The sequence below is a fragment of the Schistocerca serialis genome, chromosome 3 (genome assembly GCF_023864345.2).
Source record: "Schistocerca serialis cubense isolate TAMUIC-IGC-003099 chromosome 3, iqSchSeri2.2, whole genome shotgun sequence".
In the NCBI taxonomy this organism is placed as follows: domain Eukaryota; kingdom Metazoa; phylum Arthropoda; class Insecta; order Orthoptera; family Acrididae; genus Schistocerca; species Schistocerca serialis.
In genome coordinates this window covers 178019921-178092009 of record NC_064640.1, presented here as the reverse complement: position 1 = coordinate 178092009, position 72089 = coordinate 178019921, and positions in this window count along the sequence as shown.

The window sequence follows — 72089 nt, the reverse complement described above, 5'->3', positions numbered from 1 at the left end:
AGGCTGACGCTCCCACCCGTCGTTCGGAAGCTCGGGCAATCGGCGCATCGATTTTAACCGACAATCCGCCAGAAGCGTTAGGAGCGACCTTGTAACGAATCCCGAAACATCTTCGCGCTATTTAGCATCTCAAATTCGTGTGTCAGTTACATCAGCTCACAGAGATGGACACAAGCTCAAACTAGTACCTTGCAAGATAACATTAGACCATCAGCTGATGAATTCAGATACCGTTGATCGAACGAAGTATCGCAGCTGGTCGTTGCAATATGGCATGATGGAGATGTTAATTGCCGTATGCACTTTTTCTGATGGAGCAGGGCCACTTTTGAACTAGTGTATTTAACTGCAGCGTTTTCAACGTCTGATCAACAAATAATGTGCCCTATTATTTTCGTAGGTGTAGATATGGTCAACTGCAGCGCTGAGTCCTTGTTAACATCTGTCGGTGAATGTCCAGACGCGTGGTATTCCAGTTGGTAATGACTGGCCGTATTTATTTTTCTGTCGCGAACGACCATTACTGAATAGAACACGGTGCCGAAATGAGAATTGCAACACTTCTGCGGAATATCACTAGTGCGGAGCCTAGGCATCTTGCTCGATAGACGGCGTCTCGCAGGTAGCGTAGAAGCACACTATAAAATTGTTACCTGTCTAACAGTGTAGCACAGTGTTCTGTAGCCTACGACATGTATTACTAGGCATTAGTTTTAATATCAGGAGGATTTTGTCATCACGAGAAGCAAAACTGGAATTCTATGGGTCGGACAGTGGAACATCAGATCGCTTAATCGGGTAGAGAGATTAAAAAATTTGAGAAGGGAAATGGATGGTGTTGCAACGGTACCTATGGGTTACCGCTGAGTAGTTGCTCTTCCTAACAGCGATCCATTTGAGCAAACCAGTTGCGTCTTTACCTGAAGTTTCTCGTATTGTAGGTACCTGGCTACGCTCAAAACTGTTTAAAAATAATAGGTCGAGGTAGTCATAGGTTGGACCAACGCACGTCTGCCCTAGTACTAATTCACTATAAATAATAACCTGTAGCTGTAAGCCAACTGTCGAATAGTCTATGCATCGGTTAGAATTTCGATTTAATGAAATACACAAAAATAAAAAATAAAATTAAATGAATAATTCAATGAAAAGGGTCTTATTCCAGAGTCTGTAATTGTTGTAGACATCAGAGAATAGTGCTGAATAATGTTTATTCAAGAAAGGTCGTCTCAAACAAACGAAAGTGGTACTACGATGTTGTTGTTGTGGTCTTCAGTCCTGAGACTGGTTTGATGCAGCTCTCCATGCTACTCTATCCTGTGCAAGCTTCTTCATCTCCCAGTACCTACTGCAACCTACATCCTTCTGAATCTGCTTAGTGTATTCATCTCTCGGTCTCCCTCTACGATTTTTACCCTCCACGCTGCACTCCAATACTAAATTTGTGATCCCTTGATGCCTCAAAATATGTCCTACCAACCGATCCCTTCTTCTAGTCAAGTTGTGCCACAAACTTCTCTACGATATTCAGTTAAAATACATACAGAAAATACCACTATAAAATGCTGTAAAATTACGTTGAGAGCGTTATGAGAATTGTAGCAAATTTCCATGACTAAAGAAGAACTAAGTCCATTTCGAATCACAACACACGAAATATTCTCCAGCCCAAAACATTTCCGAGTTCAACATGTTGATTAACACACGCGATACAAAGAATAGTAAGACGTACTGTGTCTACATAAGGGGAAAATATTAGAATCCTACTCTGGAGCACATTCAGACCTTTCGAAGTATTAAGTCCCTTCAAAACTACTGTAATAACCGTTCACTGCTCAGAATCAATCACCTGTACTACTGAATCACGCACGTCACCATAGGCAGGTCTGCCTTTTTCCAGCCCTCGACATGCAGAGTCCACAATCGCTCCCTTGTGCCCTTCTCCCGAAATGTCGCAGTCTGCAGTTCACTCTCGTAGTGTTCCGCGACTGTCAGCTTTTCCATTGGTTACAGGCCATCCCAAACAAAAATTACGAGCACATCACCCAATTGACAATATGCCTATTCCTTCGATATACGCTTAAAATTTCACAATCACACACTTATTTTCAATTCCTATCTCAGTAAATTTAATTTATTTTTCTATTGGAATAAATACATCACCCGATTTGCAACTGCGTATTCCTTCATACATGCATAAATTTTTCCCAAATATCTCACTGCTATCAATTTAAGTTTCCATCAGCTTTCCCTACGTACTATAGCGTGTGATCCACAGCTTTCTAGGAGCACTTCAGAATGTGGTACTTTGTTGCTCAGGTACCGGTAATTAATCACTAGGGCTTTAAAATGCTCACCTGTAGGCACCATTTCTTTCGATATTCTAATGCCATTTCTACGTCCCCTACAGCTATCGTTATTTGGACGGTTTGGAGTGTCACCTATTCTAAAACAAACCGCATTCATCAGTTAGCTGTATCCCTGTTCCCTCGGTGACAGCCGGAATAGCGTCTTCAGCGTTTTTAACGAGTCCCCAGGCATATACACTGAGTGTCCCCTACCATCCTCTGCTACTATTTCATTAAGGGGTTAAATTATCCGCCATACGTTTGAATATCCAAAAATGACTAGACAGCTACCCTTTCATGTTTACCTCTTCTTGACACAAGATATAGAAGGTTATCCAGCTGGAGAAGTAAGTCTTGCTGGCACAGTTTGGTCTCCATTGCACGCAGCTCTTCTAACTTTTTAGTTAGGGTGATCGATATAACACTTTGAGTTCTCCCTCGTGCCTGTCTCCCCTATACAGGGTGCCCAGGGCTAGCACCACACAGCCATTACGGCGATTTATAGCTGCTTACAAACGTCATCCAATTCATCCCGTGTTCCAGAAGATAATTCACAGTGAGGTTGCATTGTGGCTGCTAAGAATGTTTTGACTTATGGATACGTTCAGCTAAATGACTTATTAATTTCCTTTAACATATGAAGCAATTAGTTGCCAACGCAACAGAGAAACCTGGGATTATAATGATTTTCTGGAGCGTTGTTGAGGTAACAGTAGCCAGCAAATTCAACATATGTGTTAGTATATGACAAATATAATCTCGTGACAGGAGAACTACATGTAACACAGTAGGATATAATATGTGCTACAGTACATAAACAGCAAATACCTATTTATTACGAAACAAGTTATGTCAATTCAAATTAACCATGAACTATGGCAAAGGGTATTGCATAGGTAACAGTATTTAATCCTTGGTTGAAAAACCAGACCTAAAAAATCAGTTTTAAATTATGATGGGAAAAACATAAGATAATAGTCAAACTGCAGTGCTGTTATGTCATAAGCTGAAAAGATATTTTATGTTGTGTTAAAAACGCCTCCAACAAATACAATTACTGTGAACTGTACCTTATAGAGCATGCAGGCGTACTTGTTGGAGCACAGACATACAGCCTTTTAATCTTAAAATAGTATGTAAGACACGCAAAAATGTTACAAAGACCATAGAATGTTAGCTAAATTGTTACCTACATCATAGTATGCTAACAATTCTATGCGAGCTTCAGGGACCACCGTGCTGCAAGCGGTGGGATGTTACGTGCCATAGCGAACTGGGGTTATGGCTTAATCATTTTGCAGGGATTGTATCAAACTCTCAGCCTAAAGCTATGCTATGTGCAAACTTGAGATTGGCTCGAAGACTTTCTTGCCGATAGAACTCAGCACGTCGCTCTTAACGGAATAAAATCGACAGATTTAAAGGTCATATCCGGAGTACCACAGATAAGTGTGATAGTACCGTTGCTGTTTACAATATATATAAATGATATCGTAGAAAGCGTCGGATACTATCCGCAGATGGTGCATTTGTCTATAACTATGTAGCAACGGCAGCAGATAGTAAGGATTTGCAGAATGAATTGCAGGCTCTGGTAGTTGACAATGAACGTAAATAAATCGAACATATCGCGCAAACATAGGAAAAGAAATCCGCTATTGTACAGCTACGCTATAGATGACGAACAGCTGGAGTCAGCGTCTGCCGTAAAATATGCAGGCATAACTACCCAGAGCGACCTTCAATGGAATGACCTCTTAAAACAGATACTGGGAAAAGCAGATCCCAGACTCAGGGTCATCGGAAGAATCTTAAGGAAATGTATCTCATCCATGAAATTAGTGACTTTTAAGGAGCCTGTTAGCCCGATTCTTGAGTATTGTTCATCTATGTGGGATCCCTATCAGGTAGGACTGATAGAGGAGATAGAGAAGATCCAATAAGGAGCGATGCGTTCGACACGGGATCGTTATCTGGCGAGAGAGCGATACGGTGATGTTAAACAAACTCCACTGGCAGACGTTTCAAGAGAGGCGTTGTCCATAACGCAGAGATTTAATATTGAATTTTCTGGAGAGCACTTTCTAAGAGGAGTCGGACAACATATTACTTCCCCCACATACATCTCGCGTATTGACCACGAGGAGAAAAACCGAGAAATTAGAGCCAATACAGAGGCTTACCGACAATTATTCTTCCCACGCACTATTCGCGAGTGGAACAAGGTTTGAGGGATCAGATATTGGTAACGAAAGTACCCTCCGCAACAAATTATTAGGTGGCTTGCGGAGTATGATGTAGATGTAGATATGGATGTTACAACAGAGTCTGTGTACTACGCAGATAGATACGTAATTTTAACCATTGTAGATGGAGTTTGACTGTACTACAATTCTAAACAGTGAACTTTACAAAGCAAGACAATGCAAGAGATCAACAGTGTCAATTAACCGCATTTTTCTGAATTTATTTAGACGTTTTCGATACGATCCATCGTGAACTTACTGTCCTCCCTTGGTCATCTGATTTGTTACATATTCTGTGATATTCAGCGGCTGCAAAAGATACGTCTTATGTACGGGAGCATCTACATTTCGTTTCTGGAAGCCATTATTTTTGACATATCAGTGACAATTTACATTCAAATTGTTCAAATGGCTCTGAGCACTATGCGATTTAACTTCTGAGTTCATCAGTCCCCTAGAACGTAGAACTACTTAAACCTAACTGACATAAGGACATAACACACATCCATGCCCGAGGCAGGATTCGAACCTGCGACCGTAGCGGTCACGCGGTTCCAGACTGGAGCGCCTAGAACCGCTCGGCCACACCGGCTGGCAATTTACATTCGAGGAAACAATATATAGCAGACTTTACGTAGAGATAAACGACTATGAGGAATAATGAAGTAGATCAGATATTTCAGAAGAGACGCACACAAATATATTCGATTTTTCACAGAAGCGCATATTTTTCTCACAGACAAATAATAAAGATCACGATTTAAGTCAAGCAGTGAAATCATGCTTGCTTGAGAGGAAATTGTAAAATCCATCGTTCTCTCACCTGCCATAAGATATCTGCAGATTTAAGTTTGTTTTGGAAAATTCGTTTATTTTATGAATTCACATCGAAATGTATTATCAAAACAACTTAATTAACATAGTTCCATACTCTGCAGCTAAGTGAAGGGTAAAATGTAGCCCTATTACTTCACAGTAATCCTTACGGTTTACCGAACAGCAGCTATCGACACCCACTTGTCATGTACGACAAATGACATTTGAACCCTGTAATCCATCTCAAAGTAAAGTTCAGCAGGTTTATCCAGGGACTTGCAGACACTGACGGAAGCATAAGCAACAAACACGAGAGACAGCGGTTCACCTCGCAGAATACGTATGTCGTGTACGGAACAAGGAGTGCTGTGCCGAGTAAAAGACGAAATTGAAAAAAAAAATTGATGAATTGGAACTGCAGAAGTCTTCAACCACACTCTTGATCACGGAATTTCAACGAAGCCTACAATATGCAGCATTCTACGTCGAACTGACTGCGGGGAGACGATTGGGTTGTGTGAACCAGAATCGTCGTTGATTGTGTGCCACAGTGGACAGCGCTGGGAGCTCCATGTAGCACTCATGTTGATGACGTCACGCTTTTCAATATTTAGTGTCAATAGCCAATTTTCGCACAATTCAGATATCTTTTCTAAATCGATTTGCTATTTGTTTTGATCTACTGGTAGATGATCAACGACAGCATCATCTGCAAACAACCTACGAAGGCGGCTCAGATTGGCTCCTACACAGTTTACATTGATGAGGAACAGCATAGGACCTGTAACACTATCTAGGATGATGGCACAATCACTTCTGTTTTATTCGATGACTTTCCGTCAGTTATTGCGAACTGTGAACTCTCTGACATGAAATCAGGACTCCTGTCACATGTTATTATTACGATTAATCACTTATTGGCCCAATAGAGCCATGCGAGGTACTATCAATGAATGTCACTTCTGATGGTTGGACTTTCTTTGTGTCCAAATATGTTTAATGATTTCAGAATGAAATCTCTTTCTTACATCGACCACGGTGTTCCAGTCCGTTTTTTAATTTCCCTCTGACCAAGTTTTCAATAAAGTATCTTTTGTCTGAATGTTTTTGTATCTGCAGTGCCTGCCTGAGCTATACTGGCTACTTTAACATCCTCCTTAATCACACGGATCCACTTAATTGGCTCGGTTCTGGTCTTACTTCTGTTTTCGTAAAATTCGACTCTTACTTTTGCCATCCCAGTGGGTGCCATTCTTTTGATGTGCCCATAAAGTGTAAGACTTCGTTTTCTCACGTCACCATGTATGTTTGTGTAGTCTTCTATTTCCTTATTACTTCTCAGCCTTTAAGTTTCTCCATCAGTGATTCTGGGGCCTCATCTTTTCCTAATAGTCTTTCATTCTTTATTTTGAATTTATTCAGTATCCATATTTCTACTTAATATTCATGTTTCTGCTCCATAAATACTTGATGACAGTGTTGTAATGTCTAAGCTTACTGAATGTAGAAAGTGACTTTTTACTATAAATATTTTGTGTTAATCCGAATGAAATTACAATTTTTTGACAGTGAACTTCTTTTGAAGCTTTTCCAGACCGTTTTCTTGTATAATTATCCCCACGTATTTAAACTGCGAAACCATTTTAATTTTTCCATATTTCGTGTTTAAAAACCTGATGCTTTTTTGTTGCATATCATGCTTTCCATTTTTTTGAATTATATTTGTAGTCCTATTTTTTCCGCAACTTCTCTAAAAATTTCAATTTCTTTTTGACCGTGGTAATACCCCTAGTTAAAATTGCCAGATCATCTGCAAAGGCGAGGCAATCTACTCTAATATTACTTCTGCCTAACTTGATTGATTGATCTATATTTTGATTGGGCTTTTGCTCTCGCCATTCTGTAATTAACTTTTAAAAAAAACACAGTTAAAGAGTAATAGTTGAGTCCATCTCGTTGTCCAACACCAGTCTTTGTATCAATTGGTTCAGAAATTTCTCCCATGAATATAACTTTAGAGCTACTGTTGGTTAATGTTTCCCTAATCAGTGTTAGAGTTTTATTATCTAGCCCCTGTTCCTTTAAAATCCGGAAAAGAGATTCACGATCTACTGTGTCGTTGGCAAATGTACACACGGTATAGTTAGTAGAAATTCTTTGGTGCCTATGGATTTGTTTGAAATTAAGAATTTGCTCCGGACGCTATCTGTTTGGTCTAAAGCCTGCTTGGTATTCACCAATTTTAGGTTCTAATTGCTCTTGGCCTCGACCAAGTAAACACTGCAAGAGAAATTTGTATGTAACCGGAAGAAAAAAGATTCCTCAGTAATTACTAACGTCGGTTCTATCCCCTTTTTTATGCAATGGATGAATTATGGCAGTTTTTCAAACCTCAGGTATTTTCTCAGTTTGCCAGATATTTCCTGCAAATTGAGTAATCCCTTTTATAGTGTTAGAGCCAGTTGATTTTAGTAGTTCCGCAATTATACTGTCTTCTCCGTTTGCTTTAAATGTTTCAAATGGCTCTGAGCACTATGGGACTTAACTTTAGAGGTCATCAGTCCCCTAGAACTTAGAACTACTTAAACCTAACTAACCTAAGGACATCACACACATAGTGCCCGAGGCAGGATCCGAACCTGCGACCGTAGCGGTCTCGCGGTTCCAGACTGTAGCGCCTAGAACCGCTCGGCCACCTCGGCCGGCCCGGTTGCTTTATCTGTTTTTAAGTCTCTTAATTTGTTTATTCATTTCGATTTCGTCAGGTTCTTTAGAGTTAGGGTTGGTGTTATAAGTTTGCTTAGGTTGGAATTTATTCGCTGGTTTGGAAAGTCTAATACTTTTTCGAAAAAAGTAGCTAGTACCTTACAATTTTCCCGCTTGTTACAGCAAAAAAACTTCCGTTTTCATTTTTGAAAAAAAAACCACTTTTGGGTAGGTAACCGCTTAGTTATGTTTTGAATGTTTTATAAAAATTTCTTTTATTGTTCTTTGGAAGAATTTTTCGATTTCTAAAAGTCAGATATTTTCGTAGTTTCGTTTATTCTGTCAGATTAATTTAGATATTCCTTCTGTTACAGTTAGAAATGTTTTGAACGCATTTTCAGTTCTGTTACTATTCAAATTTTGGATGTTTCCTTCCTAGATTTAACTGCTGTTTCACAGCCCGCGTTCCACCAAGAGCGTTTTTGTTTCTTTCGAAACGGAATAAAAATTTCAGCTGTTTTGATGAATTTTTCTTTTAGGCTTTGCCAATGGTTGGATTGTTTTTTGTCAAGTTCGCTTGTTAGACTGGTGTTTGTTTTGGTTGGCAGGTGAGCCAACATCGGGTTGCTAGAGGAGGCCGAAAGGCACGCGTTTTAGCTCACGCAGGTTGGCGTGAGGTCTAGGACAGGACAAGGAAATTAGAATTTAGAAAAACGGACGTAGCGGGTGGAATACTTAACTTTAATCCGTTAATGAAGAACGTCGGTCTTGCCGGTACATGATCCACAATGTCAATGGTAACTGATAATGGCGCCATGCTAGGTCGTAGCAAATGACGCAACTGAAGGCTATGTTAAACTATCGTCTCGGCAAATGAGAGCGTATTTTGTCAGTGCGCCATCGCTAGCAAAGTCGGTTGTACAACTGGGGCGAGTGCTAGGAAATCTCTCTAGATCTGCTGTGTGGCAGCGCTCGGTCTGCCATCACTGATAGTGGCGACACGTGGGTCCGACGTATACTAACCGACCGCGGCCGATTTAAAAGCTAACACCTAGCAAGTGTAGTGTCTGGCGGTGACACCACAGGGTTATTTTAGCAGCAACAAATTTTCGGATTTTAGGTTGAAGTTTTACTTTTATTCGCATTAAATAATTGTTAGAATCAATAATAGCCCCTTTCCTGATTTGGACATTAAAGTTTTCTTTCTAGTTAGGAGATGAAAACGCTACGTGATCGATTTTAAATTCCCCAATACATGTATTCGGTGACCGCCAAGTTCTTCTTAAGAATTGTTCTTTTTAAAATGTGTTGTCATGATATGAAGGTTAAAATTTTAGCTCGTCTCAACATGTCTTCGGCCATTTTGATTTGTCCGTTCATGCGCAGGTAATCTACCCACCGTTTTCATATATATTTTTCTCTTTACCTACTAGAGCATTAAAAATCAGGCATTAAAATTTTAACATGGTTTGAGGGATTATTCGAGGGATGCTTTCGAATATTCTCAAGCTTCATCATTTTCTTCAGATTTCTTACGGTTACCCTCGTTGACTGTCATATGGGCAATAGTTTATGTTATGCGTTATTAATGCATTTAACAGAAATCGTCATTAGTCTATTGTTCATGGGTTTCACCTCCGTTATTGAATTGAAAATATTTTTGGAGACTGCAAAAGCAGCTCCCATATATTGTGTATTAAGCATTCCGTAACAATTTTACTTTTAAAAAGACAACAACTGCCGAAATCCATGGAGTTAGAGTTCGTCAATCGTGTTGTGATTTTCAAAATGCTCCATGATGATTGTATCTGGAGTCAAACGGGGTTGAGTAGACTCATTCAGCCCGCATCCCGTGGTCGTGCGGTAGCGTTCTCGCTTCCCACGCCCGGGTTCCCGGGTTCGATTCCCGGCGGGGTCAGGGATTTTCTCTGTCTCGTGATGGCTGGGTGTTGTGTGCTGTCCTTAGGTTAGTTAGGTTTAAGTAGTTCTAAGTTCTAGGGGACTGATGACCATAGATGTTAAGTCCCATAGTGCTCAGAGCCATTTGAACCAAGACTCATTCAGTGAACTCAGAGTGTAGCGACTATAAGGTTTAGATTCAGAATATAAATTTTAGACAACCACTGGTGAACGGACGCTGACCACTTTGCCGCTTGCTGCAAGACACATGCAGAGTGTATTTGATTTTGTTTTGCTTTGATCCGAGACTGCTTATTCAGCATTCGCAGCTGTCTGTCGTATCTGATGAACGGTCACTATCCGCCACCTGTGACCCGTCCAATACCCTATGCAGGTTCGGCTTCTTTAACTTTTAGTCACAAAGTTACTAAGACGATATTCCATAAGCACACAATTTCACCAAAAGCCGATTTTGTGAAATAATTTATTCGTTTTCAGTAGGGAACATCGCCAACTTGATGTCCTCCCGAGGACGTCTAATTTACTATGGCTGCTAAGATATTCAGCTGCTGCAGAAGATACATCTGAGGTTAGGGAGCAACTACAGTTCCCTACTGGAAGCCTTATCTTCGACACATCAGTAGCTCTTTACATTCGAGGAAACATTGTGTAACAGACTTCACATAGAGATAAATGACATTGAAGAATAATGAAACTGAATGACTTATTTCAGGACAAAAGCGAGAAATGTAAATACATACGATTTTTCACAAAGACGCATAATTTTCTCGCAGTCGAATGCTTAATTACACTCTTTAAGTGAAGCAGTGGAATCGTGCTTCCTTGAGAGCAAAATGTAAAATGAAATCGTTACTGTTTCCATCATGTGCCACAGGCAATTTAGAAGTTTAAGTTTGTTTTGCAAAATTCGTTTATTTTATCATTTCACATCAAACTGCATTGTCAAAACTGAAATGAGCTACCTTCATTCAATACTCGGCAGCCGTAAACTTTCGATAACTATTTAATGTGGGAAGTTTAATTATGATCGTTATTTTAAATCAGAATGCTGGTTATTTTTCGGTAATTCGTATTAAGTTACAAATTCTTAGCTTACATTTTCGAAAATGAAGCAAACTGGGCTGTCACATAGCACTTAAGTCGCCGAAACAGAGAAATTGTTTATCTGTTTAGATAGCCACATAAATACCACTACGATTCTATAACTGTACCTGCTTTACATGAATGTGTGTGAATATGTGTGTGTCGAATCAAGTAATATGTCCTAGTCCATAGCAGAAGGGATGCTAGTCACGTCTAAGTTAGGCGAAAGTATTTGTGTAGTACTGGATTATTTTCGCGAAACAGTAGCCGGGTTGGTGGTGGAATTCCGTGAGTGTTCATTGACTGTACCCTCTATCCAGTAATATGAAAATGTGTTTCAATAGTACTACTGGCAGTGTTCCAGTATTAATATTTTTATGAGTGTAATGTATGACGATAGCATATTAAATTAGTACTGTTTTAAGATATGCACCACTTCGTTGTGCCGAGACGGTCTATGCTCAGTGATGTTAATGTTCGTGGATCACATCTTATCGCATTATCTCTGATTTAAACGCTTTGAATATGTTTCTGCTTTCACACATAGCGATCACTGCTGTGTATTTGTCGTTTTCAGTTTGTGACGGGAACTAAACCGGATTCGTAATTGCTGTGGGGTGTGAACAAAGTGAACGGTGAAATGAAGTACTATTACTTCGCACGGGAATTTGATGGCATAGTATTCTACTACGGTATAGCCAACGGCAGTGTTATCGACAGTGTATCCCCGAAAGTCCATCTCAGCAAGTTCATACAGCGATTTGCAGCACTGATTAAGTCGTAAGCAATAAACAGAAGTGATAACGGGTAACCTCGCAGAATGCATATGTCGTTTATGGAGCAGTGAGTGTTGTGCCGAGTAGAGGGAGAGACTGAAAAAAAAAAGAAACTTGACGAATAGATGTTGCAGAAGCCCTGTGTACGGATTTTCGACGAAGCTCGCAATATTCAGCATTCTCCAAAGAACTGATTGCGGACCACTTGTTCTGAGACAAGTGGGTGGGGTAAAGCAAAGACTTCGACGATTGTGTGATAAGCTGGGCAGGGCTGAGAGTTCCTAGATTAGCGGTGTAGACAGGACAACAGTGGGGTCTCCGTTAAAGGGTCAGTGGGGCACTAGAAATTGAGACCAGACCAGCTAGCTGAATGTATGGATCATCTAGGTGAATGTATGGAGTTCACAAAATACAAGGGACGGAAATTTAAATAAAAATAGAAATTTTCAACTGTGATTTTGGTGGTAAATGCAAGTATACATCGAAAGCATAAGAGTATGATAAACTGATACAGGATTTTCTTCACAAGAGACTACAAACTGTGATCACCTGAGATACAAATTGATACTGGATGAAATATTATTTCGGTAATACTCAGTGTCAAGTGAAAGCACAATCTTATAACTAGATCTACCTATCAACAACGGGACTCACGCCCAGACGTAACCAAAAACTTTAAAGACGAACTCATCTCGCTTAAATGTATGTTCCATATTCATACCGTCATCATTGGAGACAGTTTTAATCATACGGGTAACGACTGGAGTTATTAAACATTTGTACGTGTTGGTCATGGTAAGACACCTCGCTAAACATTGCTGAATGCCTCTTCTATAAAGTATGTATTTTATATATTTGGAAAGCAGTAAATGGGTCAGAACTCTCTGAAAACGTTGTAACTCATAATGGTACCAGTGACTATATGTCGGTTGCGTAAGGGCAGCCCGTGAAGAGAAGATCTTTCGGGAAAACGTAAACTGCTTAATATGTCAAGAATAATCCCCATATCTGTTAAAACTTTTATTCTGTTGTGTGACAAGTTTGTCAATGCCTTATTGAAAACTGTTTGTGGTTGGCTATGGTACTATAATTGTACAAAGATGGGCTCGTCTTGGTCCGAAGCAACCGATGGCAACGAGGTTTTTCTTCAGTCCTCCAAAAGCGTGGTAATCGCATGTGGAGAGTTCACGTTCGTATGGAGGATATGTAAGGGCTTCCAGAGAAACTTCTGCAGCGTATTCAAAACTGGCTTAGCAATATGTGGACAGGCATTTTGTTGCCAAGTTTATTTAGACTACGCTGCTGGCGTTTCTTGGTAATTCCTAGCACATCCCACACACAGTCCCTAACTCTTCCCTTGCGTTTTTCAAATTTTGGGAGTTCTAGCGAAAGATATTCGTGGTAGTCGGTCTGACCATCTCTGGGTACAAACGTGTTTCCTTAGGCAAATGTATGCACATTTTTATTAAGAGGCAAGTAATAAATGGAAAAAGCAGTTGAAGATGGGAAGTGACAGATTGTAGGCGGGCAGAGTGTCGTATCGGTTTAATGACGAAGAAAGTTAAACTTTCGGAAATGAGGCGGTATACTGTGTAGCAATAGTTTGAATGTGTATCGTGGAGAAGAGAATTGCCGAACGGTGACAATGGAACTAGGTAAAGCGTACAGAGGTGGGTGATTCGATGGACTCCGCGGCCGCTAATTATATTTGGTGAATTATGCAACAGGAGCTGGTTTCGTCAGTCACTAGCTGCATAAATATAATGTTGACTGTATATATGTACCTGATTTATGCGATGATTGTAGGTTAGGCGAAAGTACTGTATTTGCATAGTGATGAATTACTTCCGTGAAACAGTGGTAGGTTTTTGGTATTATTTAATAATTATTCGGTGACAGTGATATCTGTTCAGTGATACTGAAGTGTGCTTCAGTGGTACTACCGCGAATATTCCTGAATTAATAATTTTATCAGCATTATCTCGTCCCTCAGATATATTTCACTATTAACGTTTTACGATATGGAGAAGTTTTGTTGTATCGAGAACGGTGTGTACTCAGTGGTGTTGACGTTAATTGGTTACTCCTTATCGACTTATCTCCACGTTTAGTTGGTTCAAATGGCTCTGAGCACTATGGGACTCAACTGCTGTGGTCATAAGTCCCCTAGAACTTAGAACTACTTAAACCTAACTAACCTAAGGACATCACACACATCCATGCCCGAGGCAGGATTCGAACCTGCGACCGTAGCGGTCGTGCGGTTCCAGACTGTGGCGCCTTTAACCGCTCGGCCACTCCGGCCGGCTCCACGTTTAGTGCTCTGAACATGTTGCTGTTTTCATACATAGCAATTACTGCTGTCTCCTACGTAAGTCTTTCCGTATTTGTCGTATTGAGTCTGTGATGGAATCTACAATCAGAAGTCCTATCCTTCTAGCTTATGGTGCGTGGGAAACGCACGAGCCTCAGCTAAGTTAGCTCCCTTTGCTTCTCAAAGACATCAATGTCCTCAGATAAACAGTTTTCAAATGGAAGGCAAAAACAGATTTTCGCTCAGGAACCACATTTTGCAATATCGGATGTTTTTATGCTTTCTCTGTGTTGTTCTAGCTGTTATGATTGTTCCTTCAGTACAACAATGTCCTCACACAGACAGTTGTTGATGAGAAGCAAAAACACTCTCTCCACCAGCCCAAACATTTCGAAAATTGGTTGTTTATACGGTTCACTCTAGTCACGCTGAATATTACTCTTGTCAACATGCTAGTAGTTTAGAATTGGTAACCAAGAGAATTTTTTTTTTGCCATCCATCTCTCTCACTGAAAAGCTGGTGTTTTAAAGTTTGCTTGTAATTGTTCTACGTATTCCGAATGTTTCAGTTCTTTGGTCTGCTCGTCGGTTGCACTGCCATCATGTATTCTACGGCTTAATGTGTCTCATTACTTTCATATGATTTGTAGGTGGAAGGATCTCAATATTCTCCATCCTCTTGTGCGAACATTTTGGATAATGGTAACGGCTTTTCTCACTAAGGTCAGGAATATCAGTGACTTTCAAGAAATAGTGAAATCTGTCGTCATATTTTCTAACAGCCAATCGTACGGTAGGTAAAAAGACGACTTTCTCTGTTTGGCTGAGGCTGTATTTAAGATAATGCGCCGCATAACGAGAGGAGAATCAGACATCTCCAGAATGGTGAAGACCGAAGAACGTGCCATGAAAAATGAAGACTATGAAAAACTTGAGTGTTCGATGATAACGATGACAGCGACTGCCAATCTAGAACTGTTGCATGGACGACGACGTTAGTGAATGAGTCACCAAGTGAAGCTGAATGTCGGCACTTAACATAGATGGGGGATGATATCAGTTCTTACTGTGCACCACCTATATGGCGAATATCGAAGCAATCTTGCATTATTTTCCCGTTAATTCAGGTGTTATGATACATTTATTAGGATTTTCGCGTTAAAACTTCACCTCAGCCGCAGTAGGGGGGAATTTAATGATTGAAAACATCGCTTGTAACGAAATGAGATTCGTCCAAAGCTAGTTAGTTACTTCGAAATTTATCATTCGAAATCTTTTTCAGCACTTTCCAAGCTAGCTTGGACCAAAGGGTCAACAACGTTTCAACGAACGCTACCAGTCCGCTACTGGTTTACATAAACAGCACGAAGTGGAAAGGTCAGACAGTATTTTATCGAATGTACAGATCTATCTATGGATGGCCACGTCTTGCCAAATCAGAAAGGTTAGTAACAGTGTGTTACTGAATGATAATAGTTTTGAGTCTATTAGGAAAAAGCCGATTAATTGTTATGACTAATACTACTGGATTTGACAGTATTGGGCAGTTACTGGTCACAGAATGTACGTATGATCGTCTGATGCTATCAAGCTTGTAAAGGTTTTCTGGAAATGGGGTCATGTAAACTGTTTCACACTCAACGAGCACGTCACTCGGCTAGCATTTCCTAATTAAGCAAGGAAGTACATCGAGGGTGAATACCAATGACTCCAACGCAATTATTTGTAATTTGTTCGAATGGATTTATAAAGATGAGTGCAGTGGGGATCTGAGAAAAAAATGGGTCAGGTGTGGAGAGACAGAGAGAGTTAGAGTGATAGAGAGAGAGTACTAAGGGCAAACTACTCGTCTCACTATACCTATGAACATAGAAAAGGTGAAAATTCGAACATGTGAAAAAATGTGAAAAATTTAAATGTAGTGAACAAACAGAGCTATACATATACAGACATAACTAACTAACTGATCACTTATAAACAATAAAACAAAAATAATTATTTCAAAAATAGGTGTATTAAAAGTGACATAAATCTGTGTAAAATTAATAAGTGTGGAAGATAATTGACAATCAGCACGTGGTCCTTCCACCTAATCTTCCCATGTCACTGAGGCATTAACTAATGTGAGTTGAACGAAAGCTCATGATATCTCCCACTTACTTATCGGTTATGATTTGATTCAGAAGGTTGCCTCTTTGGAATAATCGAAACCAGGACTTCAGGTTTCTTTCAACTCCAACATTAATACAACCCGCCAGGTTAGCCGAAGGCGCTAATGCGCTGCTCACTGGGCTCTGGTAGGCGGGCCGCCCCAGATCGCATCCTCCCGGCGGATTAACGACGAGGGCCGGTGTGCTGACCAGCCTGAATGTGGTTTTTAGGCGGTTTTCCACATCGTAGTAGGTGAAAATCAGGCTGGTCCCTACGTCTCGGATCAGTTACACATCCCGCAGACATCCGAAAACGTTCGCACTATTTCGCGTCTTACACCAGACACCGACAGCTGGAGTACACCAATTCCACCCCAGGGGGTACGGGGTGGTGGCAGGAAGGGCATCTGGCCACCCTCTGTCACTAACATTGCCAAATCCCGTACCAGGTCGGGTTGACGGAGGAGATAGAGAAGATCCAAAGAAGAGCGGCGCGTTTCGTCACTGGGTTATTTGGTAACCGTGATAGCGTTACGGAGATGTTTAATAAACTCAAGTGGCAGACTCTGCAAGAGAGGCGCTCTGCATCGCGGTGTAGCTTGCTCGGCAGGTTTCGAGAGGGTGCGTTTCTGGATGAGGTATCGAATATATTGCTTCCCCCTACTTATACTTCCCGAGGAGATCACGAATGTAAAATTAGAGAGATTAGAGCGCGCACGGAGGCTTTCAGACAGTCGTTCTTCCCGCGAACCATACGCGACTGGAACAGGAAAGGGAGGTAATGACAGTGGCACATAAAGTGCCCTCCGCCACACACCGTTGGGTGGCTTGCGGAGTATCAATGTAGATGTAGATCCCGCGTTGAAGTGGGACAAAGGCCCAAAGAAAATGATGATAATGATCTCCAACATTAATTCCCTTACTCTTGTTGCCTCTCAACTGAGTATCATTTATTTGCCCATAACGTTGTTCACACTAATTAAAGCAAATCTGAACGCGTTTTATTTTTGATTGTTTTTCCAAATCTCGATGACTGGACCAAAATGTGGTTTTGGTTCCCATTTGAACACTATTTGTCCAGAAATATTGTTGTTCTGAAGCAGGGTTCCTAGCAACTATAACATCTCAGTGCATGCATAGCTATTCCGATTTTTCAAGGAGTAATGGCTCGCAGGGTAATCTGTTTTTGCTTTCAATTTGGAAATCGTTTGTCTGACGACATTGTTGTTCTGGAGCAATGTCCTTATAATTGATTGCTTGCAGTGAGATTCACAGACGTGTGCTTCTGAAGCTACGTAGAGCAGACCCAGAGAAACCCAATGAAAGAAAATAACTTGAAACATTTTTCCAGTTTTGGGGCCTACCTTCCTTGAGGCACTGAAGAGGGTTTTTAAGCCTACATGACTTCCCATCCACGTCACCCTAATCAGCTGCTATAGCATTCACAACAACGTACAACGATTGAAAGCACACGGAAAAAGATGTCGACTTTATACAATACGTGGTACAGATATTCATTTAAAAATAGAAATTAACCGTGGTGAGAATTTTTTTGGTGAATCGAAAGCATAGTCTTACGAGAGATGAAAAATTCGACCACTAATAAAAAAGGTGTGAATTCACACACCACAAAGAATATAAATTTACGAAAAAACGGAATTGACAACTCTGAGAATTTTTGTGATCAATGGAAGTGAATCTCGAAAGCATAAGCGTTTGGGAATTGAATGTTGAGTATTTATCGCAAGAGACAACAAACTTGCATCCACTGACATACAAATTGAAGTTGCATGCCAGGTTATTTGGGCTAGACCTAGAATCAAGTGTGGGCATTATCTTATAACTGGATCTATCTACTGACCACCAGACTGACCTCAAAATGTAACCGAAAATTTTGAAGAAGAGCTCGCCACACCAAAATGTATGTTCTCCCATCATATTGTCATTACTGGAGAAGATTTTAATGGCAGATATCGAAGGGAATAATTACACTTTTGTAAGTGTTAGTGATGGTAAGTCACCTCGCTGAACATGGCTAAATACCATTTCTAATATGTACCTAGTTTACATATTTCGGAAGAACACTCGAGATGGTACAGGCCTGAGTTCAATCATGATTCCTTCGAAAACTCTGTACAAATTTTTATAACGAGGCAAGTTATAGAGGGAAAAGGCATTTAAATCCGGAAAGTCTCAATTTAAAGACGGGTAGAGGGGCGTGTCCTTTTATCACTGAGGAAAGGGCCGATTCAGCGGAAGTGAGGGTTGTATTCTGTTTAGTTATAGTTGGAATGTGTACTGTGGAGGATTACTGTACGGAGAGAATGTATGCAGTTTGAGCGTACAGAGATGGGTAAAAAGAAGACGTTTCCTGGTAATTATCACAGCACCATCGTTACACTGAAATGGCAAGTTTTAAGAGGAAACACAATATTTCGAAATTCTCATCAGAGAAGAAAAGACAAAACAGAAAGCAGACGTAATAGACAATTATGAAGAACTGAAGATTCCGTAGAACATAGTCTTGATAATCTTCTGTGTCAAATATTCCAGAAACCGTCAGTGTGAGGAGGAAGTAGTCGTCGGCACAAATGGAAGAAGTAGGCGCCATAGACAGAATCTGTCTACGAAACAAGAAAACACGATGTTGTAAATATGAGAACAGGAGAGTGACTGAACTACAATTCTTATCAACGAAATTTACAAAGGAAGAGAATGTTCCCAAGAAGGAGAGTGAATTAATAGCAATTTCAGAATTAATTTATTCATTTTCGATACGACCCATAGTCAACTTATCGTCCTCCAGTGGAAATTATAAGATAATAAAGACCCACAATTTTCCGGCACACAAGAATCTGTATCCGACTATTTAAATGAAGCAGTGAAATCATGCTAACATTAGAGTAAAGTGCAAAATGCTTTATTACTGCTTCCATCATCTATCATAAGAAATTTGGAAATTTAACTTTGTCTTGAAAAAATCGTTTATTTTACCATCCACATCATACTGTATTATCTAAAGTTAACTTAGCTAACGGGGTTCCATACCCTGCAGCCCTATACTTTGGATAATCATTTCATGTCGCAAGTATAATTCAAATGGTCATTTTAAATCAAATCGCTCATTAGTTTTTCAATAATTCCTATTAATTTATAAATTCCTAGATCTCCTTATGTAAAATGAAGCAAAAGGTGTTGACACATGGTACTTCATTCGGTAAAAAATGAAATTATTTACCTATGTAAGTACCTACATAAATACTACCACGATACCATATCTGTACCTACTTTATGCGATTATGCGTGTATATGCGTGTGTTTAATCACGTAATACATCATACTCTAGAGCAGAAGGCAGGTTAGCCACGTGTAGCCTAGGGGAAAGTATTTGTGCAAAAATAAAATGTTTTGGTGAAATAGTAGCTCATTTTATAGTGGCATTTCGTGAATGTTTATTGACACTGGCCTTTATTCAGTAATATAAATGATTGTATTTCAGTAGCATATTAAATTTTTTCTGGTTTAAGACATGGACCAATTTAGTTTTGTCGAGAACATCCTATACTCAGTGGTGTTCACGTTCGTTGCTCACATCTTATCGGATAATCTCTGCGTTTATTTCTCTGAACATGTTTCTGCCTTCATACACAGCCGTTAATGCTGCCTCCTACGCAAGTTGTTCAATATTTGTCGTTTTCAGTTTGGGAAGGAAGAAAAACAGTGTTTTTGATTGCTGTGGTTTGTAAAACAAGTGGACGGTAACATGAAGTCCTATTACTTCACATGGGAATTTCGTGTTATAGCATTTTCCTACGGCTCAGCCAACGGTAAGTAATGAAAAGCACTTGTCATCTACGACGAATAACATCTTAACCTCACATTCCGTCTGAAAGTAAAGAGTTGCAGGTTTAGCCAGCGATTTGCAGACACTGACGAAATCATAAACAATAAACACAAGGTATGACTGTTTACCTCGCAGAATGCGCACGTCGCTTATGGAGCAGTGAGTGTTGTGCCAAGTTGAAATCGAAATTGAAAAAAAAGTATTTCATGAATAGGAAATGCAGACGTCTTAATCCATGCCCTTGCTGACGGAATTTCAACGAAGCTGACAATAAGGAGCATTCTCCGCATAACTGATCGCGGAAACCTTCTTTTGCGACGAATTTGTGGCTTGAACCAGAGACTTGTAAGATAATGTGACAAGCTGGACAGGGTTGGGATTTCCTAGATTACCACTGTAGGTTCGAGATCAGTAGGGTCTCCGTAAATGGGTCCGTGGCGCACTACAAACCAAGATCAGATCCATATAGCTGATGGCTTGTGGGATACTCGCAGGGCCGACCGCTGTGGCCGAGCGGTTTTAGGTGCTTCAGTCCGGAATCGCGCTGCTGCTACGGTTGCAGGTTCGAATCCTGCGTCGGGCATGGATGTGTGTGATGTCCTTATGGTTACTTAGGTTTAAGTAGTTCCAAGTCTAGGGGACTGATGACCTCAGATATTAAGTCACATAGTGCTTAGAGCCATTTCAATCATTTTTTATACTCGCAAGCGATTTTTAGCCTAGGCGATTTTGCATTCATTTCACCCTGATCAGCTGCCGAAGCATACTCAACTACGTACAAGGACTGGAAACACTCATCAAAAAAGTGTGGGTTTCACACAATACAAGATACAAAAATTTAGGAAAAAATCGAAATTGACACAGTGAGAATTTTTGTGGTAAATTAAAGTGTATATCGAAAGCATAAGCCTATGGGAAATGGAAGTCGTGAGTTTATCGCAAGAGACAACAAACTCGAATTAGCTGACATACAAACTGAAGCTGTATGCCAGATTATTAGCCAAGACTCAGTATCAAGTGTGGTCATAATCTTTTGACTGGATCAATCTACTAACCGCCAGACTCTCACCCACCTGCAACCGAAAACTTACAAGATAAATTCATCGCGCTACAATTATTCATCTTTTATATTAGCATCCCTGGAGAAGATATTAACCATACATTTATCCATAATAATTACTAAACATTTGTAAGTGTTGGTCATGGTAAGACACCTTCAAAATCATTGATAAACTCCTTCTCTAAAAAGTTCCTTGTTTAAATAGTTCGGTAGCCCACATGTGATGAAAATATATTGGATCTAATGGGAATGAAAGGACTAGAACTGTCTGACGATATTCGTAGTCAATATGAGCAAACCAAAGACGGCGATTCATTGGCAGAACACTTATAAGGTGCAACAGGTCTACTAAAGAGGGTGCTTACACCACGCTTGTCCGCCCTATTCTTTAGTATTGCTGTGCGGTGTGGATCCGCATCAGGTGGGACTGAAAGATTACATCGAGAAAGTACAAAGAAAGGCAGCTCGTTTTGTATTATCGTGGAATGGGGGAGATAGTGTCACAGATGTGATACGTGAATTGGAGTGGCAATCATTAAAACAAAAAGCGTTTTTCGTTGCGACGGGATCATCTAATGAAATTTCAATCACCAGGTTTCTCCTCCGACTGCGAAAACATTCTGTTGGCACCCACCTACATAAAGAGAAATGATCATCACGATAAAATAAGAGAAATCAGGGCTCGCACAGAAAATTTAAGTGCTCGTTTTCCCGCGTGCCGTTCGACAATGGAACGGTAGAGAGACAACTTGAAGGTGATTCATTGAACCTTCTGCCAGGCACTTTATTGTGAATAGCAGAGTAATCACGTAGATGTAGATGTAGATGTAGATGAGGCAGCCCGTGAACTGAAAGCAGTTTGGGAGAATGTAAGTAATCTGTTTATTATTTCAACAGTGAACGTCGTAACTGTTAAAACATGTAGCATGCTGTGAGACAATGCTGTCAATGCCCTTATGGAAAAAGAGAATTTGTGGTTACCTATGGTACCACGGTTGTACCAAGGAGTGCTCGTCTTCGTCCAACGCTAATCGATGGCAACGAATGCCCTCACTCAGTTCTCAAAAAACATTGAAAACACAGGGAGTGAGACAGGGATCGTCTGGAGGATGTGTAAGGGCTTCCAGTGAAACTTCTGCAGCGTATTCGAAACGAGGTCAGCAGCATGTGGACGGGCATTTAACTGCCAACGTTATTTCCACTACTCCGAAGAAGTTTCTTGGTATGCACTTAACACTTCATCAGCACAGACCCGAACCCTTCCGTAGCGATTTTCATATTTTCGGTGCCCTGAAGAATGTTATTCGTGGCCGTTCATTCGCTCCAGACATAGAGATAGCGACCTGGATATAAATGTGATTACTTAGCAAATATGATCAAATTTTTATTACATGGCAGGTAATAAATGAAAAAGGCAGTTGAATCTGTAAAGTGGCAGTTTAAAGCCGGGCAGAAAAACGTGTCGATTTATTAGTGAATAAAGTGTTAATTTTGCGGAAATGAGATAGTATTCTGAGTAATAAGTAGTTCGAACGAACAACGTGGAGAAGAGAATTGCACTACGGTGACAATGGAACCATCCTGAACGTTTGGAGACGGGTGAAACGAAGGAGTTTCCTGCTAATTGTCATAGCAGTATCGTTGGGGTGAAATAGCAAATATCAAGAGGAGCCATGATCATCTCGAAAATATCACAGAGAAGAGAAGACAAAAGGAAAGCAGATGTAATAGATATTAAAGTGTGCTTCAATAGTGCTACAGCGAGTATTCCAGTAATAATAATTTTATCTATGTTATATAGACCGACAACATTTTAAATTATTACTGGTTTAAGATATGCACCACTTTAGTTGTGTCGAGAACGGTCTGTAATCAATGGTACTGATGTTCGTTGCTCGCATCTTATCCCATAATCTCTGAGTTTATTCCTCTGAACATGTTTCTCGCTTCATACACAGCAGTTAATGCTGCCTCCTAAGTAATCAATGCCGTATTTGTCTTTTCAGTTTGTGATTGAATCAAAACATGATTCGTGATTGCTATGGAGTGTGAGCAAGTAAAAAGTGAAATGTAACCTTATTAGTTCCCACGAGAATTTAATAACATAGTATCCCCCTATGGTTTAGCCAACGGCACTTATCGACAAGGAATTGTCATGTACGACAAACCACATTTTGACACCGCATGCCATTTCAAAGTAAAGTTCAGCAAGTTCATCCAGTGACATGAAGGCACTGCCGGAATCATAAGCAGAAAAGACTAGCGACAGTTGTTTACCTCTCAGAATATTTGGTGCATAGGAGTTGCAGAAGTCTTAATCTACGCCCTTGCTCATGGAATTGCAATGAAGCTTAAGAGTGAAGAGCATTCTCCGTAGAACTGATGGCGGAAACCTTGTTCTGCGACAGGTTTGCGGCGTGCAACAGAGACTTCGAAGATTGTGCGACAAACTAGACAGGGCTGGTAGCTCCTAGGTTAACGCTGTTGGTTCGAAAACCATAGGGGCTCCGTAAATGGGTGCGTGGCGCACTACAAACCGAGTTGAGATCCATGATGCTCATGGGTTGTGAGATACTCGCAAGGGATTTTTGGCCTAGGCGACTTTGCATTCATTTCACTCTGATCAGCTGCCGAAAGATTCCGAACAACGTACAAGCACTGGAAGCACAAGTAGAAAGTTATGGAGATCACATAACACAAGTTACAGAAATTTAGGTAAAAACTGAAATTGACAGCGATGATAATTTTTATGGTAGATGAAATTGTATATCGAAAGCGAATAGGAAATGGAAGTAGTATATTTATCGCAAGATACAACAAACTCGAACCAGCTGAGGTACAAAATGGAGCTGAATTGCAGTTTATTAGAGGAAGCTGGATCTAACCATTAACCACCGGTCTCTCGCTCAGATGTAACCGGTAAGACGTACTCATCTCACTAAAATGGGTGTTCCGCATTAATACTGTCATTCTGGTGGAAGATTAGCATCATACGGATATCAATTGAAGTAATTGAACAATTGTCAGTGTGACGGTGAGACACCTCCTTAAACATTGCTAAATTTCTTTTCTAAAAAGTACCTATTTTAGATAGTTTGGAAGCCCACTCGTGATGGATTGATGTGAGATCTAATGGCAGCAAATGGACTAGACCTGTCTGAGGATGTTCATACTCAAAATGGTATCAGTGATTTTGAAGCGGTTGTATAAGAGGCATCCCGTAAGAGAAGACAGTTGGGAACCCGTAAGTAAACTAATCATTATTTGAAGAGTAATCACCCTAACTGTTAAAACATGTATCATGCTCCGAGGCACTACTCTCAATGCAATTACGGAAAAACGTTTGCGTTTGCCTATGGTAGCCTGATTGTGCTTATGCGTGTTCCTCTTCGTCGGATGCAAAACGATGGTCACGAATGTCTTTCTTCAGCTCTCCAAAAACATGGAAATTACATGGGGAGGGATAGTGATCTTATAGAAGATGTGTAATGGTTTATATATATATATATATATATATATATATATATATATATATATATATATATATAGGGCGTCCCAACTATCTTGTCCACCCAATATATCTCTGGAACAGAAATAGCTATTGGAAAACTACTTTCACCGGTATCAATGTAGGGCTGGGGCCCAAGAATGTACATATTTGGAAACATTCTAAAACGAAAGCATATGTGTTTTTTAACACAAACTTTTTTTAAATGGACCTCCTATATTTTTTCTTCAGCAATCCATTGCATGACAAAGCACATACACAATGGCGTTGATTGCATCGCAATATTCCCATTACATCCCGAGATATTGAGACGCGAAGTATATATATATATATATATATATATATATATATATATATATATATATATATATGGTGTTACAAAAAGGTACGGCCAAACTTTCAGGAAACATTCCTCACACATTAAGAAAGAAAATATGTTATGTGGAAATGTGTCCGGAAACGCTTACTTTCCATGTTAGAGCTCATTTTATTACTTCTCTTCATATCACATTAATCATGGAATGGAAACACACAGCAACAGAACGTACCAGCGTGACTTCAAACACTTTGTTACTGGAAATGTTCAAAATGTCCTCCGTTAGCGAGGATACATGCATCCACCCTCCGTCGCATGGAATCCCTGATGCGCTGATGCAGCCCTGGAGAATGGCGTATTGTATCACAGCCATCCACAATACGAGCACGAAGAGTCTCTACATTTGGTACCGGGGTTGCATAGACAAGAGCTTTCAAATGCCCCCATAAATGAAAGTCAAGAGGGTTGAGGTCAGGAGAGCGTGGAGGCCATGGAATTGGTCCGCCTCTACCAATCCATTGGTCACCGTATCTGTTGTTGAGAAGCGTACGAACACTTCGACTGAAATGTGCAGGGGCTCCATCGTGCATGAACCACATGTGTGTCGTACTTGTAAAGGCACATGTTCTAGCAGCACAGGTATAACGTGCTCCATTGAGCGTAGCTGGAAGAAACTAAAATGAGCTCTAAGATGGAAATTAAGCGTTTCCGGACACATGTCCACATAACATCTTTTCTATATTTGTGTGTGAGGAATGTTTCCTGAAAGTTTGGCCGTACCTTTTTGTAACACCCTGTATATATACGGGCATTTCGTAGCCAAGGTTATTTCGACTAAGCTGTAGAAAATTCTTGGCAAGCCCGTACACATCCTCCATACAGCCTCGAACTCTCCTCTCCCGATTCCCACATATCCGGAGACCTGAAGAAACATATCGTGGCCGTAGATTTGCTCCAGGCATAGAGGTAAGGGCATGGGTACAAACGTGGTTCTTGAGGGAAGTCTGTGCTAATTTGTATTGCGAAGCTGATGATAAATTAAAAAGGTAGTTGAAGCTGGAAAGTAGCAGTTTAAAGACGGGAAGAGGGAGGTGTCGATTTATTACTGAAGGAAGCGTTAATTTTGCGGAGACAATGTGTCATTCTGTATAGTACTTAGCTGGAATCTCTAACGTGGATAAGAGAATTGCAGTATGGTGGCAATGGAAGCAGTTTAACGGTACAGAGACTGTTGAAACGAAGAAGTTTATAGAAAATTCTCATAGCAGCGCCGTTACAGTGAAACAGCAGCTTTTAAAAGGAGAGACGATTTTTTCGAAGTTAGCAACAGAGAAGAGAAGACAACAGATAAAGCAAAAGTCGACTTATAGACCTCTCGTGGACATCTGATTTACTATAGCTCCAACGACATTCAGCTACTGCAGTAGATACATCTCTGGTGAGAGAGGAATTCATTGCGCTGCTGTAAGCCATTATCTTTGACACGTCAGTGGATATTTACATTCGAGGAAAACATTATGTAGCAGACGTCATGTAGAAATAAATGAGAATGAAATGTAATGAAAGTGAATAAGTTATTTCAGAACAAAAGCAATAAACTGAATACTTTCGAGTTTTCACAAAGACCCATAATTCATATAAATAGTTTAGGCTCACCGGCCAACTGACCATCTTATTTTGTGCGGATGCACGAACAGTGCCCGAATTCTTACGGGAATCGGCAAAAAGCCGCGAGAAATGAGTATGATGGGGAGGGGCACTATGAATATAGTTTGGGACAATAAGTTTAGAATGTGGGTCTCACGAGAGGCGTGCCAGAGATAAGTCCCTGCAGTCGCATGCTCCTCTGTGTCCTCGGTGGCTCAGATGGATAGAGCGTGTGACATGTAAGCAGGCGCTCCCGGGTTCGAGTCCCGGCCAGGACACACATTTTCAACTGTCCCAGTTGACTTATATCAACGCCTGTATGCAGCTAGGGGTATACATATAATTGTAATGGAATTAACTAACCTGATTCAATCATTTCATGTCGAAAGTTTCACTATGATTGTCATTTTAAACAAGATTGTACATTTTTTTTCAATAATTCGTACAGTTTCTAAGTTCTTAGCTTACCCTATGAAAAATGAAGCAAACTGTATCGACAGACATAAGTTCAGTAGTCGCAACAGAGAAATTATATACCTATATAAATACAGTTGTGTCCGAAATTAAAGCGACAAACCGAATTTCCGCAAGTTTGCGTTTATTTTTCTGTCCAGGTGATATGTTGACGACTCCAATCTAGACATTCTCTTCCGTGAGGACGCGTCAGAGACACGTATACAGCATGTCTCTGACAATAAAGACCACTGTGTCGAAGCTTTCTCTATACCGTTTGCCACGTCCAGTGGATGCTGCGAAGGCAGATGCCAGTTGCTGCGCAGCATTAAGGCGGTTCCGTCGTACCCTTACAGCCAAACAACAGTCCTCCCTTTCTGATGTCACACGTGGTCGGCCGTGCCCTGGTCCTCATGATACGTTTTCGGTCTCTATAAACTGTCGTCACATTCGAGAAACAACAGAATAATTCACGTTAACCCACCGGGCCACATGTTTTTGCGACTATCCTGCGTCCATTCTCCCAATGCTCCTCCACCGTACAGTATAGTAAGCGTCTTATCTGCGCCATACTGGACCGTCTGTGATTCTATACACCGCACTTTTGGATGTGGGACTACCCGGCAAACACTACCCGTTTGATAGGTACCCTGACTTCATTGCTGGCGTGGTTTTCCGTTGAACAAAATGCCATTTTTCGAGGTGAATGCCGTCATAAGGACATCTGTTGACAATTTGTTTGATTATAGCATGCACTAGATAGAGGATGGAGAAATAGCGGTTTGTTGCTTTAATTTTTGATACCAGTGCAATTACATGTATACTACCACGAGTCTAAATTTCTACCTGCGTTATGTGATTATGTGTGTATATGCGTCACCCGACTGAAGTCTTATGTCATAGGCAGAAGCAGAAGGGAGGCTAGACACGTGCAGGTTAGGCGAAAGTATTTGTGTAGTACTGCACTGTTTTGGCGATATGGTCGCAGGTTTGGTGGTTGCATTTCGTGAACGTTCACTGAAGGTGACGTCCATTAAAGTAGGAATAAATAATACTACAGCGAGTATCACAATATTAATTTCATCAGTGTTATGTATTGCAACAGTATCTTAAATTAATACTGTTTTAAGTTATGCACCACTTTTGTTGTGTCGAGAATGGTCTGTACTCAATGGTGTTGACGTTCATTGCTCACATCTTATAAGATAATCTCTGAGTTTACTCCTCTGAATATAATAATGCCTTCGTACATAGCAGTTACTACTGCCTCTTACATAAGCCATTCTGTATTCTTCGTTTAGAGTTTGTGATGGAGTCAGAACAGGATTCGTGATTGGTGTGTAGTGTGAACTAAGTGAACGGTGAAATGAAGTCCAATTACTTCACACGGCAATTTAATCACATAGTATTCTACTACGGTTTCGCTAGCGGCAGTTATCGACAAGAACTTGTCATATACAACGAACGTCATTTTAACCACGCATTCCATCTCACAGTAATGTTCAGCAGATTCATCCAGCGACAGACACTGATGGAATCATAAGCAACATACATTAGAGACAGCGGTTTACCTCGCAGAATGCACACGTCGCTTATGGAGCAATGAGTGCTGTGCCAAGTAAAGGAAGAGACTGAAAAATATGTTTGACGAATATTAGCTGCAGAGGACTTAATCCACGTCCTCGCTCACGGAATTTTAACGAAGCTTAAAATATGCAGCAATATATGAACTGTCTGCGGATACCTAGCTCTGAGACGAGTCGGCAGCGTGAACCAGAGACTTCCAAGATTGTGTGAAAAGCTGGACAGGACTGGGAGGTCCTAGATTAGCGCTGTAGGTTCGAAAACTATAGGGTCCCCGTAAATGTGTCAGTAGCGCACTAGAAACTGAAATCAGATCCCTGTAGATGATGGTGTGTGGGATATTCACGTGGCTTCTTTAGCCTAAGAGACTTTCCATTCACATCACCCTGAACAGTTTTCGAACCATACGCAACAACATACAAGGATTAGAAGCACTCGTAAAAATTGTGGTGTTCACACAATGCAAGGTACAGAAATTGAGTTAAAAATCGAATTTGACTGCGGTGAGAAATTTTGTGTTTCCCGTTGATGCTGTCATCATTGGAGAAGATTTTATTATACAGTTATCGATAGGAGTAATTAAATATTTGTAAGTGTCGGTCATGGTAGGACAACTCGCGAAACATTGCTAAGTGTCTTTCCTAAAATATACCTAGTCTAGATATCTCGGAAGCACTCTCATGATGTAAATTTATTGGATCTAATGACAATAAATGGACTAGGGCTGTCTGAGGATTTTGATGCTTTAAATGTTATCAGCGATCTCAAGGGAGCCCCTGAAAACAAGGAAATTGGGGAAAACGTAAGTAAACTGTTTATTACTTCGTGAGTATTCGCCGTAACTGTTGAAAACTTTATCCTGCTGTGAGACAAGTCTATCAATGCTCTTATGGAAAAGTGTTTGAGGTTGCCTATGGTAACATGATCGTACCAAGGCGTGCTGCTGTTTGTCCGAAAAAATCGATGGCCACGAGTGTCTTTGTTCAGTCCTAAGAACATGGAAATCACATGGGGGGGGGGGGGGGGGAATCTGATTCCTATGAGGATGTCAAATACTTCCAGCGAAACTTCTGCAGCGTACTCAAAACATGCATGGTAATATGACGACGAACATTTTGTTGTCAAGTTTATTTACACGACGTTACAGGAGTTTAAACAACGAAAAAATTCCTGTTTCCTTCGTCAAGTTTCCAGAAATCCAGAGTGTGAAAAAGGACCAATTCTCATCATGAAACGAAAATATACGTTGCACCAACAGAGACTGACTACGAAACTAATAAACACACTATTTTATTTATGTAAACAGTAGGTAGATTTGACTACAGTCCTTATCAGCTAACTTTACAAACGAAGACGATGTATAAGATCAACAATGCGAATTAATAGTATTTTCTGAACTAATATTTGCCTTTACGATACGACCGATCGTCAGCCTATTGTCCTCGCGTGGAAATTTGATTAACAACGGTTGCTGCGACATTCAGCTGCTGCAGAACCTACCTCTCAGGTAAGGGAGCAATTTTATTTTCCTTATGACACCTATATTTTCGTCTCATCAGTGGATATTTACATTCGAGGAAACCATTATGCAATAGACTTCACGCAGAGATAAATGACTATGAAGAAAAATGAAAGAGAATGATTTGGTTCAAATGGCTATGAGCACTATGGGTCATCAGAACCCTAGCACTTAGAACTACTTAAACCTAACTAACCTAAGGACAGCACACACATCCATGCCCGAAGCAGGATTAGAGCCTGCGACTGCAGCGTTCGTGTGGTTCCAGACTGAAGCGCCTAGAACCACTTGGCCACAACGGCCGGCAAAGAGAATGAGTAATTTCAGAAAAAGAGCAAGACATTTTGTTTGAGACGCATAATTTTCTCGCTATCAAATGCTTCGTCCCACTATTTAACTGAAGCAGTGAAATCGTGCTTTCTTGTGAGCTACGTGCAAAATGAATCTTTGCTGTGTCGATCAGCTACCATTAGCAGTGTGCAAATTTAAGTTAGTTTTTTAAATTTCATTAATTTTATCACTTCACATCAAACTATGTTATTAAAACAGAACTTGACTACTCTGCAGCCATAAACTTTGAAAAACATTTCATTCTGACTATAATATAAAATCAGATTGCTTAATATTTTTCAATAATTCATATTAATTTACAAATTCTTATCTCTCATTAGGAAAAATGAAGCAAAATGTGTTCACACACCACACTTCAGTCGTCGAAACAGAGAAATTAGTTGTCTGCCTATATAGCTACATAAATAATATTACGATTCTATGTTTACACGTGTTTTATGTGATTAAGTGTGTATATACGTGTGTCGAATCAAGTCGTATATCACAGCCAAAAGCAGAAGGGAGACTATACACATGTAGGGTACGCGAAAGTATTTGTGTAGTACGGAATTATTTCACCAAAACAGTAGCAAGTTTGGTGGTAGCATTTCATGATTGTTCATTGATAGTGGCCTCTACCTGTGATGGTGAATTGTGCTTCAGTAGTACAACTAGTATTCCAGTATTAATGATTTTATTAGTGTTTTTTAGACCGACAGGATATTAAATCATTTCTGTTTTAAGATATGAATCACTTTAGTTATGTCGAGAACGGTCTGTCCTCGGCGGTTTTGACGTTCACAGCTCACATATTATCGGGTTATCTCTGAGATTATTCCTCAGAACTTGTTTCTGCCTTCTTACATATCAGTTACTGCTGCGTCGTACATAATCTATTCCGTATTTGTCAATTTGTGTTCGTCGTGGAATCAGTTCAGGATTCGTGACTGATGTGAAGTGTGAGCCAAGTGAACGGTGAAATGAAGTCCCATTACGTCACGCGTGAATTTCATGTTATAGTATTCTACTACAGTTTAGCAAACGTCAGTTACAGGCAAGAACTCGTCACATATGACGAACAACATTTTAGCCATGCATTCCATCTCACAATAAAGTTTATGAAGTTCATCCGGTGAGTTGGAGACTCTGACGGCATAATAAGCAATAAACACAAGTGATAGTGGTTTACATAGTTGACTTCTCATATCGTTTATGGGGCAGTAAGTGTTTTGCTAAGTAGTAGACGAAATTCCGAAAATACTTGATGAATAGGAGCTGCAGAAGTCTTAATCCACACCCTCGGCCACGCAATTACAACGAAACTTACAATATACAGCATTCTCCGCAGAACTGATAGCGTATCTCTTGCTCTAAGACGAGTGGCGGCATGAACCAGAAACTGCGAAGATTGTGTGAGAAGCTGGAGAGAGCTAGGAGTTCCTAGATTTGCACTGTAGTTCTATAGACTGTAGGGTCTCAGTAAATGTCTCAGTGGCGAAGTGCAATTAGAGATCGTATCCAGCTGCCTGATGGTGTGTAGGATGCTCACGGTTTTCGTTTTAGCACAGGGAATTTCCATCCTCTTCGCCCTTATCAGCTGCCGAAGCATCCGCAACAACCTACAAGGATTGGTAGCACTCGTAAAAATGTGTGGAGTCCACACAGTAGAAGGTTCAAAAATGTAGGTAAGAATCGAAATTGATAGCGGTGGCAAATGCGAGTGTATTTAGAGAGCATAGACTTATGGGAAATGGAAGTAGTGCATTTACCGCCAGAGGCAACAAAGTATAATCAGCTGAGATACAAATTAGAGGTGTTCAAGATGGAAATGTATACGATCTAATGGCAATGAATGGATCAGAACTGTATGGGGATGTTGATACACAAAATGATATTGTGACTATTAGGCGGTTATATAAGAGGCTGCGTGGAAACGGGTAAATTGGGAAAAACTTATGGAAACTTTATTGTTTGAGGGGTAATCCCCATAACTGTTAAAACGTGTGCAGTGCTGTTAGACAAAACTGTCAGTCCCCATATGGAATAATGTTTGCGGCCACCTATGGTACATGATCGTACCAAGGCGTGCTCTTCTTCCTCCGGAGCAAATCGATGACCACAATAGTCTTTTTTCAGTCCTCCAAAAACATGGAAATCACTTGCCGAGAGATCGGGATCACACAGAAGATGTGTAAGAGTTTTCCGTTACCAAGGTTATTTGTACTACGCTGCACAAGTTTCTTGTTAAGCCCTTGCACATCCACCATACCGTCTCGAAATCCCCCATTGTGATTTCTGTGGTTTCAGCGTCCTGAAGAAAGCTATACAAATGCGTCGGTCTGCTGCGGACGAGGAGATACTAGTATGAGTACAAACGTTTTCCTGAGGCGAAAGTCCAGATTTTGTTATGAGCATGTGATAAATGAAAAAGGCAATTGAGGGCGAGAAGTTGGAGATTATAGACGGGCAGGGGGCGTATCGGTTTGATGATGGAACAAGTGATAATTTTGCCGAACTGAGGGTGTACTCTGAGAAGTAATAGTTGCAGTGTGTAACCCATCGTATTACGGCACGAAGACAGTGAAAATAGTCTGAGGGCGCAGAGATGGGTGAAACGAAGATATTTCTAATTATCATAGCAACATCGTTGCAGTGACACAGCAGTTTTGTAAGAGGAGACACGATGTTTTCGAAATTATCAGCAGAGTAGACAAGAGAAAACAGATAGCAGACCTTGAGATTTATCTGAATATCTATGTAAACGTTATTTTGTCCATGTTGGAGCCTGCGAACTCCGTGGCCGTTAGTTATAGTTAGTGAATGAAGGAACCACTGCTAGTTGCGTCATTCACCAGCTGCATAAATATTATTACGATTCTATATTTGTATTCACTATATGTGATTATGTGCGTATTTGCACGTGTGGAATCAAGTCATCTGTCACAGTCGAGAGCAGAAGTGAGGCTAGCCACTCGTAGGTTATGCCAAAGTACTATTTGTATAGTGCTGAATTATTTTGATAAACAGTGGCAGGTTTTGTGGCAGCATTTCGTGAGTACCCGTTCACACAGACGTATGTCCAGTGATACTTAAGTGCACTTTGGTGGCACTACATCGAGTTTTCAGTATTAACAATTTTGTCAGTGTTATTTAATCCATCATTTATATTTAATTACTTATGTTTTAAGATATGAAAATATTTTGTTGCCTCGAGAGAGTCTTTAGTCAGTGGTGTTAACGTTCATTTGTAACCTCCCCCCTCACTTATCGACCTTAATGACAGTGAAAATTTAAACCGCGTGTACCTAATGGAAATTTGGGAAAAGCAATCGTCACCGAAGTTAATCTATCGGTAAAGAGGGAGGAAAGGGTTACATCTAAATGAAAGGAAAAATGCAAATGAAACTGGTGGAAATTAATTTTGAAAAGGGGTAAAGTTAATAAAGAAAGTAAATGTGCGGCCGTTACGTTAACAATTAACTAGCGGTAATTAGATATTTGAGATTTGGGGGAAATCACGGTCGCCAGTCCTAAGGACAATTACTATAGTAACTGAAAAAGAAAGGTTATTACACATATAATTAACACTAGAAGCGTGGCAACTGAAGGTTGACACGTGTAGTGTGAAAACTGAACGTTTGTCAGAAGTAATAAATTTCGCTACACTCTGACTTAATTTAGCAAAAGAACTAATAAAACCGGAAAATCGAAAGTTAATTTAGTGACTGAAGTTAATAGTGAGCTTTCTTTCTGAAGCACATCGAAATCCAGTAAAATACGGTTAGTCTTGGACTACCTCAACAATCATTTCAAAAGCAACTTGACTCTACGCAATTTAGAAACAAGAGATTTAACTTTGAACTTGAATTAAATGATTCTGAACTATTAACAATAGCAAAATTTAGTACGTACCAAGCTGAGCTGCAAGTCACAGGTAAGCTAAAATATGCTAACAAAACTCGCACTCTAAATTTGTGCTCGGGTAACCTAAATATTGTAGCCAGCTACTGAACTTTGAAATTAAAGCAGTGAAATCTAATTATATTATTTTAATGCTGGCGTTTGAATTTCAACGACACTCGGGTTCATTTCGGAAAAAGAAGGGACCCTGCTTGGCAATGCAATTGGGACAATGAGCAACAAAGGTTCATGCTAAGTTGCTGTAATTTTGCGAGGCAAATGGAACAATTTGAAAAGCTGAGGCCTGCCGTACAGTTCTGAAACTTTACGTGCTTTTAGTCTTCCTTGTTGGTTGATTGAAGGTTTGAAGCCGTCGATCGAGGAGGTGGCGACAGTCACTCATTGTCGGCCGTCGCTGTTGCAGAAGCTGGATGTTGGCGCGCCTTCTTCTCGACACGGTCACCAGGCGAAACGGGCTCTTGATGTGCGCCAGCTAATGCTTCCCGTCCGCGACACCATGTCAGAAACTATCACCGCGAGTCGAGCGCAATTACATGCTGCCAAACCCCGAAAGCGCGGCAACTCGCGGGAGCGTCACACAACACCTGCTCCACTCGCTACTCCCGCCAGACTCTCACTGCCCGCGCTCCACGCGGCAGAGTTAACCCTACCAAAGATCCTACACACTTTGATTCTTCACACGACCCATCGATGTAATCGTTCGATAGCAGTTTTCCCTAGGCAAGACCCAGCGTAAAAATACAAATAATATTTACGAAACAAACCAATTATACATCGACATAAGTGCATAAATATATATATATCCAAACAGTAAAGCAATTACAATATATAAAGAGACAGAAATGTCATATCTTGAGGTAACAAAACAAGGAAAAAAATAATAGTGCAATAGATGGAAATAGGAGGATATGCATTTTCGGCGTTACACGTGCCCCACATTGTCTGAGGATGTTCGTGTAACGTAAACAGACTCAGAAAATGTCCCAAAAAAGAAACAGCGGAAATGCATATGCTCAAAACATCAACAAAATTTAGCATTTGTCTAATTAAGCATAAATCAATTTTTAGACCATAATAATTGAGTGGAGACACTCCTAATCTTATTCCACTCTGTCATCTTGCACAAAATAAAACAGGTTGACAACATATTAAAATTCATAGAAAACATAGAAAATGGTTTAGCTATTCTAAAATTGTCAAAATTCCCAACAGTATCAAGAAATGGAATACTATTTACAAAATTAATCAGAGTACATGGTCATAAAAACAGGTAGATGAAAATACGCAAATTAATAATTAATTACATAGAATACACATTTTTACATAACCCTTTCATAATTAATATTCTCCTCATGGGAGTCCATTAAACGCTAAACAAGAAAATAACACACATCAGATCGAAAAAAACATAAATATTGACAGTAGAATTCTTTCAGCTGTCCAGGAAGAAAAACAATTCCGCCTTCTGTACTCGCAAGTACAAAGAATGCCGACAGCGGCCCAAGACCCAACAGCGGCACAAGAGCCGACAGCGGCTCGCCTCGCCAGTATTGTTGCGCCCGCGTGTGCGGCACGCTTGATCTCACTCGCCCTTGTGACGGCGTTTCCAGAACCTCCGTTTCACTGAATTCTTTCGGAAAAACTCACTCCCGAGTAATCTCAAGGAGTCCATAAACACTATCACAGTGGATAACTCAACACTGTCCATCATCACACGCATGTACTAGCCTGAAACTTAAAACAGCGTCTAAGTACATCGGCAATGACTAGTAAATCACATATTTATGGAATCTTACAGCTATTTACAAAATCATATTTACATTCCTTAATCTACTGTGACTCAGCTGAAAACTTAAACTAGCAGCTTGGATTTTTCAGTTGATTAGATCATGATTAAATTGATTAAAATTAAATTGATTAATCAAAATTAATTACAACTTCTTTAATGACCATGGTCAGTCAAAAGCATGGCAATCTAGCAAATCGTTAAATCTTACACTCTATTTTACATACTGTATAAATTACCCATTGTGTGGTATTAATCGATCCTAGGTTGGTACAATTTCAAGTCTACAATGTTCCGTATACCTAATAGTTTTCCAGAGCTTGGATGCTCTAAGCAATAAGCATTTGTGTGAGGTATACCAATGACTTTATATGGTCCATTATAAACAAACTTAAATTTAGAGATTTCATGGTCTAACTCGCTCGATTTCTCATGAGCTTTTACAAGTACTAAGTCTCCGATTGCAAACTTAGCAAAACGCGCTTTAGCGTCATGACGACGTATGCGAGCATCGGCTTTTAGCTTCATTACTTCTCGCAAACGATCTTTTTTCACACCAATACTAATGTCAATCCGTGGAGGGAATTTGATTATCTCTCCCACTAAACTTTTACTTCTGTCATCCAACAGGATTTCCTCTGGAGAAAATCCCGTCGATTCATGTCTCAAGGTGTTCATAATTCTCTCAAATACTGCTACATATTTGCCCCATGCCCTATGGTTGTGATGGCAATAGGTACGGCACAGTCGGCCTAGCTCGCGCATATACCTCTCAGCGGGATTCCCAGCCGGACAATAAGCCGAAATATGGATCACCTCGACCCCATTACTTTCCATGCCTTCATTCCACAACTTAGAAGTAAATTGTGCCCCATTGTCTGATAGAATCGCCTTGGGCTTACCAATATGAACAAAATAATCGTTCACAAGCTTGCTATAGACCGCTTTGGCTGTAGCTTTCCTAATCGGGTATAGCTTGATGAACTTGGAAAAAGCTTCTAGCACTACTAAAATGTAGGCAAAGTTTCCTGATGACTTGGGCAAAGGTCCGTACAAGTCCACGCACAGTAATCCAAAGGTGTCGTTAGGCCTTATACTTTGCATAGGACCACGACTCGTACAGTTGGTAACCTTCACCTTCTGACATAAATCGCAAGTTTTCACTCTGTCAGTAACGCGTTTTAACATGTTGTTAAAATGCACTACTTCACACAGCTTTTCCGTACATTTCTTCGGTCCACAGTGACCATACGCCAAATGGTAGTAGTCTATTATTTCCGTGGCGTATTTGGTGGGCCAGCATACCCGCCAAATATTACTATCTTCACCCTTACGTATGTACAAGATATGATCGTATATCTTGTAATACTTCCTTAATTTCTCTCCTTCTGGACTCTTTTCATCATATCGGGTTTTCACCATATTTAAACAACCATCCTCGTTCTGATGACGACGTAGATTCTTACAGATGTTCATTATTAATTTACGTCCCTCAACTTCTTTAAAATAGTACAATTTGACCACTCCATCTGCCTCATCTTTCAATAGACCTTGATTAGACTCGGGCAACCGCGACAGCGCATCCGCTACGCAATTGTCGGTCCCTTTTACGTAACAGATGTCATAGTTAAATTGCTGTAAATACAACGACCACCTAGTCAGTCTTTCGTGAAGTAGTTTACAATCCTTCAGATAAGTGAGCGCCTTATGGTCCGTATGAATAATCACCTTACGGTCCCATAGGTAACCCTTGAACTTCTTGAATCCCCACACGATAGCGAGACACTCTTTCTCAGAAATCGTGTAGTTTCGCTCACTTTTTGATAAAGTACGACTCGCGAACGCTATCGTCCGGTGTTCCTTATCCTCTCCTTTACCAACTTCTTGGAACAGTTCTATCCCCACCCCATAATTCGACGAATCCGTTCCCAGATGGAAGGGTAGCGATAAATCAGGATGAAATAGTATGTTAGATCTTAACAACTCGTCTTTTAATCTCTCGAAAGCGGTCTGACACCCGTCAGTCCACACAAACGGAACATTTTTGCGTAAGAGGTTGTTCAAATTTTCATCATTAAACACTTGTCCTTTTACAAATTTACGGTAAAATCCTGTGAGCCCTAGAAAACTTTTTAACTGTTTCCTAGACTTGGGTGGAGGACAATTCCTTATTGCCTCTAGTTTCTCTGGGTCTTTCGTAATACCAGCAGTGGTAATTACATGCCCTAAAAATTTCAGTTCCTGCTTCACAAATTCGCATTTCTTTAGCTTTAGAGTCATTCCGCCACGGCGCAATGCTCTAAAAACTTCATCTAACAGGTCACAATGGTCATGCCAAGTGGCATTGGCCAACAATAGGTCGTCAACATATACAGTTAATCTTGAACTCAAAGCCGGTCCTAGCACTTTATCTAGGGCCCTGATGAATACGGACACAGATATATTAAGTCCAAACGGCAGTACTCTATACTGATAACACCTGCCCGCAAACAAGAAGGCGGTGTATGGCCTAGATTCTTCTTCGAGTTCTATTTGCCAGTAACTAACTGTCAGATCGAGGCTAGTCATGAACTTAACGTCATGAAAACGTTGCAAAATCTCCTCCATACTCTCTGGTCTGTCTGTTTCACGTTGAACGACCCTATTCAACGTGCGTGCGTCAATCACAATACGCACACTACCATCCCGTTTTGCTACAATGACCAAACCGTTATTGTATGGACTTGTACTTCTTTCAATCACTCCCCATTCGATCATCTTATCTATCTCCCGTTGCACTGCTTCCTTTTTGGACAGCGGTATAGCTATACGGTCTCACGAAGAATGGTTCGTGCGGAATTACATGCAACTTGCATTTATATCCTTCCACAAGACCCGGTTTGTCTGAAAACACACTCTTATTCCTCATTATTACTTCATACAGGCCTCGTCTTTGTTCGTGTGTTACGTTTGACACACCGTCTACAATACTTTCCAATTCACTTTCTACACTATTGTCAATGCCGAGATTCCTCACATTACAGTAGTTCAAATTCATACCTACGTCAATACCATTCGGCCAGTTAACAATGTGTATAGGCTGGTATTGCCTATGCACACCGTCTCCTGCCTCGTCAAAACTAACTACTATTGTTTTATCTTGGGACGTACATGTCAAAGTTTTGCTTTCGCAGTTAATCACTGCACGGTACTTTAATAGCCAATCTAACCCGATAATTACTTCCGTAGTTAAGTCTGGCACGACGACAAACTGTTGTTCAAATCGTGCCCCACATATCTCGAAGTTGACAAAAATCTGTTTTGTGACCGGTTTACTGGCCTTCCCAGTAGCACCGATAATTTTCACTCCTGTTACTGGCATAACTACGATGCCAGGTCTGTCTTTCAGTAACTCAAATATTTTTCCAGATACAGCACTCAATTCTGCACCGGTGTCAATCAACACGTTTAGTTGTAGGTCGTGCATATTAACAGACACTACTATCTGTCTACACCTGTCCTCGACTGTTTCTTTATTTTCCGACAGTAAATCCTCGTTTATATCCAGGTCATTCCAGAAAAAACCATCCGGCTTTGATCCTAAATCCGGTTTATCTGGCGGCTTTTTCAGCCTCTGTTCACATACAGTTTTAATTTCGACACGTTTGTCCTGAGGCTTAGTCTGTAGCGTCGCCTCCAATACCGAAACCTTTTCCTGTAACTCGTCAACTAGTGAGTGTTGCTTTGCCATCAATTCACTAATTGTCACCCTCGTTGATTCCTCTTTAATCAGATTGATCTCATCTGCCAATCTACCTGGAGACATGTGCCCAGTAGTATCTGCAATTACTTCCTCTAGATCTGCGCAACCCACACTGTTATCTTCTGACCGTATAATGTCAGCTCTAACCTCATACACACTGTAATCTATGTGGTTTTCTACCAATCGTGTCCGGCTATCACTAAAATTTTCGTAATCTTTCTCCTTAATACTCTCGCAATGTTTAAACTGGATGTTCGCGTCGGATGGGTCGGCTACTTCTACCATTACAACTTTCGGTAAAGTCTGCCGGTTAGGGCCAGAACTTTCCGTTACTACTTCAACATTCAACTCCTGCGGGACGAAACACGACGCATCTTGCTCGTGCTCCCCATTAACATCAACTATTTCTAGTAAAGTCTGCCGGTTAGGGCCAGAACTTTCTATCACTTCACAATCACTATCTTCCTGCGGGACGAGACGCGGCAAATCCTGCCCGCGCTCCCCATAAACACTTCTCCCGTACAGGCCCCTATAATCTCTTAGTTCGTCGTATAAGCGACCGAACTGCCTTAACCAGACCTCATCCCTCTCTGCATCTCCTCGCTCGATGACGGACGTTTTATCCGACATCTGATCTTCTTTCAACACTTGCGAATCATTCTTAAACTCAATCTCCAGTTCCGCTGTGGGTATTACAGCTGCCACTTTATAATCGATTTCCGGAACACTACTTAAATTGTTCTCACTGACAGTGAATGTACTTCCTACTGCCGTGTCTACAGCTGATCTACTACTTGTGCGCGCACTCCTTTCTCCTAACATTGGCACACTCTCCCGCCGTTGATTATTCCATACGGAATTTTCATAACGACGACACGTGGGTTTTCTCCTGTTATTGGGCCGCCAAAATTTCTCCACGCCCGGTCGGCCCCTCACCGGCGCGGCTAATGGTTTCCCTGTCTCGTCCCAGCAGATACGCTCCCCGGATGCTGCTGAGGCGGCTGATCACACCCTCTGGCGTTATTACTATTCTGTCAAGCCCGTATCACGTTAGTGTGATACTGGTTTCCGTCATTCCTGTTATTATTTGCATTGTACCGATTGTTATTACGGTCCGAACCATTTTTGTTATTGCTGCCATGGTTGCGGTATGCATTATTCCCATTGTTATCGTTGTTGTGGTTGCTGTGGTACCCGTTGTTGTTACCACGGCCTCTACCACTGTCGCGATTATTGCGCCAATTGTCCTCGTCCTCCACTCTTTCCAGGAAATCATTTATTGTCCTGTAATTGCTTCCTACGTAGCGTTTTGTATCATCTGGAAGCTTTTTGTAGAGTTCCCAGACTATTTCGAATTCCGTGCGGCGATCACGCAAATATTCCAACTTGCGGATCCAGCCCTCACAAAACTCCTTCATCGAGCCACGCGAATTCGCATCGAAAGGCCTCGATACGACAAATTCGCGCCAGAGACTTTGCTGTTTTTGCTCTGACCAGTATTCAGCCAGAAACAAATTTTTAAACTCGTCAAAAGTCAGGTTCGTAATGTTGAGGTTTAAGCCCCAACGCTTGGCATCACCAGCCAACACATCAATAACCGCATTAATTTTTCTCTCATTAGTCCATGATCTGGGTAAAACTCTCTCACAATTTTTAATGAAATCCGTCGGGTGTATACCGCCTTTTTTCAAGGGGTCGAACCGCTCCTCTTTCGTCAACAACTCCGAACTATGTGCACAGATTGGCACATAGCTCTGTTTTTCGTCAAGTTTCCTTTCTAATTCCGACACCCTCGTAATCACTTGGCAAGTGGTTGTCGCAAGCGTTTCCACTTCCCTCTTTTTCTCTTCGCAGGTATTAGCCTGCTTCGTCACTTTGGTATCTACTTCGGATAGTAAAGCCTTTAAAGTTTCCACCTTCTGATGATCCTCTTTTCTCACTAATTGAATTTGTTCCGTCACCTTATTCTCGATGATCGGAGCAACTGCGTCTCCTACACTTTTCTCGATTCTGCTAATTTCGGAATCAAAACGAGTATTTATGCTCGCAATTTCCGCCTGAACGCCTATCATTTCCTGTTTAAGGTTACCGATTTCGGTATTAATCACGACAATATCGTCTTTGATTTTATCAACTTTTGTGTTAACAACTTCAACATTGTTGTTAACAACATTAATAGCTTTGTTCTGATTGTCTAGCATTCGTTCAATTTTTTCAGACTGAGCTACTTGCTTGGCAGCCTGAGCTGCTTGCTCGGCAGCCTGAGCTTCTTGCTTGGCAGCCTGATCTTTAATTTCTGCCGATTGACTCTTGATTTCGTTAATCAAAACATTCAATAAATCAGTTAAATTCCCGGAAACCACCGGTTTTACTTCCGTAGCGGCTTCCTCTTTCATTGTCCCCCCGTATTCGTCATCAAGGGATTCAGATTTGATTTTCACTTCCGATTCCGAAACATTTTCTAAAGTCTGGAATTCCATTTCTGCTCTTTGTTGCGTTTCGGCGGTCGCATCTTTCATGCTAGCCGCCTGCCCCGGAACAATGGGTACCGCTGTGCGCGTTTCCCACTGTTCGACCGATTGTTCCGTATCTAAGTCTACCAAATTTTGGTAATTGTTGCCTTCGCTCATTTTAATAATTTCCAATATAAATGCAAAATCTCAACTATAATTAGGATTCCTCACACGAATATTTTCGCTGACGTATCGACCATTTCGTAACCAGTACTTTGTTACGAGATTTGCACAATGCAAAATTCGTGTCCAGAACAACCTCAAATTTGAAGATTGTCCTGTCACCAGGTCGCCACGTGTAACCTCCCCCCTCACTTATCGACCTTAATGACAGTGAAAATTTAAACCGCGTGTACCTAATGGAAATTTGGGAAAAGCAATCGTCACCGAAGTTAATCTATCGGTAAAGAGGGAGGAAAGGGTTACATCTAAATGAAAGGAAAAATGCAAATGAAACTGGTGGAAATTAATTTTGAAAAGGGGTAAAGTTAATAAAGAAAGTAAATGTGCGGCCGTTACGTTAACAATTAACTAGCGGTAATTAGATATTTGAGATTTGGGGGAAATCACGGTCGCCAGTCCTAAGGACAATTACTATAGTAACTGAAAAAGAAAGGTTGTTACACATATAATTAACACTAGAAGCGTGGCAACTGAAGGTTGACACGTGTAGTGTGAAAACTGAAAGTTTGTCAGAAGTAATAAATTTCGCTACACTCTGACTTAATTCAGCAAAAGAATTAATAAAACCGGAAAATCGAAAGTTAATTTAGTGACTGAAGTTAATAGTGAGCTTTCTTTCTGAAGCACTCCGAAATCCAGTAAAATACGGTTAGTCTTGGACTACCTCAACAATCATTTCAAAAGCAACTTGACTCTACGCAATTTAGAAACAAGAGATTTAACTTTGAACTTGAATTAAATGATTCTGAACTATTAACAATAGCAAAATTTAGTACGTACCAAGCTGAGCTGCAGTCACAGGTAAGCTAAAATATGCTAACAAAACTCGCACTCTAAATTTGTGCTCGGGTAACCTAAATATTGTAGCCAGCTACTGAACTTTGAAATTAAAGCAGTGAAATCTAATTATATTATTTTAATGCTGGCGTTTGAATTTCAACGACACTCGGGTTCATTTCGGAAAAAGAAGGGACCCTGCTTGGCAATGCAATTGGGACAATGAGCAACAAAGGTTCATGCTAAGTTGCTGTAATTTTGCGAGGCAAATGGAACAATTTGAAAAGCTGAGGTCTGCCGTACAGTTCTGAAACTTTACGTGCTTTTAGTCTTCCTTGTTGGTTGATTGAAGGTTTGAAGCCGTCGATCGAGGAGGTGGCGACAGTCACTCATTGTCGGCCGTCGCTGTTGCAGAAGCTGGATGTTGGCGCGCCTTCTTCTCGACACGGTCACCAGGCGAAACGGGCTCTTGATGTGCGCCAGCTAATGCTTCCCGTCCGCGACACCATGTCAGAAACTATCACCGCGAGTCGAGCGCAATTACATGCTGCCAAACCCCGAAAGCGCGGCAACTCGCGGGAGCGTCACACAACACCTGCTCCACTCGCTACTCCCGCCAGACTCTCACTGCCCGCGCTCCACGCGGCAGAGTTAACCCTACCAAAGATCCTACACACTTTGATTCTTCACACGACCCATCGATGTAATCGTTCGATAGCAGTTTTCCCTAGGCAAGACCCAGCGTAAAAATACAAATAATATTTACGAAACAAACCAATTATACATCGACATAAGTGCATAAATATATATATATCCAAACAGTAAAGCAATTACAATATATAAAGAGACAGAAATGTCATATCTTGAGGTAACAAAACAAGGAAAAAAATAATAGTGCAATAGATGGAAATAGGAGGATATGCATTTCCGGCGTTACACATTGTTTACACCTTATCGATTCATCTCGGCGCTGAGTCCTCTGAACATGTAGCGGTTTTCATAGGAAGCAGTGACTGCAGGAATCTACAGTTAGAAATCCTATCCATTTAGCCGATGGTGTTCGGGATACTTAAGAGCCTCTGGTATGTTATCCTGCAACATTTCTCCTGAATAACAACGTCCTCAGATAAACAGATTTCAAATAGGAAGCAAAAACAGATTCTCCACCAAAATGTTCAAATGGCTCTGAGCCCTATGGTACTTAACTTCTCAGGACATCAGTCCAATTTTGAACTTAGAACTACTTAAACCTAACTAACCTAAGGACATCACACACATCCATGCCCGAGGCAGGATTCAAACCTGCGACTGTAGCAGTCGTGCGGTTCCAGACTGTAGCGCCTAGAACCGCTTGGCCACTCCGGCCGGCATGCTCGTTCTGAATTCTTCTGAATGTTACATCTACATCTACATCTATACTCCGCGAGCCACCTTACGGTGTGTGGCGGAGGGTACTTATTGTACCACTATCTGATCCCCCCTTCCCTGTTCCATTCACGAATTGTGCGTGGGAAGAACGACTGCTTGTAAGTCTCCGTATTTGCTCTAATTTCTCGGATCTTTTCGTTGTGATCATTACGCGAGATATATGTGGGCGGTAGTAATATGTTGCCCATCTCTTCCCGGAATGTGCTCTCTCGTAATTTCGATAATAAACCTCTCCGTATTGCGTAACGCCTTTCTTGAAGTGTCCGCCACTGGAGCTTGTTCAGCATCTCCGTAACGCTCTCGCGCTGACTAAATGTCCCCATGACGAATCGCACTGCTTTTCGCTGGATCATGTCTATCTCTTCTATTAATCCAACCTGGTAAGGGTGCCATACTGATGAGCAATACTCAAGAATCGGACGAACAAGCGTTTTGTAAGCTACTTCTTTCGTCGATGAGTCACATTTTCTTAGAATTCTTCCTATGAATCTCAACCTGGCGCCTGCTTTTCCCACTATTTGTTTTATGTGATCATTCCACTTCAGATCGCTCCGGATAGTAACTCCTAAGTATTTTACGGTCGTTACCGCTTCCAATGATTTACCACCTATGGCATAATCGTACTGGAATGGATTTCTGCCCCTATGTATGCGCATTATATTACATTTATCTACGTTTAGGGAAAGCTGCCAGCTGTCGCACCATGCATTAATCCTCTGCAGGTCCTCCTGGAGTACGTACGAGTCTTCTGATGTTGCTACTTTCTTGTAGACAACCGTGTCATCTGCAAATAGCCTCACGGAGCTACCGATGTTGTCAACTAAGTCATTTATGTATATTGTAAACAATAAAGGTCCTATCACGCTTCCCTGCGGTACTCCCGAAATTACCTCTACATCTGCAGATTTTGAACCGTTAAGAATGACATGTTGTGTTCTTTCTTCTAGGAAATCCTGAATCCAATCACAAACCTGGTCCGATATTCCGTAAGCTCGTATTTTTTTCACTAAACGTAAGTGCGGAACCGTATCAAATGCCTTCCTGAAGTCCAGGAATACGGCATCAATCTGCTCGCCAGTGTCTACGGCACTGTGAATTTCTTGGGCAAATAGGGCGAGCTGAGTTTCACATGATCTCTGTTTGCGGAATCCATGTTGGTCATGATGAAGGAGATTTGTATTATCTAAGAACGTCATAATACGAGAACACAAAACATGTTCCATTATTCTACAACAGATTGACGTAAGCGAAATTGGCCTATAATTATTCGCATCTGATTTATGACCCTTCTTGAAAATGGGAACGACCTGCGCTTTCTTCCAGTCGCTAGGTACTTTACGTTCTTCCAGCGATCTACGATAAATTGCTGATAGAAAGGGGGCAAGTTCTTTAGCATGATCACTGTAGAATCTTAAGGGTATCTCGTCTGGTCCGGATGCTTTTCCGCTACTAAGTGATAGCAGTTGTTTTTCAATTCCGATATCGTTTATTTCAATATTTTCCATTTTGGCGTCCGTGCGACGGCTGAAGTCAGGGACCGTGTTACGATTTTCCACAGTGAAACAGTTTCGGAACACTGAATTCAGTATTTCTGCCTTTCTTCGGTCGTCCTCTGTTTCGGTGCCATCGTGGTCAACGAGTGACTGAATAGGGGATTTAGATCCGCTTACCGATTTTACATATGACCAAAACTTTTTAGGGTTCTTGTTTAGATTGTTTGCTAATGTTTTATGTTCGAATTCGTTGAATGCTTCTCTCATTACTCTCTTTACGCTCTTTTTCGCTTCGTTCAGCTTTTCCTTATCAGCTATGATTCGACTACTCTTAAACCTATGATGAAGCTTTCTTTGTTTCCGTAGTACCTTTCGTACATGATTGTTGTACCACGGTGGATCTTTCCCCTCGCTTTGGACCTTAGTCGGTACGAACTTATCTAAGGCGTACTGGACGATGTTTCTGAATTTTTTCCATTTTTGTTCCACATCCTCTTCCTCAGAAATGAACGTTTGATGGTGGTCACTCAGATATTCTACGATTTGTGCCCTATCACTCTTGTTAAGCAAATATATTTTCCTTCCTTTCTTGGCATTTCTTATCACACTTGTAGTCATTGATGCAACCACTGACTTATGATCACTGATACCCTCTTCTACATTCACGGAGTCGAAAAGTTCCGGTCTATTTGTTGCTATGAGGTCTAAAACGTTAGCTTCACGAGTTGGTTCTCTAACTATCTGCTCGAAGTAATTCTCGGACAAGGCAGTCAGGATAATGTCACAAGAGTCTCTGTCCCTGGCTCCAGTTCTGATTGTCTGACTATCCCATTCTATACCTGGTAGATTGAAGTCTCCCCCTATTACAATAGTATGATCACGAAACTTCTTCACGACGTTCTGCAGGTTCTCTCTGAGGCGCTCAACTACTACGGTTGCTGATGCAGGTGGTCTATAGAAGCATCCGACTATCATATCTGACCACCTTTGATACTTAACTTAACCCAGATTATTTCACATTCGCATTCGCTAATAACTTCACTGGATATTATTGAATTCTTTACTGCTATAAATACTCCTCCACCATTGGCGTTTATCCTATCCTTGCGGTATATATTCCATTCTGTGTCTAGGATTTCGTTACTGTTCACTTCCGGTTTTAACCAACTTTCCGTTCCTAATACTATATGCGCACTATTTCCTTCAATAAGAGATACTAATTCAGGAACCTTGCCCTGGATACTCCTGCAGTTTACCAATATTACGTTAACTTTTCCTGTTTTTGGTCTCTGAGGACGGACGTTCTTTATCAACGATGATAATGTCCTCTCTGGTAAGCCGTCAGGTATTTTATCGTTTCGCCCAAGGGGGGGTCCCTTTAACCTAAAAAACCCCCGTGTGCACGCCACACGTACTCTGCTACCCTAGTAGCTGCTTCCGGTGTGTAGTGCACGCCTGACCTGTCTAGGGGGGCCCTACAGTTCTCCACCCAATAACGGAGGTCGATGAATTTGCAACCATTATAGTCGCAGAGTCGTCTGAGCCTCTGGTTTAGACCCTCCACACGGCTCCAAACCAGAGGACCGCGATCGACTCTGGGCACTATGCTGCAGATATTAAGCTCAGCTTGCACTCCGCGTGCGATGCTGGTTGTCTTCACCAAATCAGCCAGCCGCCGGAAGGAACCAAGGATGGCCTCAGAACCCAAGCGGCAGGCGTCATTCGTTCCGACATGTGCTACTATCTGCAGCCGATCACACCCAGTGCGTTCAATAGCTGCCGGAAGGGCCTCCTCCACATTACGGACGAGACCCCCCGGCAAGCACACCGAGTGCACACTGGCATTCTTCCCCGACCTACCCGCTATTTTCCTGAGGGGCTCCATAACCCGCCTAACGTTGGAGCTCCCTATAACTAATAGGCCCGCCCTCTGTGACTGTCGGGACCTTGCCGGAGAATCGGCCACTGGCCCAACAGGCGAGGCATCCTGTGGTGGCTCGGAAACGATGTCATCACCACTAGGAAGCACCCCGTACCTGTTGGAAAGGGGTAAGGCAGCTGCCACGCTGCCAGATCCCACCTTCGTCTTTCGGCCAGGCACGCGCGAGCCCACCACTGTCCGCCATTCACCCTGCAGTGATGGCTGACCGGTAAGATGCTCACTGCCGGAAGACGCAGCGACATCAGGGGTTCCATGTGATTCCAAGGCAGAAAAACAGTGCAGAACCACAGGGTAATCAGACAGGCAGTTTTCCAATGGGAAGCAATAATAGATTTTCCAACAGCACGCACATTTTGAAAATCGGTTTTTTATACGAGTTGCTCCAGTTACTTGGTGGTAGTCTAGAATTGGTTAACAAAAGAATTTTTTTTGCCCAAGACCTCTCTTATTGAAAAGCTGGTGTATTAAAGTGTGCTTTGAGTTGCTCTACGTATTCCGAACATTGCTCCAAAACTGCTATGCCGATAAACAAATAGTACTGAAATAGCAATAAACCATTGTTTTCATCAGCTGCGCTTTTCACACTCTTGTCTTTTATTCCCTTGCTGTATGTTTCTATAGTTTATTAAAAAACTAGAAACCCGTCTCGATTGCGAAAAAAGCACCTATTGTTAACCTAGGTTTCGGCGTAGATAACTACACCTTCTCCAGAACAATAAAACCCACAAGTGCCTAAGAAGACCTTCGTCAATGATTAAAAGAACACCAGAGCTATACATTTATAAACGAAAAAAAAAGGAAAACAGAAACAGTACATGTGTACGAAGTCTAAACCGTTACTTAACTTAATGGTGTAACCTCCATCTCACACCATCCTATGTTCGATGGGCGATGACCCGCCATAAACTGAGTTATCACTGATTGCGGCCCATCCCAAAATTTAGAAGAATTCCTTGTGGCATACAACTGCACCCAACCTATGCAATCAAACAGCTCACGAGTCTTAGTAACCATGGCGCTGTGCAAGCTATGATGACAAAGAAAAGGGAGGGTCTCTTCACGATTACAATACACTTTAATAGAACTTTGATATGTCTAAGAGTTATTTCATCCACAATAAGAATTATGCACAAAGCACAGGATTGTCAAAGTTATTAACTACTTCTCGCAGCTTCTGTAACGGCATCGTGGCGTGCAACCCGTGCCGCAGAAGGCTGCCGGATCTCTTCGTGACGAATCATACCCGCACCTGGACAATCCTTACCTGTTCATCCCCTCCCCCCCCCCCCCCCCCCCCGGCGGGCCCAAATCCCCCTTACTCGAGCCATACGAACCTCTTAGGAATTTAAGTGTTCTCCACTCTCTTGTTTCGAGGGAAGACCTCAAGTTTTCACACCCTCTGACTGGGAACACATTTTTGTGGTCTCAGCCAGGTGTTCGAAGACGGCGGAGCCCCGATCGGGTATGCGTCGGTAACCACCGCTCGACCCGCCTCCAGATCGGTCTTCCTATCCCTCCTCCAAGGCGATGGACAGATTCCTCCGTCAACAGCCTGAAATTCCATTAGACGCATTCCGTCTGCCAGGCTGGTCGCTACCTTGAGTTCCCCTTCCTCCTCCGCCCTATGAACTGCAGGAATAGCGACTTCGCTTAACCTGCTCATAGACGAGTTCTGGTTCGCTCGTTATGATGGTGCAGTGCAAATTATTGTGCAAGTGATTCCTCTGGTACGTAGCAGATTGTGTTTTGACGTATAAAGTGGAAAACTGTCGATAGACCTTGATTTACCCATCTTTACCCGTGATTAGTGAATGTGAATAATGAATATGTTATCGTAATAGGCGTGTAGGAAAATGGCGCATTACGTTCCACGACTTTCAGAGTATGCTGTCTACATCTGCATAGATATATCACAAGACACCGTAAGGTGCGTGGCGGAGGGTATCCTGTATCACTATTTGTCATTTCCTCTCCTGGTTCACTCTCAAATCGAGCGAGGGAAAAACAAATGTCTCTGGGCCTCCGTATGGGCCCTAATTTATCGTATCCTTCCATCATGGTCCATAAGCGTAATGTATGGTGGGGCAGCAGAATCGTTCAACAGTCAGTTTTAGATGCCGATTCTCTAAATTTTCTCAATACCGTTTTTCGAAATGAACCCGCCATCCCTCCAGTTATTCCCATTTGAGTTCACGCCGCATCTCCATAAAACTTACGTTTTGTTCTGACCTACAGGTAACGAATCTAGCAGCCATCCTCCGAATTGCTTCGAGTCTTCCTTCAATCAGATCGCTACGGATTCCAAACACTCGATCAGTGCTCAAGAATATTTCGCACCTACGTCCTATATGGGGTCTCTTTTACGGGTGAACCACTCTTTTCTAGAATTCTCCCAGTAAACCGAAGTCGACCATTTGTCTTCCCTGCCACAGTTTCCACATGCTTGTTCCACCTCATACTGCTTTGCAACGCTACACCCAGATATTTAAACGACTTCACTGCGTCAAGCTGAACACTAGAAATACTGTATCCAAACAATACTGGTACGTTGATCCTACTCATCAGCATTAACTTACCTTTTTCCACATTTATGCCATTCATCACACCATCCGTAAATTTTGTCGAAGTCGTCTTGTATCTTCCCACACTCACTCAACTTAACGTACACCACGGCATGATCAGCAGACAACCGCAGACTGCTGTCCACACTGTCCGCAAATTAATTTGTGTATACAGAGAACAACAGCGGTCCTATGGCAGCTCCCTGGGGCACTCCTGACGATACCCTCGTCTCTGATAAATACTCACCAGGTCAACGTACTGGTTTCTGTTATTTCAGAAGTCTTCCAGCCACTCGCATTCATGCGCACTTATTCCTTATGCTCGTATCTTTGTTAACAGCCTGCTGTGGGGCACCATGCCAAATGCTTTCCTGAAATCTAGAAATATAAATATGGAATGTTGCCTTCATCCTTAGTTCTCTGTATATCATGTGAGAAAAGGCAGGCTCAGTTTCACACCAGGGATGCTTTCTGAAACCATGCTGATTCGTGGACCTAAGCTGCTTATCCTCAAGAAGGTTTATTATATTCGAAGTGGGAATGTGTTGAAGGATTCTGCAGCAAATAGAAGTTACGGATATTGGTCTGTAATTTTTCCGGTGCATTATTTTACCTATATTATATACTGGCGTCACCTGCGCTTTTTTCCAGTCGCTTTGTACTTCGTACTGGGCGAGAGATTCATGATACGAGAACGCTAGCTAAAGGGCCATAGCGAAACAGCACTCTTTGTAAAATTGAACTGGGATTCCATCCGGCCCTGGTGATTTATTTGTTTTGAAATGTTTAAGTTGCTTCTCTGCACCAGGCTTGCTTATTTCTGTGTCGTCCATACGGGAGTCTGTCCGATGGCCAAATGACAGTATGTCTGTATGGTTCTCCAGCGTCAACGATTTCTTACACCTGAAATTTAAAACTTCGGCTTTCGTTTTGCTATCTTCAATTGGCACGCCGTATTGGTCACAAGGGACTGAATTGAAGACTTGAACCCGCTTAGTTACTATCATCCAGTTACAAGGATTTCATACTTCAAAGAGGCGGACTATTGGTACCATGCTCAGATATTTACCTGAAGATTAGTGGTGTAATCAAAGATTCTGATAAGAGTGTATTTATAGGACCTAAAAGAATTGCACGAATCTGTAAAAAATCAGTTTAACTTTTAGTCCAGAGTTCTCGGATTCCAAGGCATCAAAACTAACAGTGATAGATACAATGAATCCGAGAGTAGTGTAACTTCGGAAAATTTCAAATGAAAAGCTCAGATTTCGTTTCAACTGATTCTGCAACATCAAACCTTAGTCACATGTGACCAGAGGTAGCGTATTCAGAAAGAGAGAGCTGTGAAAGTCTCTCATTTGTTCCCTTAATAGGGCGGTACTATGGACTTCCAAAAATAAACTTCAAATGCTTTTATTTGATATCCAAGACAAGAGGGTAGTGATATAACACAATTATTTTCTTCATTATCTATGTGCATGGCGTGCTATGGGGTGGTAAGCAAACCCGACAGATAAAATTTGTGATACTTGATTTCATACATTGTTCTCTGGTAAGTATTCTTACCACTTACTGTGTTTTAGAAATATTATGAAGCAAATGAGAATTACTACCGTATTGCCTATATTTTATTTCTTAAACACATCAATACATGTTACAATACTTGATTCACATATATATGTATGTGGAAAACTGTAATTACAGCTATATCAGAACGAATATAACTGAGAAATCTACATCATCTACGTCATGAACAGCTACTATAAATAGCTGAAGGATGATGTGGGAATAATTGTTGTTGTTGAGAACAAAATCACAGGCGAAACGAACTGAATGGAGCTTTACTAATAATTACGAATTGGGCGTGTGGAAAGGTATGAAGCATGGCAAATACAGGGCTACATTGCATGTTACGCAAACTGTGGTGGAGCGTTTTTGTTTTTTTGTAGTACTGCAATGGGTACATCGTCGAAAGGTAGGACCCTTTGATCGTAGATGTTGTCCTACAGCCGGCCGGTGTGGTCGTGCGGTTAAAGGCGCTTCAGTCTGGAACGCGTGACCGCTACGGTCGCAGGTTCGAATCCTGCCTCGGGCATGGATGTGTGTGATATCCTTAGGTTAGTTAGGTTTAATTAGTTCTAAGTTCTAGGCGACTAATGACCTCCGAAGTTAATTCGCATAGTGCTCAGAGCCATTTTTTTGCTGTCCTACATTTGTTAGATGAATTGTGTTGGATACAGTTGCTCGGCCATAAGGAGCATTTCCTTTCCTTCTTCTTCCAGTCTGAATTACTGGGCCGTTTTTGATTCGTGCAGAGAAGGAACCAATCATATCATTTGCTAACTGTGACCTGTATTTCAAGTGACTCAAAGGATTTGTGCCAGACATACATTTCCTGACTGAGTCTTTGTAGAGGATGTAACTGATTACAATGCATTCATCAATACAATAATAAAATAATTTTAGCCACCATCGTCGGGATTTGCAAGATATGTTGTAGGTACAGAGAAGCTGATTAAAACGATCCAACCCTCCCATATATAAGTTGTAATCCCTGATCGATTCTGGACAAGGAACGCTTTCCCTAACACCTTTGTTATTAGTTCTCAGAACAAAACATTTGGATTCAGCATTACACATCGTGCTAGTTACAGTAACACACTTCTTTCCCCTGCCTTTCCATTTTGAGATTCCTATGTCTTCAGCCATAACTATATCAGATTCTCCCATTTTTAGAGTTTTGTCAGCAGCTAATGTATCTTTAGGAAAGAACTTTCGTGTTTGTCTGATTGTGGCACAAGCAAACAGATTTTTTCTCAGTAGATTTTTCATCATTACAACATTTGAAAAAAATTATCAATGAATAAGCAGTTTCCTAGACGTTCATAAGGAGCTGCAAGTTTTTCTATGACAAATTCACCTAAGAACTTGTAACTGTTGCCTCCCTCTTCTTTGCCCTCATACACTGACAGTCCTAGACAGTACCCTGTACCAGCACATGCAATCACGCAGATTTGAAAACCTCTTTTAATTGGTTTATTTGGCATATACTGTTCCAAGAAACGTCTTCCTTTGAATCCCACCATATATTCGTCAACTGACAAATATCTGGCAGGATGGAACAACTTCTTGAAACAACTGTAGAGGTGATCCAACATAGGTTTGAACTTGTATAATCGCTCAAATCCAATTTCACCCTTTTTTGGTATTTTTTAATTGTCATTTATGTGTAAAATTTTCATAATTTTCAAGAAACGTTTTACAGGCATCACTTGTGCAACTGTACTGTTGTAAAAGCTTCTGTCATTACTCCAGTACAGTCTGACTCTAGGTAATGGATTGAATCTCATAGTAACAAATATTCATAAGAATGCTGTCAGTTCATCAACAGTTAAATTTAATCGGTTTTTTTTCTGTGTAGCATACAAATTTGACTGAGCAATGATCTGTTCTAAGAACTCATCAGTCAGAATTAGGTTCAGATATGCCATTGGTCTTGAAACGTCCCCTTAGAAAAATTTGTGAATTACTACTCACATTCACATCAGCCGTATTCGATATACCAAAAGGCATTGAGAAAACAGTGTTGCTGACACAAAGTGGGTACTTGACCTGCTCTGCACTATGAGAAAGTTCCACTTACAGCATGGTCAGTTTCATTTTCACTTTCGCTTTCTGTTTCTGTTTCGACAACAACTGAAAACTGAGTTTTATGGTTGTCAGAGGGCAACCGGGCATCATTGGTGGATGTTGTGGATGTGTGTAGTTGAACTGGTAGGCAATCATCGGCATCTTCATCGCCACCTCCTTCTGAATCGTCAGCCATTTCGTCTGTCACTCTATTTAGTTACTCTGAAATTTCCTCCTCTGTCACACCTCTTCTGTTTAGAGCCATGATCAGGCCCACAACAAAATGGAACTGTTACCTAAGAAATAATACCTTCAGTAAACACTAAAACATTCTTGACAGTGTTGCAATTAGTAAACAAATAAAGGGAACCTTTCACATTCATCTTAGCCGCTATTTTGAGAACGAAATTGTACCCACCACGTAAGGAAACACCCTTCAATAAAAATATAATAGTAATCGACTATTTCATTAGGAGGACAAGAAATTTTGGCCTGAAATGACCCATTTTTGGCTGCTCTTTCCAGCTCGTGCAAAGCTAAAGCTATTTATCGTAATACATATTTCAGTACATAACTAAAGTGAATAATTTATAAAATGGTTCAAATGGCTTCAAGCACTATGGGACTCAACATCTGAGGTCATAAGTCCCGTAGACTTAGAACTACTTAAACCTATCTAACCATGCCCGAGGCAGGTTTCGAACCTGCGACCGTAACGGTCGCTCGGTTCCAGACTGTAGCGCCTAGAACCGCTCGACCACTCCGGCCGGCGAATAATTTATACCACAATGTACGCAGAATTAAGCATAGAATTAATGCCTTGCCTTGGAATGCACAAATATGAAGTATTTCTGTCTTGCAGAACACATAATTGTCGACTGTTTACTTCTCTCAACAACACTTCGACCAGAGACGCTCTTTGGTCAGAATGCGTACCACTTTCACTTCTTTTTACATGTTTAGAAGGCGGTGAGGCGGGTATTCAAGAAGTGGTACGTATTTATACCAGAGATCGTTAAAGGAAGTGATTTGTTACAATAAAGGTCTATGTAAACAGATACTTCTGTACGAAGAGGCCGGTGGTAAGTATACTTACCAGTATCCTATAAAGGATTATTTACAGGGTGGTCCATTGATCGTGACTGTGCCAAATATCTCACGAAATAAGCGTCAAACGAAAAAAACTACATAGAATAAAACTTGTCTAGCTTGATAGATGGCGCTGTAATAGTCACAAACGTATATGTACGTGGTATCACGTAACATTCCCCCATTGCGGACGGTATTTGATTCGTGATATATTAACCGTGTTAAAATATACCGTTTACCAACTGCGGAAAAGGTTGATATGGTGTTGATGCATGGCTATTGTGATCAAAATGTCCAACGGGCGTGTGCTACGTTTGCTTCTCGGTATCCTGGACGACATCATCCAAGTGTCCGGACCGTTCGTCGGATAGTAGCGTTATTCAAGGAAACAGGAAGTGTTCAGCCACATGTGAAACATCAACCATGACCCGCAACAAATGGTGATGCCCAAGCAGTTGCTTTAGCTGCTGTCGCGGCTAATCCGCACATCAGTAGCAGACAAATTGCGCGAGAATCGGGAATCTCACAAACGTCGGTGTTGAGAATAGTGCATCAACATCGATTGCACCCGTACCATATTTCTATGCACCAGGAATTGCATGTGCGGCGACTCTGAACGTCTTGAATAGTTCTGACACTGGGCACAAGAGAAATTACGGCACGATGACAGATTTTTTGTACGTGTTCTATTTAGCGACGAAGCGTCATTCACTAACAACGGTAACGTAAACCGGCATAATATGCACGGAAAATTCATAATGTCTGCGACATGTGGAAGGAACATCAGAGACCTTGACAGGTTAATGTATGGTGCGGCATTATGGGAGGAAAGATAATTGGCCCCCACTTTATCGATGGCAATGTAAATGGTGCAATGTATGCTGATTTCCTACATATTGTTCTATCGCTGTTACTACAAGATGTTGCATTGGATGGCAGAATGGCGATGTACTTCCAACGTGATGGACGTCCGGCACATAGCTCGCGTGCAGTTGAAGCGGTATTGAATAGCATATTTCATGACAGGTGGATTGGTCGTCGAAGCACCATACCATGGCCCGCACGTTCATCGGATCTTGAGTCCCCGGATTTCTTCCCGTAGGGAAAGGTGAAGGATATTTGCTGTCGTCATGTACCGACAACGCCTCACAACATGCGTCAGCGCGTGTCAATGCATTACGGAAGGCGAACTACTCGTTGTCGGGAGGAATGTCGTTACACACATTGAAAAACGCATTGAGATTGACGGACATAATTTTGAGCATATATTGCACTGATGTGGTATTTACTGGTACTCACGCTGTAACAGCATTCGTTCTCAGGTACATGTATCACATCGGAACAACAGAAATTATATGTTCAAACGTAGCTACGTTCTAGATTTTAATTTAAAAACCTACCTGTTACCATCTGTTCGCCTAAAATTCTGAGCCATAAGTTTGTGACTATCACAAAGCGAAAAAAGTGGTCCATCTAAGACATTCATATTTCTTTACGTACTACTCGAATATGTATTAAAAACTGGGGATTCCTATCTAAAAATACGCAGCTGATATCCGTTTGACCCACGGCAACGCCATCTAGCGTGTCAACCATAGCTCCTTCTGTTTTCCCCCTTCAGGCTAGACAAGTTTCGTTCGTTGTAGTTTTTTCATTTGACGCTTATTTCGTGAGATATTGGGCCCGGTCACGATCAATGTACCGCCCGGTATACTAGTGCGTCTGCGCTTTTTTCTAGCTGCTTTGGACTTCGTGCAGGGCGAGAAATTCACGATAAATGCAAGCTAGGTAAAGGGCCAAAGCCGTAGAGCACTCTTGGTAAAACTGAACTGGGGCTCTATCCGGAACTGGTGATTTATTTGTTTTCAAATATTGAAGTTGCTTCTCTACACCGGGTATGCTTATTTCTATGTCGTCCATACGGGAGTCTGTCTGATGGTTTAAAAGTCAGTATATCTGTAAGGTTCTACAGTGTGAACGATTTCTTAAACGTGAAATTCAAAACTTCGGCTTTCGTTTTGCTACCTTCAGCTGGCACACCATATTGATCATAAGGGACTGAGCTGAAGCCTTACTATCATCCGATTACAAGGCTCTCATATGTCAAACAGGCGGACCAGCGGTGCCAAACTCAGATATTTACCTGAAGGTCAGTGGTGTAATCAGAAATTCTGATAAGAATGTATTTATAGGACTTAAAAGAATTTCACGAATCTGTAAAAAATCAGAATAATATACAGTCCAGAGTTCTCGAATTCCAAAGCATCAGAACTAACAGTGATAGATACAATGAATCCGAGTGTAGTGTAACTTCGTAAAATTTCAAATCAAAGGATCAAATTTCATTTCAACTGATTCTGCAACATCAAACCTGGGTTATCATGTGACTAGAGGTAGCGTAATCGGAAAAAGAGAGGTCTGCAAGTCCCTCCATGGTTCTGTTGTAAAACGTCTGGACACATACGCTGTATGAGGAGAAAACGTCGATACCATGACCTATCTCATTTATGATTCGGAGTTTGGAATGCATCTTAAGATCACGGGTAGATGCAAAGAATACGGAAGCTGTTTTGCAGGATTCGTTGTGAACAATTCGGCAGCGGAAAGTGACGTCATAATGGAGTGTGTACTAGATAATTCCGATGGGTCTTTTATGCAGAGTTAGAAGGAAAACGAAGAACTGACGTATCAACAAAAATAGTAGACCGCAGCATCTCTCATCGCATCTGGCTCAGAAACGATTCAAATAAACTAATGAAATTTGGGGACCCTGAGCTTCCGCAATTGCAGAAAAATTCAGTTTTACGTTAGACAAAACAAGAGCGGCAAAATTCAATTTTTGGGTTGACTGGATGCAATCCGATTGAAAATCTCACAGTCATGAAGTATGAATGTAACGCCGGTGAAATTCACGCCCATTACTGGATGCAAGAAAAAATTTCTGTGTTCACACAATATTTGCAATACATTTGAATAGATGGAACAGGTTCATTAGTAAAAACACTGGAGAAACTGACTGTAAAACTGATTTCACACATCTGTCTTCGTCAAGTCGTAACAGAAGCCCCAGGCTCCAGACTGGCGGTTTTTCAAATGTTGAGGATTCTCAAACCACAAGTTCCATAGAATACTCGCTTAATGAAATAGTTCGCGTGGGTAGCAAGCACATTACAAAACATCCAGTACTAAAACAAGTTGTCAGAGTTTTCGACAAAGCACTCGTTGGTGCTATTCTAATGGCGTTTGAAGACTGTCGAGATCTGCAAGAATTTTCATCGTTATGTGTTAGATGTTTGTTCAGCTCGTCGAATGCACTGTCTTCATGTTTTCTACGCCTGAATGTTTCTCACTACGTTCAAACGATTTGTAAGTGGGAACAGCTCAAAACTCTCCATCCTCTTGTGCACATCTTTTTTATAATGGTGACAGCTTGTCCCACTAAGCTCAGGAATTTCAGTGACTTTCAAGAAATAGTGAATTTAGCTGTCCTAGTTTGCAAAAACCAAGCGTATGGTAGGCACAAAGACGACTATCTATGTTTGGCTGAGGAAGTATTTAAGATACTCCGCCGCATAACGAAAGGAGAACCGGGGATCTCCTGAATAATGGTAATCGAAGAACGTGCCATGAAGAATGAAGATATTGAAACGCTTGAATGTTTCGATGGTAACGACGACAGCGATTGCGAATTAGAAATTGTAGCATGGGCAACTAAGTTAGTTAATGAGGGGCACTTAGCATTGACTGGAGATGACATATATCCTTATTATGTACCAACTAAAGGGCGACGCATCAGAGCAGTCATGCATTATTTATTCAGGAGTTATGATGCACACTGGTTTTCGGACTTTAAATGCCACCTCATCCGCATTAGAGGGGGAATTTATCGAATTGAAACATGGCTTGTTAGGAAATGAGATTCGACCAAAGGCAGTTGACAACATTGTAACTAACCACTTGAAATCTTTTAGGACGTTCCAACCTAGCTAGGGCCAAGGAAGTCAACAATGATTCTATAAACACTGACCACTCTGTTACTGGTTACCATAAACAGTATGAAGTGGAAACGTCAGACAGTATTTTATCGACTGTAGAGGACTGTCAAATGTAGCAGAATCCGTGGAAAGAAATGAACAAATTCTCCTTACCGGTCACTGAAGTGAAAAAATTGGCGGCGATAACAGAACGCCGACGAAACTGTGTTATTGAAGGTGGAGTGGACACGTCGATAGGATGCTTTCAAGTTTGTAAAGCTTTATGTGAAAATGGGAACACGTAAACAGGCTTACACTGAACGAGCACGACCCTTCGCTAGTATTTGAAGCCTAGTTAAGGAGAGCAACACATCGAGGGTAACTACCAATGACACAAACTCAAATATTTGTATTTTTTTTCTAATGGGTATTTAAATACGGGTGCAGTGGGGATCTGAGAGAAAAATGCGTCAGATGTAAGATAGTATCATTAGATCTTGATACGATTAGCAAACGCGAATATGAGAAACTAGCAGCTCACCTATACTACAGAGAGTCAAAAAATATGTCCCAGTTGTAACGGACAGGTCGAAGTATGCGTCAAATACCGCACGCATTTGTTTGTCGAGTGCATAGAAGACAGTAACGTCACAGTGAACATCAAAACGTGGATGACTCTCAGTGGATCTACGTACTCTCTTGTAGGTATCGTTAATTACTGCAGAGGCTGTAATGTAAGGTCAATAGCGCATTATACCTCCCTCACTAAATTTGGTGATGTAAGGTTTGAAATTTACGATAACAATGTGAAACCCGAAGTATATTTGAAGACCACGTGATCAACCTGGTCTTTTGTCTTTACGTCCGGACGTAAGTAAATTAACATAAACATGATGCGGTAATTCTTGTTTTAGTAAAACAGACACATTAAGAAAGTGATACGACTTTCATAAAACATTACCAATAACAGAAAAAATAAAAAAGTTAGCAATGAAAATGGAACGCAATAACGGCAGTGACAATAATTGTAGGTTATAATGTAACTAGTGAAGTCAATCATCACATTTTTCTTAAACTCGTTTGAACAGTTCTTCGTAAGCATAAAAGACATAAACTAGAAACGCTTCACTTTTCGTTTAACATTGAAGATATGATAATTATTCTATACCAGTGAAATATGTATCCCTATAAACATAAAAAAGTTGAAAATGGTCAATACGTGGAAAATGTATAAAATATTTAAAGAAAGAAGATAAACAAAAATGTGCAATGAGGGACAGGGTAACTATCTCTGAACAGCAGAGTTGTACGTAACAGATTACAGCAAGCCAAGAAAGTGAAAAGAATATGTTTATGTACAAAAACTAAGGAAAGATTAAAATTTCAAAAATAGGTGTATTAGAAATGACATAAAACTGTAAAAAATTAAAGAGAGATGCGAAGATAACTGACATACTGCACGTGGTCTTTTCTGGATGCTCTTACAATAACGATTTCCCCACGTCAATGGGAAAGAAACCAATGTCATATTAATGGAAACTCATGATATCTCCCCCTAATTTTCATTTGCAATTTGTTTAAGAAGGGTGCCATTTTGGAATAATCGAAACCAGGATTGCAGAATTCTAAAGTATTTCTTCCTTTTAAGTCCTACATTAAAATCCCTTACTTTTGTTACCTCCTAATTCAGTATCACTTACTTGTTGAGAGTGTTGTTCAGAGAAATTGAAGCAACTCTGAACAAGCGTAAAAAAATCTATTCTTCTCAAGAAAAGAAGGCTGGAGCAACATTCAGAGCAAGAGCAAGCATTAAAGATCCGATTTCTCAAAAAATGGGGACTGGCGGTTAATCTGTTTTTGCTTCCCATTTGTTATTCTGGAGCAACCTTCACAGAAACTAGAGCAACTCAGAAGAAGCATAAAACATCCGCTGTTTCAAGAAGTGGGGACTGGCGGAAAATTTGTTTTTGCTTTGAAAATCTGCTTGTCTGAGGACATTGCTGTTCTGGAGAAACGTTTAGAGAACTTGAGCAAGTGAGAGAAAGCATAAACAATCCGGTTTCTCGAAAAGGGAGGCTGATGGAGAATATTGTTTTTGTTTCATTGTTTTATTGTTTTCAAATTAAGAGATGTGTGCTTCTGGAGCAACGTAGAACAGTCTCAGAGGAACAGAAATCTCCCAGATTTAGGTCTCGCCTGCCTGAGGCCTCTTTCCCGACACCACAGTACCACAACTTGCCGGTGTTGTGGTGTCAGTGACTGTCTGACAAGAGGCTCACGTGATCTTAGTGGTGCTCCAGACAGACGGTTCCCAGTTGTCGTCGGTGACAGCAGGTGCAACACGCGCCAAACTCTTCCCTCGATGTTCGGTCGATCTTGACGCACGTCTATACTACGCGCATGCCCAGAACCTAGTCTACAGTCAGCAGCGAGAATGATGCAAAGACCACTTTTGAGTTCAACGACACGTCACCGATTCATTACGCCCAACGTGAGCATCAACACGTTGATACACCAGTTCATCTTCCCGCAGCCCCACAATGTGTCACTGTACAAATGGCTGCAGCTGTTCAGCGGGACCATATACTTGTTGGTAGGGGAATGTTGTACCCTAGAAAATATGTTGCAATTGCCGCTCACCTCCAAACCCAGCAGGGTCACTGTCTGCGGAGAAAATACAGAGGACGCCATATTATCACTGATGACTATTGCAAATTAATCAGTAACATTTCTTCCCAAGAATGTATTAAGGTTTATGACGATAATTTTTTTAAACAAAAATTGTTGGCTTACTTTTTTACGTCCCTCTCTATTTCATTTCACTGTCATTTGTTCTTTGTTCCGTGTGATATCACTTGCATACTGTGAGTTAACTAGAATTTCGCTCTCATTCAAATACGTGGCCGAAAGAGTCAGCCTACAGGTATTATGAAACGAACTCTGTCGTCGAGGACCGTGTGTCACAAAGGGCGCAGATTCACCACGATATGGGGAAATTCACAGGCGTCTATTGTCTATTGAGATCTATGCGCTGTAGTGTGCGAGTGAGACAGACGAAAACCTACATCATAGGGAAACCTAGTAGAACCCGTTTGTGGCCGAGGCGACGTAGCAGTGTTAAATATGGGGGATCTAAGATTGACCACTAAAGGGAAAATATATGAAAACAATTTAATTGTGTAGTAATGCATAGAATCAAGCCACATTAATTTTAATCTGCCATCCTCCATAAATTTTCATGGCGATCCAAATAAAATGTGAATATTGATCATATCTATAATTGCTTAGGATTTACTGTTCAAGTGAAATTAACAAGTTTTGGAACAAAGACCTGAATGCTAAAATCTGAACGCTTTGGTCGACCTTAACGATCGACGTTTCAGATAGAAGCGCCTGGTGTGAACTCTTAACTTCTCGCGTAGTTAATGAGGCACTTTGAGATGAGATTGTGAATCACCGAACTGTGTCAAATGTATATGCGCTCGGGTGTAACAGTAACTCTAAATACGACCACTTTTGCTATTAGTTTGCTTTCTGAATAAACACGATTCTAACCAAATCGCAACTGTGTGACCTATATCATTTATAGGTCGTTAATTTAATTCCCGATATTAAGATTACTGTTATTATATGTTAAGTTAACTTCGTATTTCGAAAACTTGCCATTGGCCAGACAATTCAACCAAAGGGTCACAAGTATCTAATTTAGGGCGTGTAATGCGGCGCATGCTGTTCAACCCCTAGACGAGTTTGAGCCAAGACATTTGGACAAAGAGAAACCGCATGTGAGCCAGAACATCTTCGGGATGTTAGCTCACAATACGGAGGAAAAATCCGAAGTCTGCTGAAATTTTAAGGAAACCAGAGACGCCCAAACATACAGTTTAGCCCTCGGGCTAAGGCGTCTTGTCACAGTCCGTGCGGCTGCCCCCGTCGGAGGTTCGAGTACTCCCTTGGGCATGGGTGTGTTTGTTGTCCATAGCGTAAGTTAGTTTAAGATAGATTAAGTAGTGTGTAGGCTTAGGGACTGATGATCTTAGCAGTTTGATAAGACTTTAACACAAATTCCCACAGTTTTTCCATACAGTTTATTTTTGCACTCAGCATTTTAGTGACATATTTTGCACAAGGGTGCCAACGATGGAAACGCTAAACTAATTGGTTTGTCCAACACCACGCATGTTGTCCGTTTGAGGCAGATAACCTGCTTCTGGAGGAACATTTAATACAACCACATCACTTTCCTTAAAAACTGACCGGAGAAATCAACGCGTTTCCTTCCTTACATTCTAGGGCAGTCACATGTTGCTAAGCCAGATCAGCTAATACTGTTCGTTGGACCTCTGACATTATTTCCTCGTTCACTGAACCTCAGTCCACAGCAGGTTATAGTTTCTGGACAGAGTAACGAAGTCACTTACAAGTTATTGGTTGCATACAATATTTTTTTTTGGTATTTCCCTACTTTTTTGCTAAATTATTTAAGTTTGCAAGACACACGGATAATGTTAACTAGTAGACAGTAAAAAACATCTAAATAAGCTACAAAATGTATAGTAGTTTCTTGTTTCAGATAGTCTTTTCCCTTAAATTAGAATTTAGTTGTTATTCACTCACAGACGTCAAATCTGTTATAATTATGGCAAATATATTCGTAAATCGGACGTTTAGGGCCACATGCTTTCGATTAATAAAAGTAGCAGTTTCCTTTTACGTTTCCAAATTTGTCTGGTGCAAACACTATCTGATCGAAAAATTCATACAACCCTATATTCGAACACCTGGGAGGCTCCAGAAAGGACTAAAATACAAGATAAATGTTAAACGGAAACACCAAAACATGAAACAGGTAATAGTTGCAACTAAAAATGCAGCAGATGCTGCAAAATTAAATTCAAATACAAAAGCAGCAGTAGTTCACAAAGTAAGCAAGTTTCTTGAGAAAGAAATAAAGAAAGATAAATTTAGATCTAAATATACAATAAATGTTACGAAAACCATGAAATACATAAATAATAAACTGAAAAACTAGGCACCCATAGTCACAAAATCAGACAAAACCAGTACATTAGCAGCCATGAAAGAAAATGAATACACAGACAAGACACATGAATTCTTTAATGCTGATAATATTCCATACATTAAATAAGGCAGAACAACACAGTCTATAAAAAATAGCATGATGCTGGCCGAAGAATTAAATGACAAAAACCTCGAAAAAGTTGCTTAGTTCTTATCACTTGACGTTACCAACCTTTACTCAAATAAAAAGATGTAACAGTATCATAAAAAACCTTGTGAAACTTGCATACACAGAGATCACTGAATTTATCGAACTGCTCCAGATACCTTACCTTTAATAACGACATTTATGAACAACCAGATGGCCTAACAATGGGATCATGTACATCAGACATCGTAGTTGACATATACACAAATGACTTGGAACAAACGTTATTTAGCAGTCAGGAACAATGTCTAAGGATAACTGAATTTTTTAGGAGACATGTAGATGACACACTACTGTTAGGAAAGAAAATGCCACGGACATAACAGGCATTCAGAATTGCTTCAGTAATCTACATGAAATAATTAGATTTACAGTGGAACACGAACAAAAAAAAAGCATTAATTACCCGGAACTAAACATTGAAAGAAACAACAACACATGCACATTCAAAATGTACAGGAAAAATACAATGACCGACACCGCAATCCCTGCAACCTCAAGTCACTCAGATGTTTCTGCCTTCATACACAGCAGTTAATGCTGCCTCCTAAGTAATCAATGCCGTATTTGCCGTTTTGAGTTTGTGACGGAATCAAAACATGATTCGTGTGAAGCAAATAGGAAGTGAAATTTAATCCCATTATTTCCCACGAGAATTTAATAATGTGGTATCTTTCTATGGTTTAGCCAATGGCAGTTATCGACAAAGAATTGTCATGTACGACAAACGACATTTTGGCCGCACATTCAGCCGCAAAGTTAAGTTCAGCAACTTCATCCAGCGACATGAAGGCACTGTCGGAATCATACGCAGCGTGAAATGAAGTGGTCGTATGGCATTTATTGGCCGGAATATCCCCTTCGGGGTTCGGCCGCCGTATTGCAAGTCTTTTTAGTTGACGTCACTTCGGCGACTTGCATGTTAATAATGATGAAAGACACACAACACCCAGTCCCCTGCTGGGAACCGAACCCGGGCCCCCTTGCGTGACAGGCGGTAACGCTACCGCTGCGGTACGGAGGCAGACTTATCATTAGAAGTGAACACTAGCGAAAGTTGTTTGCCTCTCAGAATTAGGAAGTCTTTAATGCAGCAGTGAGTGATGCGCTGTGTAGAAGACGAAATTGGAAACATACACTCCTGGAAATGGAAAAAAAGAACACATTGACACCGGTGTGTCAGACCCACCATACTTGCTCCGGACACTGCGAGAGGGCTGTACAAGCAATGATCACACGCACGGCACAGCGGACACACCAGGAACCGCGGTATTGGCCGTCGAATGGCGCTACCTGCGCAGCATTTGTGCACCGCCGCCGTCAGTGTCAGCCAGTTTGCCGTGGCATACGGAGCTCCATCGCAGTCTTTAACACTGGTAGCATGCCGCGACAGCGTGGACGTGAACCGTATGTGCAGTTGACGGACTTTGAGCGAGGGCGTATAGTGGGCATGCGGGAGGCCGGGTGGACGTACCGCCGAATTGCTCAACACGTGGGGCGTGAGGTCTCCACAGTACATCGATGTTGTCGCCAGTGGTCGGCGGAAGGTGCACGTGCCCGTCGACCTGGGACCGGACCGCAGCGACGCACGGATGCACGCCAAGACCGTAGGATCCTACGCAGTGCCGTAGGGGACCGCACCGCCACTTCCCAGCAAATTAGGGACACTGTTGCTCCTGGGGTATCGGCGAGGACCATTCGCAACCGTCTCCATGAAGCTGGGCTACGGTCCCGCACACCGTTAGGCCGTCTTCCGCTCACGCCCCAACATCATGCAGCCCGCCTCCAGTGGTGTCGCGACAGGCGTGAATGGAGGGACGAATGGAGACGTGTCGTCTTCAGCGATGAGAGTCGCTTCTGCCTTGGTGCCAATGATGGTCGTATGCGTGTTTGGCGCCGTGCAGGTGAGCGCCACAATCAGGACTGCATACGACCGAGGCACACAGGGCCAACACCCGGCATCATGGTGTGGGGAGCGATCTCCTACACTGGCCGTACACCACTGGTGATCGTCGAGGGGACACTGAATAGTGCACGGTACATCCAAACCGTCATCGAACCCATCGTTCTACCATTCCTAGACCGGCAAGGGAACTTGCTGTTCCAACAGGACAATGCACGTCCGCATGTATCCCGTGCCACCCAACGTGCTCTAGAAGGTGTAAGTCAACTACCCCGGCCAGCAAGATCTCCGGATCTGTCCCCCATTGAGCATGTTTGGGACTGGATGAAGCGTCGTCTCTCGCGGTCTGCACGTCCAGCACGAACGCTGGTCCAACTGAGGCGCCAGGTGGAAATGGCATGGCAAGCCGTTCCACAGGACTACATCCAGCATCTCTACGATCGTCTCCATGGGAGAATAGCAGCCTGCATTGCTGCGAAAGGTGGATATACACTGTACTAGTGCCGACATTGTGCATGCTCTGTTGCCTGTGTCTATGTGCCTGTGGTTCTGTCAGTGTTATCATGTGATGTATCTGACCCCAGGAATGTGTCAATAAAGTTTCCCCTTCCTGGGACAATGAATGCTCGGTGTTCTTATTTCAATTTCCAGGAGTGTATATTCGGGCGTGCACCAGAGATTTCAAAGATTGTGTGACATGCTGGACAGGTCTGGGACCTCCTAGGTTAGCGCTGTTGTTTAGAATTTTGTAGGGGCCCGTAAATGAGTGCGTGACGCACTTCAAGCCGAGATGAAATCCAGCACGCTGATGGTGTGTGCGATAATTACGAGGGATTCTTTTTGCCTAGGCGACTATCCATCCACTTTATTCTGATTAGTTACTGCAGCATTCGCAACATCGTACGAGCACTGGAAGCACACGTAAAAAGCTATGGAATTCACACAATACAAGGTACAGAAATTTAGGTAAAGATCGAATTTGACAGCGGTTAGAATTTTTATGGTAAATGAAATTATATATTGAAAGCGAATAGGAAATGGAAGTAGTATATTTATCGCAAGAGACAACAAACTCGGACCAGCTGAGATACAAAATGGACCTGCATTCCACATTATTAGATCAAGACTCAGTATAAAGTGTAGGCATGAGCTTAGAACTGGATCTAACCATTGACCACCCAGATGTAACCGGTACTTTCAAGACATACTCATCTCGCTCGAATGGATGTTCCCCATTCAAACTGTCACTATTGGAGAAGATTGTAATCAAACGGATATCGTAGGAATAGTTAAACATTAGCAAGTGTTAGTAATAGTGAGAAACCTCGTTAAACATTGCTAAATTTCTTTTCTAAAAAATACCTAGTTTAGATAGTTCGGAAGCCTACCCGGCATGGATGGATTTTCGATCTAATAGCAACAAATAGACTAGACCTGCATTTTGTTGCCTAGGTTATTTCGACTGCGCTGAGAAGATTCTTGGTAAGCCCTTACACAACCTCCATACAGCCCCGAACTCTCCCCTCGCGATTCCAACACATCCGGAGCCCTGAAGTAACATATTGTGGCCGTAGATTTGCTCCAGGTATAGAGGTAAGGGCTTGGGTACGAATGTGGTTCTTGAGGGAAGTCTATGCAAATTTTTATTGCGAGGCAAGTGGTAAATGAAGAAGACAGTTGAAGCTGGGCAGAGGGATGTGTCGATTTATTCCTGGAGAAAGCGCTAGTTTTGCGGAGATAAGGTAGTAATCTGTTTAGTACATAGCTAGAACGGGTAACGTGGAGAAGAGAATGCAGTATGGTGACAATGGAAGCAGTTTAAGCGTACAGAGACGGTTGAAACGCAGAAGTTACCAGCTAATTGTCATAGCAGCGCCGTTACAGTGAAATAGCAGATTTTAAGAGGAGAGACGATTTTTTCGAAGTTTTCAACAGAGAAGAGAAGACAAAAGATAAAGTAGACGTCACTTATCGTCTTCCTCTCGTGTACATCTGATTTACTATGGCTCCTCCGATATTCAGCTACTGCAGTAGATACTTCTCAAGTGAGGGAGCAATTACATTTCCCTATTGGAAGCCATTATCTTCGACACATCAGTCTCTATTCGCATCCGAGGAAAACAATATATTATGTAATGGCTCTGAGCACTATGGGACTCAACTGCTGTGGTCATCAGTCCCCTAGAACTTAGGACTACTTATACCTAACTAACCTAAGGACATCACACACATCCATGCCCGAGGCAGGATTCGAACCTGCGACCGTAGCAGTCGCACGGTTCCGGACTGCGCGCCTAGAACCGCGAGACCACCGCGACCGGCAATATATTATGTAGCAGACTTCACATAGAGATAAACGATAATGAAGAATAATGAAAGAGAATAAGTTATTTCAGCACGAAAGCAATGAACTGAATACATTCCATTTTTCACAAAGACTCTTAATTCTCTCGTAGTCACATGCTTTATCAGACTGCTTGAATGAAGCAGTAAAATCAGGCTTACTTGAGAGCAAAGTGTAAAATGAATCATTACTGTCTCCATCAGCTGCCAAATGCGATTTGAAAACTTAGCTTTTTTGTAAAATTAGCTTATTACGTCACTTGACATCACACTAATTATCAATACTTAAACTAACCAGATTCAGTGCTCTCCAGCCAGAAACTTTCATGTAGCAAGTTTCATTACGATTGTCATTTTAAAGCAGATGCTACATTTGTTCAATAATCCATGTTAATTTATAAATTCTTAGCTCACCCTATGAAAAATGAAGGAAACTGTATTGACACACGTAAGTTCAGTAGTTGTAACAGAGAAATTATTTATGTATCTAAGATATGAGTCACTTTATTCATGTCGAGAACGGTCTGTACTCGGTGGTGTTGCCGTTAACGGCTCACATATTATCGGCTTATCTCTGAGGTTATTCCTCTGAACATGTTTCTGCCTTCTGACATATCAGTTACTGCTAGCGTCGTACGTAATCTATTCCGTATTTGTCAGTATGTGTTTGTCGTGGAATCAGAACAGGATTCGTGATTGCTGTGAAGTGTGAGCCAAGTGAACGGTGAAATGAAGTCCTATTACGTCACAGGGGAATATCATGACATAATATTCTACTACAGTTTAGCAATTGGAAGTTACAGACAACAACTCGTCACGTATGGCGAACAACATTTTAACACCGCATTCCATCTCAGAATATAGTTTACGAAGTTCATCCGGTGACTTGGAGACTCTGACGGAATAATAAGCAATAAACACAAGTGATAGTGGTTTACATAGTTGACTTCTCATATCGTTTATGGGGCAGTAAGTGTTTTGCTAAATAGTAGACGAAATTCCAAAAATATTTGATGAATAGGAGCTGCAGAAGTCTTAATCCACACCCTCGGTCACGCAATTACAACGAAACTTACAATATACAGCATTCTCCGCAGAACTTATCACGTACCTGTTCCTCTGAGATGAGTGGCGGCATGAACCAGAAACTGCGAAGATTGTGTGAGAAGCTGGAGAGACCTAGGAGAGATTGGCGCTGTAGTTCTGTAGACTGTAGGGTCTCAGTAAATGTCTCAGTGGCGAAGTGCAATTAGATCCATCTGCCTGATGGTGTGTAGGATACTTACGGTTTTCTTTTTAGCACAGGGAATTTCCTTCCTCTTCGCCCCGATCAGCTGCCGAAGCTTCCGCAACAAGCTACAAGGATTGATAGCGGTCGTAAAAATGTGTGGAGTCCACACAGTAGAAGGTGCAGAAATGTAGGTAAGAATCGAAATTGATAGCGGTGATAATTTTTGTGGTAAATGCAAGTCTACATCGAGAGCATAGACTTATGGGAAATGGAGGTAGTGTGTTTACCGTCAGAGGCAACAAAGTAGAATCAGCTGAGGTACAAATTAAAGGTGCTCAAGATGGAAATGTACAGGATCTAATGGCAATGAATGGACCAGACCTGTCTGAGGATGTTGATACACAAAATGGTATTGTGACTATTAGGCGATCATATAAGAGTTTGCGTGAAAACGAATAAATTGGGAAAAACTTAAGGAAAATTTATTGTTTCAAGGGTAATCTCCATAACTGTTAAAGCGTGTGTCCTGCTGTTAGACAAGACTGTCAGTCCCCTTATGAAATAATGATTGCGGCCACCTATGTGACCATGATCGTTCTCGTCTTCCTCCGAAGCAAATCGATGACTACAATACTCTTTCTGCAGTCCTCCAAAAACATGGAAATCACTTGCCGAGGGATCGGGATCACACAGAAGATGTGTAAGAGTTTTCCGTTGCCAAGTTTATTTGTACTATGCTGCACAAGTTTCTTGGTAAGCCCTTGCTCATCCACCATACAGTCTCGAACTCCCCCATTGTGATTTCTGTGGTTTCAGCGTCCTGAAGAAAGCTATACAAGTGCGTCGATCTGCTACGGACGAAGAGATGCTACACTCCTGGAAATTGAAATAAGAACACCGTGAATTCATTGTCCCAGAAAGGGGAAACTTTATTGACACATTCCTGGGGTCAGATAAATCACATGATCACACTGACAGAACCACAGGCACATAGACACAGGCAACAGAGCATGCACAATGTCGGCACTAGTACAGTGTATATCCACCTTTCGCAGCAATGCAGGCTGCTATTCTCCCATGGAGACGATCGTAGAGATGCTGGATGTAGTCCTGTGGAACGGCTTGCCATGCCATTTCCACCTGGCGCCTCAGTTGGACCAGCGTTCGTGCTGGACGTGCAGACCGCGTGAGACGACGCTTCATCCAGTCCCAAACATGCTCAATGGGGGACAGATCCGGAGATCTTGCTGGCCAGAATAGTTGACGTACACCTTCTAGAGCACGTTGGGTGGCACGGCATACATGCGGACGTGCATTGCCCTGTTGGAACAGCAAGTTCCCTTGCCGGTCTAGGAATGGTAGAACGATGAGTTCGATGACGGTTTGGATGTACCGTGCACTATTCAGTGTCCCCTCGACGATCACCAGTGGTGTACGGCCAGTGTAGGAGATAGCTCCCCACACCATGATGCTGGGTGTTGGCCCTGTGTGCCTCGGTCGTATGCAGTCCTGATTGTGGCGCTCACCTGCACGGCGCCAAACACGCATACGACCATCATTGGCACCAAGGCAGAAGCGACTCTCATCGCTGAAGACGACACGTCTCCATTCGTCCCTCCATTCACGCCTGTCGCGACACCACTGGAGGCGGGCTGCACGATGTTGGGGCGTGAGCGGAAGACGGCCTAACGGTGTGCGGGACCGTAGCCCAGCTTCATGGAGA